General features: G+C 39.1%; 6 protein-coding genes across 6 annotated transcripts; 3 read left to right on the top strand and 3 right to left on the bottom strand.

Annotated features, from left to right (window-relative positions):
* Window positions 1–5,889: 5,889 nt before the first annotated feature.
* On the bottom strand, window positions 5,890–19,412 carry LOC117290520. The gene is made up of 9 exons (XM_033771946.1): window positions 19,255–19,412; window positions 18,124–18,294; window positions 17,682–17,788; window positions 17,034–17,132; window positions 13,287–13,430; window positions 10,504–11,955; window positions 9,114–9,343; window positions 6,896–7,075; window positions 5,890–6,557 (listed from the first exon to the last, which is right to left on the bottom strand). Exons 1-9 carry the CDS (start codon window positions 19,397–19,399, stop codon window positions 6,338–6,340), a joined length of 2,748 nt encoding a protein of 915 aa, XP_033627837.1. The 5' UTR covers window positions 19,400–19,412; the 3' UTR covers window positions 5,890–6,337.
* Window positions 19,413–19,653: 241 nt separating this feature from the next.
* LOC117290521 (MAP kinase-activated protein kinase 5-like) lies at window positions 19,654–32,183 on the top strand. The gene is made up of 12 exons (XM_033771947.1): window positions 19,654–19,757; window positions 21,428–21,646; window positions 22,967–23,104; window positions 25,745–25,834; window positions 26,307–26,402; window positions 26,688–26,768; window positions 27,098–27,285; window positions 28,188–28,308; window positions 28,903–29,027; window positions 29,902–30,020; window positions 30,516–30,620; window positions 31,595–32,183. Exons 1-12 carry the CDS (start codon window positions 19,671–19,673, stop codon window positions 31,687–31,689), a joined length of 1,464 nt encoding a protein of 487 aa, XP_033627838.1. The 5' UTR covers window positions 19,654–19,670; the 3' UTR covers window positions 31,690–32,183.
* Window positions 32,184–32,471: 288 nt separating this feature from the next.
* LOC117290125 (flocculation protein FLO11-like) lies at window positions 32,472–41,078 on the bottom strand. The gene is made up of 7 exons (XM_033771380.1): window positions 40,988–41,078; window positions 40,077–40,164; window positions 39,488–39,603; window positions 37,848–39,092; window positions 35,415–37,342; window positions 34,561–34,768; window positions 32,472–34,269 (listed from the first exon to the last, which is right to left on the bottom strand). The coding sequence occupies exons 1-7, from the start codon at window positions 41,076–41,078 to the stop codon at window positions 33,698–33,700; spliced, it is 4,248 nt and encodes a 1,415-aa protein (XP_033627271.1). The 3' UTR covers window positions 32,472–33,697.
* Window positions 41,079–41,272: 194 nt separating this feature from the next.
* On the top strand, window positions 41,273–45,940 carry LOC117290501 (CD2 antigen cytoplasmic tail-binding protein 2-like). The gene is made up of 4 exons (XM_033771920.1): window positions 41,273–41,352; window positions 42,383–42,617; window positions 42,994–43,617; window positions 44,532–45,940. The coding sequence occupies exons 2-4, from the start codon at window positions 42,401–42,403 to the stop codon at window positions 44,783–44,785; spliced, it is 1,095 nt and encodes a 364-aa protein (XP_033627811.1). The 5' UTR covers window positions 41,273–41,352; window positions 42,383–42,400; the 3' UTR covers window positions 44,786–45,940.
* Window positions 45,671–49,243, bottom strand: LOC117290502 (centromere protein S-like). Its single transcript, XM_033771921.1, has 5 exons — window positions 49,054–49,243; window positions 47,756–47,879; window positions 47,202–47,235; window positions 47,037–47,103; window positions 45,671–46,578 (listed from the first exon to the last, which is right to left on the bottom strand). Exons 1-5 carry the CDS (start codon window positions 49,093–49,095, stop codon window positions 46,465–46,467), a joined length of 381 nt encoding a protein of 126 aa, XP_033627812.1. The 5' UTR covers window positions 49,096–49,243; the 3' UTR covers window positions 45,671–46,464.
* Window positions 49,244–49,338: 95 nt separating this feature from the next.
* Window positions 49,339–56,863, top strand: LOC117290500 (DNA repair protein XRCC1-like). Its single transcript, XM_033771919.1, has 10 exons — window positions 49,339–49,385; window positions 50,481–50,622; window positions 51,226–51,378; window positions 51,918–52,087; window positions 52,916–53,052; window positions 53,404–53,920; window positions 54,059–54,125; window positions 55,066–55,174; window positions 55,339–55,517; window positions 55,737–56,863. The coding sequence occupies exons 1-10, from the start codon at window positions 49,341–49,343 to the stop codon at window positions 56,333–56,335; spliced, it is 2,118 nt and encodes a 705-aa protein (XP_033627810.1). The 5' UTR covers window positions 49,339–49,340; the 3' UTR covers window positions 56,336–56,863.
* The last annotated feature ends 2,271 nt before the right edge of the window (window positions 56,864–59,134 follow it).

Here is a 59,134-nt window from a genome sequence, read left to right as displayed (position 1 = left end):
CGTCTATACTTTCTCTTGGAGATAATAATTGAATTCGTACTAGTTTTCATCCAACTGTATAGAATATGGCCACATGCACAAACAAGAATTTTCAATAATGACTAAAGAAAGCAAGCGCGTATGATTTGCTTTCAAGAATTGAAAGTCTCTGTTGTATACTTTCATATCGTCAACATGTTCTTTCGGCAATGGTTTCTGTAAAAGAAGACATGAAGAATTGATATCATGAGAGTTCTGTGAACTCAAAATAAACAACTAACCAAACATGAGAATTATGTGCAATCGTAATGGTTACTTGAATTTTGTGATTGTTTGGTCTCAGAAGATAGCAGAGCATGTTGTTCAGGGACACCAGGTTTTCTTATTAATTAGGTGCCAGTATGCTACTTTTTTTTAATAACTTTACTCATGAATTGTGATTTTGTTTAATCATTCGGATTATCTACCCCCAAACCCTGTTGGATTTTTGTCAGCATTAATCTACTCCCCAAAAAGCTGTTCCGCTGCCATAAATACAAGTTTGTACCTTTTTAAAATTGTTCCATTTTTCATTGAAGCATTGAAACTCCTCATATACACATATTTTAATTCCAGATAATGATTGTTTCCTTGCCGTTCACCAGTAGCCCACATTTTCCCTCGTCATTAATACAGGCAATAACCAATTAATATTTCCCGCTTTGTTGCCAAATGTTGAAGTATATTCACCAGTGGGTGTTTTTCTCTGGACCCCCAATGTTGCAAATTTGCATAAACACCCCGAGGATGAACAAACAGCACTGATTCATAACAATAATGTAGGAGGTTAAACTTGTAAAAAAATTGCTTGGGAAATTGACTTCAAACGCATCCTGTGCCGACAGAAACGCTCCTCAACAAAAGCCCTGGAGGAGCTGTTTGTGAAAGAGTTGTTGGAAGTTGGTGAACATGTCGGTGCCTAAGTTTTATAAGTTCTGTGGTTTGGTGTTTGTAAGGTAGAGTGCAAGTCAGCCCCAAAACCACAGATAAGCTGTACTTGGCATTGGAGCTTGTTAACAGTAAAATGTTCTATTTTGGGGAATTTATGTGATTTGTTTTGTCTGTCAGGGTTATCGTGTGGTTTTTAGAGCATAATATTTTTTCAAGCTACATATAACATACTTGTTGACTTGTCCATCACATATAGCTAAGTGTGTATAAGGCTTAAAGGTACATGGTGATGGATTGGTTTGTCCGGCAGTCTGTGGTGTTAGTCTTGACACGTTCATGTCATTAATGTAGGGTTGTCGATATCGCAATACCACTTAATGGAGAAGAGATTGTATCAAACAAACTTCTGTATCAAGATCAAATATTCATAGACTTGCCCAGTCCCTCCTAGACAGTTGATGTTGCACAGCACCTACTATCGGTGACTAAATTTGAAAGAAACTAGCCTCGCCAAAGCAAGACCACTCTGGAGTAATGTATGCAAGGGTCAAGAGGTCGGCAGTGTAGTCCACTCACGGTCTTGGGCCATGTCCGGATTGGCAGATTTGGCTATGGATGCAGCTGTTGCCAAGTGGGTTGCTTTGGGCATCCGAAACTCCCACACTTATTCACAATCAAGCCTGTAGTGCCGCAAAGTTGGATAAGGCCATACTATGTCTTCTGTTGACTGACTGAAGTTACAAACAGGTTATGTTGGCTATGTTTCCTTTTTTTTTTAAAGAAAAATAAGATGACTACATTTAAATTACTTTGTATAACAAGTGTACTTTAAAAGAAAATAGTAATAATTGCTTATAGAGACTTCTTATTAAACAGGAACTGTTGTTTACAAACTGCATCAACATGTGGTAATTTACCTGTAAATATTAAATTAAGTGTATTTTTGTGAAATATGAACAGAGTAAGTAAAAGGGAACAAGAAGTTATGGACAAATTGAGACTGTTACATAATTTGTAATTGTACTGTAGATGCTATAAGATTGATCAAATGTGGAGATAAAGGATGGGAACCATTACAGTTTACTGGATTGTAGTTGTTTTTTATGTCTGACCAAAATGGTGGAAATAGTGCCGTGGTTGCTATTTTTTGTTATGATTGATTTTAACACTACTCAAAAAGATGTACACATGGTGCTACTGCAAACCTCACCTGATTATACTCCCACCATGCAAAGTACATGTATCAAATGCCACTAACCCTGGCATAGGGCACAGTTTAACATTGACAGCTCAAAAGTTGCCCTGCACAGTGGGTGTGTGGGTATGTACATGCATACACATTCAAACCGGGGATCTATAACAAAAGAGGACAATTGACCCCTTACGAGCGCCTCGCACGCGGCGACTGGTGCCACGCTCACCATGTTGGTGGGCAAGTTAGGTTTACGTGTATTAACGCCGCGTCGCCTAAAATGCGCACCTCACTGCATAACGCACAGCATACTCTATGCATAGAATTATATATGAAAACGCACAGAGAAATTGCCCACCAGTATGGCGCATTCAAGATTTTTCTGACGTCAGGTGAAATGGATCAATAGGGTCCACGGTTCGGGAAAGGTTCACAGTTGGAAAACGTGTATAAAACCAATGGGAGTTGTTGTAAAAAAGGTTAGAGTACTACAAAAGAGGGACAATAGGAGGTTCATGGTTGCAGGCATATACAAGCGAGGGTGTGTGCACATGAGATTTGCAATAATAAAATGCAAGCGAAAATTTTCTAGTCTTTAAATGCCTCTACTAAAAAGAACGTTTGTTGAAATGTTGAAAGAAAAAAAAACAGTCATCAGACAAACATGCACCTGTACATCTCAGTATCCGCTCTGAAAGTCAATCAATTTTATCTTGTTGAGGGAGAAAGAAAAAAAAAAGAGAAAGGGGAAGAATAGAAAAGGGAAAATCAGCTGAGGTAGTATTTCTCACGCCTCGGCACAACGCCAAACTCTACCGGTTAAGAAGAATTGGGTGCGCATGTGTAGAGGTGCTACAAACGGCCGTCACACTGAGCTAATGTGAGACTATGACGAGCATTGTCTGTCATCGTCTCATAGTTAGGAAACTACTGGAGGGGAAACACCCCCCCCCCCCATTGCTGATTGTAGTAAGGTGTGCATATTTCATGGTTATAACTGTCATAGGCACTGACTCATCAGATTAGATGCTTGAATGTTGACATGGGAATTATGCGGTTAGAGTCGGACCTCGTCGTCGTGTGTTGGGAATAAAGTGTTCACTTCACTTCAGGCGAGTACTTGAAAAGGGTTGAGGCACCATGAGGTATCATGCAGTTAAAGTCAAACCTCACCATGTGTTATGAAAAAAAAAACGGTTGGTTGGGAAAACCTCACTTTCTTTGAGTACTTGTATAGGGTTGAGGCATCATCCAGGTATCAACAAACTGTTGCAAAACCTCACGTTATCTGAATATTAGTATGGGGTTGAGGTATCATGAGGTAGGATGCAGTTAAAGTCAAACCTCTTTGTGTGTTGGGAATAAAATGTTCTAACACCTCACTCTCTGTGAGTACTTGTATAAGTTCATGAAAATTGAGGTATCGTGTGTTGTGAACAAACCTCACGTTATCCGAGTACTTGAATATACGTAGAGTTGAGACATTTTGAGGTATTGTGCTGAAGAGTCAAACCTCATCGTGTGTTGGGAAGAAAGTGTTGCAAGTACTTGTATAAGTAGAGGCATCATAAGGTTTCATTCGATAAAGTAAATATTCGTTAAATTTGGTGAATGTTGAAACACCTCGTCTTCTGTGAATACAAGGCTTACATGTAGGCACCACAAGCTATCTTGCTATAGTCTTCAAGGCAGTGGACACTATTGGTAATTACTCAAAATAATTATTAGCATAAAACCTTACTTGGTGACGAGTATAATGGGGAGAGGTTCATGGTATAAAACATTGTGAGAAACGGCACCCTCTGATGTGCCGTAGTTTTTGAGAAAGAAGTAATTTTCCATGAATTTGATTTCGAGACCTCAGATATTAGAACTTGAGGTCTCGAAATCAACCATCTAAACGCACCCAACTTCGTGTGACAAGGGTGTTTTTTCTTTCATTATCTCGCAACTTCGGCAACCGATTGAGCTCAAATTTTCACAGGTTTGTTATTTTATGCATATGTTGTGATACACCAACTGTGAAGGCTAGTCTTAGACAATTACCAATAGTGTCCACTGCCTTTAAAACTTGTCATGTGTGGTGACAACAGCTAACTTTATGTGATTCAGTTATCACAACCTTTGATTTGCAAATGATTTTATGTTGAGCAAACTTTCTGTCGAGATGTTTTATGCTATTGGTCCAAAAAAAAGAGTTTTAAGGCAAAGAAAGTCATGTTCATGTCTGGACTTGATTACATAATGTGCTGTAAAGGAAGTAAATCTAAGCAATATTTTTTAGTTTTATGTAAAAGTTGGTTGCCGGGGGGGGGGGACGACACCAGTTGGTGCTCTTGGACTCAGCTTTGACCTTTGACATTTGAATGTAACTTGATCTACACATTTGAATCATTGATTTGTACAGTTCTTATTGTGTTTACTATTTGTACAGCCGTATACCTCAATCAGAGTGACTTCAACATGTTCAATGTAAATAAAAAATGAAAGTCATAAAAAAAAACAGTTTGCCTTCAAGAATTGTATTTTATTTTTGCGTTTCTGAGTCTCAAGTGGAACAAATTAAATCTGAATTATCCTCTATAACCATACATTTTTTATATAGAAGCTTTCTCCAGAAGACAATCGGAGCACAATCGAAACGTCGAGTTGAAACCAACGGTTCTTTTCAAGACCACCCCAACTCATTAGAGATAGTCATTACATGGCGTTACCGCAAACCTTTCTATATCGTATTTCCACCATGCAAAGTTTCAAATCCTACATACATTTTTAAGAAACAATTTCACAATTTCAGACTCTGCATTTAAAGCCAGCTCAGAGCCTTTGATCTACAGATTTGTCCGTGTTTGTTGTCTCTCTCACTCACAACACCTGGGGGAATCATTCTCAAATGATGGTCCTCTTCTTTGGAACAAACTTCCTCAAAACATTGGCAACATATCTTCTGTGAGTAGTTTAAAGGAAACTTTTTAAGCGTTGTTCACTTAAGCCCATAACACGTGTTCTGTTGCTATGTATACATACATGTAGTTAATTTCTTCAGTTTCGTATTTCCAGTTAACTGCGCCATGAGCATCTTTTTGATGGATACCGGCGCATTATAACTATTCATATTATTTTATTATTCTTATATTATTAATTTCAACAAGCTGGATTCGAATGGATTCGATGGATGCATAATTTTAGGGTGATGAGTTGTCAAACCGAATAAACCTGGCTTTTTGGGTTCTTTGGTAACCTTAGACCTTTTCGCAAATACCATTGCGCAAGCGCAAACTGTTGAATGAGGTGCATGCTGGTCTAGCTAGTAATCGAATTTGATAGCTAGCTAGACCAGCTTGCACCTCATTACACGTCTATTGTGTGCGTACCAAGTATTTGCGATAAGGACTATGTGACAGGCCCTCAAAATAACCCACAACACCCGTAGCAAAATCAGTGGTACACTGTGCTGAAGTGGTACCCTCTGCAAAGTTCAAACACAAATTTACATTTTCCTCATAATAATAATAACAATAATAACCAGTTTTTATATAGCACTTTTCACACCCAAAGGGCGTCCCAAAGCGCTTCACATTATTACCCCTGGTCACTGGGCCTTAAATAACTGCTAAAACCATCTCAGCTCCCTGGTGGGGAGTATACAGCCTGTGCAACATTAATATGCGCTACTCGGATAAATAAATTACAAGAACCATCTCTGCCCTCACAGGTACCCATTTACCCCTGGGTGGAGAGAAGCAATTATAGTTAAGTGTCTTGCTCAAGGACACAAGTGTCACGACCTGGATTCGAACCCACACTCTGCTTAACAGAAGCACCAAGGCTTGAGTTTGGTGCTCTTATCCGCTCGGCCACGACGCCCTCATAGACCTTCCCCCTTACCAGAGGATAATTGCATTGCCCTTCAAGAACGAAGTTCAAGGTTTGATGAGCCATCAAGTCATCTGCACTATAAGGAAAACAAACATGACAAACGCCTAATCCAACCTAGCGCCAGTGATATTTAAAAAAAAAAATACAATCTTCCAACAAGCAAAGCCTCAATCTGTCATAAGTTGAAATCTCTATCTATGAAAAGTTCTCCGTCCGTAAACAAAAAACAAAAAGAGAGCTTTGTCTCGTTTGAAAAGATAACTAAATCAAAGCCGACTCCTGAAATAATTTAATTAGTTACTTTTGTCTTCACATAATTGAACGATAACTTCCAAAGCTTCATTAGCTTTGATCTGACTACATCCTCTGATAGTAAAGCATGTAAGCCTTCTGCGAGAACACTTCCTTCCTAGTTGATGCGTAGACGCTCTCATCGGAGACGCACAGCCAGTTGTCACTGAGGAGTTCCGTGCCAGTAGAGGGCGCTCTTCTGAATGTTAGGAAGTGTCCGGAGTACGCGTCTCCCTGGTGGACGACTGCCGAGGCGAGTCTGTATATTGAGTCAGCTGATCTCCAGCTTTAAGGAAAATATATATAGAGACAGTTTCACTTTGAAGTTTAAATTGTCATTTGCAAGTCAACAATGCCAACAAATCCAATTCAAGTAAATGGTTCCTTCTGCACATTTGTTCTAGTCCTATTTGACTCTCGTCCTGTTGGACTGGCGACCGCACTTGACATTTTTATGTACAATCCCAAGTGACCACCATAATCAGAGTTTTTTACAGTTCAGGTGTTGAGTTAATTATGGTGTTTGATTTTGTTAAGAGCAGGGAAAGATCCTTGTACTCACTTCAAGGAGCTTTGGGTACGTGTTCAGAAAAAACATTATTTTTAGATTTTGTAACTTGTTACCCTTGGCCTGAGACTCCACCCTCCATCCTCTCCAGTCTCGTTGTTCCGTCCTCCGCAACAGGAAACCCAGGTGCCTGCTGGGATATTCTGGGTGACAACTGAGGTACTGAAACGCCGACCGGGGACTTGCTTCCACTCTCTGCCAAGAAGTTGCTTCCAATGAAACCATGACTAGCCTTCCTGCAAGTGCATACAAAAGTTTAATTTTTAAAACCTCTAAGTACAGTGGCCATTGCCGTTTATTATTGTGCATTTCAAGCCGATACTTGATGCCTCCATGCATTGGGTCATTAATTGCTTTTGTGTTCCTGTATGTGTTCTGTGTATTTTTTATTCTCAATATACATGTAAAACCAATTTAATTTTAAAAACCTTTAAGCATGGCCATTGTCGTTTATCATTGTGCATTTCAAGCCCAATACATGGTGCCTCCATGCGTTGGGTCATTGCTTTTGAATTCTTTTATGTATTCTGTGTATATAATGCTTGTTATTATACCGTAAAAAAACCACCAAATACCACCAAACAAGGACCAGTCAAACTTCATTCCAACTGTTCCTACAGGCTTGTTCATCCTCAAGTTCTTTGTAAACCACTTTAAAAAACAGGTCCTGTGCTAAATGAAAATGTTGAAAGAAAACCTTCAAATAAGGATGCCTATTTTAGGACGGTGAAATGTCAAAATGAACAAATTATTTTTGTAACCATGTGATGCCAAGTTAAAGTGTCCCAAATCGACATAATCTTCCACCAGTATGCACAAAATCATCTGTTAAACAGCTCTATGAAATTAGGCTGTTCACCAACAGTTCAAAGGAAAAATTTTCACCAACAGTTCAAAGGAAAGTTATAATATAATTTCCAGAATTAATAAAACGGTCACAATAAACAAATTTCCTGTCTAAATATGACAAACTTCCTCCGCCAGCTTAAAAATTAATTTTGTCTTCCACACAGGGGAATTATACTATTAACTACAAACAAAAATACTATTAAAAATAATTCAGAAAAAAAGCAACAGTTCACCCCAACTGTCACAATTTTACACTTCCTGAGATAAACCATGTGGTCTGGACATCTGAAAAACAGTTTTAAAAATGTATAAAGTTGTGAAAAAATGAGAAGGATTTTAAAACAAAACAATGAATAAATGTGGTAGCTACTCGAGGAATGAACATTCACCATTTTCACCTATCTTAAAGTTTTGCAAGAACTGTATAGCTTTAAACAATTAGCATTTTGCTTTCTGTTCGAATCCAAAGTCTGAGTCAAAATAGTCACTTCCGAGTCATTGACCAACAGTGACTCAGGTCAAAGTCAGAGGTATCGAAAAATATGACTTGAAATGTACTTGAGTTACAAATCAAAACACTTAATGTAATCCACAAACAATGTACACGTAGTAGGAGACTGGTTGCAGTGTGAATGAAACGCTGAAGCCGCAACAGTAGTAGCCATTCAAAATGGTACATTCGCTTTTTCAACTAATTTGTAAGAACACATAGTATTTTCAAATAGTATTTTCATATAAATTCAATTTCGCTGTTGGGTCTTAGTCCTCTTTGTTTCGCTCTGTTTGATTGTTAATTTTTGTTTGTTTGTTGCTTTTGTTTTGTATGTGTCAGGCATTTAAAAAAAACATCTGTCTGGCTTCTTTAAATGCCCCCATATTGGTTTGCTCTGCATCCATTACATTATATTTTTTTCATTTAATTTTCATCAATAATAAACTATAGTATTGGCCCCTTATACAGCGCTCAGGTCCGTCAGGCATGAGGCTCATGGCGCTGTACAAGCAAAATATAAATACAACTACATAAGAAAGTACAACATATCTATACAACATTGACATTATAAATTGGCTAACTTAGGCAGAGATACAGGGTATAATCAGTTCAATGAAACAGAATTACAAAGTGAACGGATGAGTTTTGATTGATTTATTTTCTTGAAATGTTCTCGACTTTCTTTGACTTCAAAATAATTGTACTTTATAATTGTTCAATACCTTTTTTTCACCAATTGTTGATTAATTGAAGTCCCAAAGTCCCAGTAAAAATACTCTCGAGTCCAAGTCCAAGACCATCCGGACTCGGTTCAGAATGAAAGTCATAAAAAAATACAACTCAAAATATTCCAAGTACATGTACGAGTCACCAGTCACCAGTCACATCACTATAAATGTAATTCACAAAAACAACCGGCAGTATTCCAATACCTTTGCGGTGGCTGTGGGGACGTCATTGGTTCCTCCTCCGAGAGCAGTCTAAGTAACTTGACTCTACTCTGGGCTGTAGTAGTTTGAGCTGTGTAGTTGACAGCGGTTGTCTGTTTGTAGAGGCTCATGTCCAGGTACTCTGGGAAGATAATGTGCTCTTCACGCCTCGAGGGGAGACCATTCGAAAGCCATGTCACGCGTTGGAGATGGATGCAAAGGCATTGTGGCAGCTAGGAAAAGAAACATTCCGGTGTTTTAAATTAAAATTCCTTTAATTGTATAACTACATGACATCTCTGAGCAAAATTTAGGTCAATGACCCCCTCAAACAACAATCACCACCCCCTATCCATCCTTACTTTTTTGTGGTAAACATTGACACGTCCAACCAAACCATAATTAGTTGCAATTCATGCAATTGGCCTATTTTTCCAAAAAAAAAAAAAAAAAATTAATTTAGGGATACTACATGTAAGTGGAAGAATATGATAATAACAGTTCTTATTACAGTGCAATTCCATAACCAAAATAATTGTTGGGCTTCAAATATTAATGGTATTGGAGAGAGGAAAGGGTGGTGGAACCCACATCCTGATGACTTAGCCACCAGAACTTGAGCCTGGTGCACTTGAACTGTTTGGCAAAGACACACGTGTACATTCCACTTCCAATACATCGTTTTAACGTGAGGTTAGAGAATTGTAACTAGTATTTCCACTCTCATTAAGGACACCCTCTATTGAAAAATGAGTGTGGCACAAAACTCAACTTGACCTACATGCCCCTTTTCAATGTAACTATCCTCAATTCTTCAAACTCCAATAGCATGGTTTGCTTATGTTGGGCTGAACACTGCACTAGTAAACTGATTATGCTTTACATAACATGTACACATATATATGTATGTACATTGGACCAGACATCAGGCCACCAGGAACTTCATCTTTGAGAGGGCAAGGCCATTTTCATTTTGCAAAGGGCACTTTCATTGTAAAATCTGAAAGTCTAAGGGACACTTTTGAAGGGGCTCTAAGGCCGAGGCCAGGGGCAACAGAGGCCATTGCTTTGGTGGCCTCTGCGTACATGTAGTTCCAGGCCAGAGACATTACACGTACGTATAATCAGCATCCACAAGAGTGGGTGTTGAGTTACACGAACATTGATGATAGATTTTGTTACAGAGTGAGGAAGGATTCCAGTGAAATTGCTCAGGGCATAGAAGGTTAAACAGATGTCAAGTAAAAAGTTTCTTTAGGACAGAAAAGAATACCCCACGACTAGACAATGATACCCCGCCCCCCTAATAACAATCACTTCCACCCCAAGCCGCAAGATCTTCAACCTGAAGGATAAATAACCGAGTAATTTCCTCTCGACCAATTAACACTACCTTTCCAAGAGTAAGCTGCTTCCTGAAGATCCGTCGACACTTCAGTGATAAATCCTCATTAGTGATGTCATTAGTGATACTATCTGATGGCGTCAGGGTCGGCGGTCCGTCCGTACCAGGTATCTTACCGAACACGGATTGACTCGGTGTAGGCGTGGCTCCTGAAACGATGATGCTCCGATTGTCTGATGAGGATGCTGATTGGAGAGCTGGAGGGCAGGTCTTTGGAGTTGAATGACATTTGGGTGGAGTAATCTCTGATTCGTCGGCTGGTTGCTGTGACGATCTATTTGCGCTGGAGTCTGCATCATTATGGCTGCGGAAATCGCTTTCCATATCTTGATTTAAACGCTGGTGATCCGTCGGGTGATTACCGTTTACATGTTCACCAGTTGGCATCGACCGATTTGTGGTTGGCACCTGATGGCTAACTCTTATTTCTTGTTTTGATTCCAAGGCTTGCGCAGAATTACGATTCTTGATGTTATCTGATACGTCCTCATGGACGCCATTTGCTAACGCGCATTCTGGCGACAGTTTTGTAACTTCCTGTGTCATTGATTCGTTTGTACAGGAATTATGTAAACTGCTCTTTGGGTTTTCAATTGAAATTTGTCCACCATTAAGATATTGTGGTTTGTCTAAATCTTGCAATGCCCCTTTTTCAACAGATCTTTCTGAATGTAGGTTACTGATTTTCTCGTGTTCACTTACAGCACCCTCCTCCGCACTACCATTAATAGATGGTTCTGATAAGTAGTCCATCTCAGCAACGGAACCACCGTTGTCACAACAACTAGTTGAAGTAAGCTCTGAAACTCCAACCTGTTGAAATGGATTTTGAATATTCAAACCATTATTGATGTTCCCATGGCGATCCTCTAGCCCTGAGCTGCCCGTATCATACCCAGTGCTTGACGTATCGCTAGAAACCTTTTCCGAGGGCGACGTTCTCGCATGCAAATCCTTATCAGAGAGGCTCCTCCCACAAGGCGAAACGACACCACACCCTCGATCACTTGCCGGCCGAGCTATTCCACAATTGATTGGAGCTAATGTGGAAGTAGGCGTTACTTCTATTGAAGAGTGCATCTTGGGTGTGATCATCAAGTTAATTCCTGATAATGCAGGAGTAGTTTCCGAAGTAGCGGACACTACCTCCGAAGTCTGTGTGGTGGTCGGTAAAGTGACTGCTGGTGTCGTCACCGAATTTCGTATTCTTCTTTTGATATCTCTCCTCGATTGTGGTTTCTGAGCCGAGCTTTTTGGCTTCCTATTTGGTGGCTGTTTGGTTCTGCTAGTGAGTTTCTTGGCACATTCAGTACATTGAACATCATGGACTAATTCGGACTGGGTAAACTTGGCTAGGATACTTTCCAGGGACAATGTGCCAAACGCTGACACCGGAAGGGGGACGGTTAGGCAGTCAAAGCTGCTGTATGTCACTGGATTCTAAAAATCGAAAAACAAAACAAAAAAACCAAGTATTTTGAAACCTTTAATTGACAATGAAGAGATGTAAAGATACACTGATATTACTATTATATTTCTTGTAATGGAACCAATGATGACTAATAAGTGAGCTTAATCACTGTAGCTCTCATGCCCGAGGAAACCTGTAAACAAGGGTGCTTACAATGTGAACCAGAAACACTGGGGTCAAAACCTGACACTCTATCACGTTAAGTGTTATGGGTTCTTTTACATGCACTAGCAATCCTAGTTCACCGGGGCTACAGCTTACTGTCCCATCTACTAAAGGACAAAAAAACAATGGTAAAATATCTTGGTCAAGCCATTAGTGCCTTGACCAGTACCCGAACCCACACTTTGCTGATCAGAAACACCAGACCTTTGGTCTGACGCTATAATAACTGCTCGACCATGACACATGAAGTACCTCAAAGCACTAGTGTTCAAAGTAATGCTAGATGGTACATAATTGAATCACAAAAAAATCTGTAAATTTTTATCAAATGTCATCTTAGATGGTTTTGAATGCAAACACAAATCTTAACTCACATCAGAAAAAAACATTTCAACAGTCATTGTCAAAAAGTTTATAAACTGAATGGACTTTCCTATCGTGATCGGAAAATATGATATTCCCTTTGTTACCAATAATCAAACTTCCAATGTGCATGTGTACACACTCCACTTAGAAGAAAACCTCAGTTATAAATGCAGGATGGCTCTTTTATTCACCAAATATTTACAGTTTTACTTACATTCAGACATGCAACTTTTTCAATTGAGGAAATGGCCGATCACACTTAACTTTTTTACAGTGTTTCTCATTTAAAGGCAGTGGCAATATTGGTAATTACTCAAAATAGTTGTTAGAATAAAACCTCACTTGGTAACGAGTAATGGGGAGAGGTTGATAGTATAAAACATTGTGAGAAACAGCTCCCTCTGAAGTGACTTAGTTTTCGAGAAAGAAGTAATTTTCCACGAATTTGATTTCGAGACCTCAAGTTTAAAAATTGAGGTCTCGAAATCAAGCATCTGAAAGCACACAACTTCATTTGACAAAGTTTTTTTTTTAATTTCATTCATATCTAGCAACTTCGACGACCAATTGAGCTCAAATTTTTACAGGTTTGTTATTCGATGCATTTACCACTAGTGTCCACTGTCTTTAACTATGGCACTGTTTTAAAAAGAAAACGAGGAAATCAGCTGAAAAGTAGCATGCCTGTAAATTTGGGTTTGTTTTACAATTGGCAAGCAGCAAGTAAGGACTGAATAATTTTTGCCCAGCTAGGGGGATTCGAAATTACCTTGTGTCCACACACTGTACATGTGAGATGATTGGCTAGCAGTCCCTTGAATGGTGACTCCCCGTCTTTATTGGAAACTTTAGGTAAATCAGCCTCAATGTTAGAATGAAGGTCTGGTTGGGTGAAGACACTCCTGTCAAATCCCTAATCAATAAACAAAATACGATCAAGTAAGAATAAAATATGAGAAGGGTAACTAGTACAAATATTTTTTTATTTATTTATTTATTTATTATTATTTTTTATTTATTTATTTATTTATTTATTTATTTATTTTTTTTTTTGGGGGGAGGGGGGTCGATAGTAAGCTTGAGTTCTTAACAAAAGATATTAACAAAATAGAGAAACCACCCACATTAATGACATTAGGGCTAGATGGCTCAGTTGGTAGAGTGTTAGTGTGGCAGGAGATTCGGTCCCCCCGGAGATTCTGTCCCCCCATACGGCGAATTGTGTACACACTTCTTCTGATACCGCCCTCTTTTGATTCATCTCCCTCAAGCCAATGTTAATTTCCCATGTGGGGGACAGAATCCACTCCCAAACGTGGCGCAAGCAAAACCGTTGCAATGATCACGCCAGGTGAATTGGGGCAACAGATGAATGTCAAACCTGCCTCAATTCTTCAAACCTGTCAATAACATCCAAATGATTTTTGAAGGACAAAGAAAAATTAGGTAAAAATAACATTACAATGGCAACTAACTTGGGAAGGGGCAATCTGAGACCTGCGGTACAGGCTAGGCCTACACGTAGGCAGAGCTCTGCCCCAATTGTTCCGATACCTGATACATTCACACATGTTCCAGTAGTTGTTAAAGCAGTGCAAGCTGTCCACACAGGTACAAGTATCAAAACTGACAAAGCATTTCCATGGGGGAGGGTGCAGTCACTTATCCCAAAATTATTCCAGGAGTCAAATTTCAAATCAAAGCCAATTATGCGTTCCTCGATCTGACTCCAGCCCTGAATATTCCTGGCACCCGCAACAACCTACAGATGTGCCAGCTACGCAAACTGGAACTTGCTAAAGTCCCAGCGGAGGGGGGAAGCCAGGTTTGCTGTTATCGAGCAAAATAATTGCTTGTGGCATCATGCGACCCAGAAAAAGCAATGTGTAAAATAAATGTCTATACGGAACCAGGAAGGGGAAATTGAATACATGTTGTCTTCAATGCTGATTTCTCATTAGATTATCGGACACAAACCCCCGCAAATAAATAATGTGCACAATGTGGATTATTTTTACACCGGCATGTAATGTAAATTATTGCTAGATGTGAATCATACATAGCCTAAGAAAAAAGGGGGAAGAAAATGTTGTAATTTTAGGCATCATGTCGCAATATAGTCGCCAGACCAGACAGCTATTCAGTGCGCGACCTGGCTAACCTGAGAGCTACATGTAGACAGCTTGGAACCAGGTAATAACCAGAGAGGTACGTCTGGCTAGCCAGAGCGCTAGCCGGCTAACCAGAGACTTACCTGGCTAACCTAAGAGCTACATGCAGACAGCTTGGAACCAGGTAATAACCAGAGAGGTACGTCTGGCTAAGCTAGAGCGCTAGCCGGCTAACCAGAGACTTACCTGGCTAACCTGAGAGCTACATGTAGACAGCTTGGAACCAGGTAATAACCATAGAGGTACTGGCTAGCCAGAGCGCTAGCCGGCAAACCAGAGACTTACCTGGCTAACCTAAGAGCTACATGTAGACAGCTTGGAACCAGGTAATAACCAGAGAGGTACGTCTGGCTAGCCAGAGCGCTAGCCGGCTAACCAGAGACTTACCTGGCTAACCTGAGAGCTACATGTAGACAGCTTGGAACCAGGTAATAACCAGAGAGGTACGTCTGGCTAGCCAGAGCGCTAGCCGGCTAACCAGAGACTTACCTGGCTAACCTAAGAGCTACATGTAGACAGCTTGGAACCAGGTAATAACCAGAGAGGTACGTCTGGCTAGCCAGAGCGCTAGCCGGCTAACCAAAGAGTTACCGGCTAACCTGAGAGCAACATGTAGACAGCTTGGAACCAGGTAAAAACCAGAGAGGTACTTGGCTAGCCAGAGCGCTAGCCGGCTAACCAGAGAGTTACCTGGCTAACCTGAAAGCTAGACAGCTTGGACCAGAGAGGTTCCGGCTAACCAGTGAGCTAGCCGGCTAACAGTGGGCTACCTGGCTTACCTGAGAACTATAGACAGCTTAGAACAAGCAAATAACCAGATAGCTAGCGGCTTTCAAAAGAGCTAGCAAGACAGTAATAGCCATCCACCACACAAGTCTATACCACTACAGTCACGCAACCTGACAGCCAGTTTGGCACCAAGACAAAAATAGTAGAACAAAATAGTGCAATACATATGTAAACCTTTTGTGGCATCCAAACGTACACAGGTAGGCCTGATAAAAAATAGTTGAACAAAATAATGCAATACATATATGTAAACCTTTTGTGGCATCCAAACATACACAGGCTAGGCCTGATAAAAAATAGTGGAACAAAATAATGCAATACATATGTAACCTTTTGTGGCATCCAAACATACATAGGCATGATACTTCACGGAGGCAACAGAGGCGATTGCCTCCGTTGCCCCCTTGCCATTGCCTCATGGTGCCCTTGAAATGCTCTAGTAGAAATTTACAATTGCCTCAAAGGGTGCCCTTTACCAAGGAGAACATGCATGGTACTCTTTCCCTTTCAAAAAACGAAGCATACAGACCAGTGTGTGTATGTAGCCATTGATCACACTTTTCAATAAAACCCTAAAGTAAACTTGAGATTATGACATGCACACACAACTCTCAGCCAATGAACGATCTTCCTTAATGACCTCAGTGAAGCTTGTCGAGCTTGTGTCATCATATTTGAAGGTTCCATTGTCTTGAAACAACACAATCCTTGTGTAACGATGCTTTTTATTACTCAACATTCCCACTTGAAGGTAATTAATATGACTTAATTATTTCAACATCTTGGCTGACTACAAAATCAAGCTAGTGGTGTCTACTTGACTTTGATTGAATCGGGATATTAACAGCCTGGTTCAAACTGTACTTCCTGTAAAGGCAAATGCGATATGAATTTTGACGCCACAAATTCGCAATGAATCGCTCGCATCAGTTTCCTTTGAAACATTCGCTGCGAAAACAGCCCTGGACCTCACAATTCGCATCACATTTGTGCTCACAGGAAATACAATGTATAAACCAGGGTTCACAACTTGATTGAGAGCTTTGACTTCCCGTAGGCACAACTTTTACACAGCTCAGAGGAAGAAAACTTAAAAACTTACATTTTGTGAAGATTGTATACGTAGTCTGATTTTTATCATCTTTTCCAGCTTTTAGTTTGTAACTCTTGAATTGTGTGGGAACTATGATAACAAAATTTACACAACCAGTGTATCTTGCCTGCCAGAAAGTCCCTGGAATGTGTACACTGTTGTTGTAAACAATGGATAGTTCTACATGTATACAACATGTACATTACAACAGCATTTTACACCCATCTAACTTGTACATAATTTGTCTCCACTTTCATACGGACTCTAGCCATTAGATGACTGAATCACAAAACTGAATTTGACATTTGACACGTTAGAGCAATTCTTCAATTAGCCTTTTTGAGGTATGGTAGACACTAGGAATGCACTGCTTGGTTTGGGTGTATTCAGACGGATTTTACCCAAACCCAACAGTGGCATAGTATTGTGTTCACCATATCAAAATGGCTTATGGATTTCTTACCGTAAATCTTGATGTATCGCACAGGGGCAATGGGGAAGGAACTGGTTCCTTGTCTTCACCCAAAACAGACAAGAGAAACTGGAACAATTCATGCGCATCCTAAGACAAATGAGAAGGTTGGAAATTAAAAAGGGTAGGTCTTGAATGGTGAAAATCCATTTAAATCTTTTAAAATGAACATCACATCCCCGAGGTTTGCACCTGTCACCATCCTGTCCCGAGTTTCCCAGAATCGAAAGAGCTATGGCATGCGTAACCTTTCATACCGCATAATTTCTCAAGCATGACCACGTCTTGAAAGGAATAAGCGCGCCATTAACAAAGCACACAGGTAGGAAAGCAAAATAGAAAGATACGGCTCAGCAAACACACATGCTGGCTACTGTAGGTTTAAAGGTACTAACTGTGACCATATAACACCATCGAAAAACACCACTTTGAGCCTATGTGTCTCTACCAAAACATCAAAATGCACCCAATGATAAAGGTTGCAGTTTGTCAGTCAATTTCAATCCCATACTCTGTTGTAATGTACTGCATTTAGCAGGGATCTGACCCTGAATGATTGTTTGAGCAATTTCAAACTAAAACTGTTGTTGGATAAAACATGTCTCAATATCATTTTATTTAGTCTGGATGAATACTTGCCTGTTGGTCCCTGTCAGACTTCCAACTACACCCATATAAAGCATGAAGTACTTCATGGGGAGAGTACACCTGGGCACCACTATGGCTTGATGAATAGTCGTTCACAACTAAATACAGAAAAATAACAAATATGACAACTTTTTAAATTGGTTGGTTTTTATTTAAATATCAGAAGATGAGTGAAACACTATTGTTTTCAGAAAAGTCAGTTTGAATTGATGATAATAATAATAGTAAGAATAATGTAATAACTACTTTACAGTTAACATAATATCCATGTTATTACTGTACATGTTTAGTGCCCATGGTCATTGGGCCAATGTAGCAATAGCATTCCTTTTCATCTTTCACAGTTCCCTGGGGAATATACTGCCCCGGTCTGCTGTGTCGCTCAAAGGACCGTCCAACCATAATATCAGGCTCTACCGTATTTGATGATTACCTTCGATAGTTTTTGATAGCTTGTACGCTAGTTCATTGTGTTTTCCTTTAAAGAATCCTCTTCTGAGAGCTCGACTGAGCCACTTTACAAACCCTGGGCATGCTGCCAGACTCTGTAAAATGGTGTTCAAGTAACACGTGTTGCCAAGGTTTTCCAGTCCTGCAACTTTCCCTGTAAAAAAAAGGAAAAAACCTTCATTACTTGTGGCTTGGATTGCTCAAAGAAACACTCTTGCAAGATTTGACTGTCGAAAATAAAGACACAATAAAAATTATTAGCCCTAGAACTCTCTCAAATCCTCCCTTATAATGGTGAAAGCGTTGCAATGATTTATAAAATTGTATGCGTTTCAACTGTTGGTGTTGGTGTATGCATGCATTCTAAAAGGGCAATTTAAGATATAGGCCTTACCGGGTTAATACTTAAACGCATTTATAAAAGTATCCATCCAGATCCAACTTAAACAAATAAAAGACACCATGGAGCTATAAAAAGGAACAGCTCCATGACACTTCAAAGCCTACTTTGCAGTAGTTAATTTTGTAATAATCAATTAATTATTTAACCCCTCGGATAACTTTCCGTATGGCGCCACCACTTTTTCACTCATTTTTACAAAAAGGGATATATCAATCAGGTAAATTAGATACTATATTATTTTATTGCGAATGAAAAAGTGGTGGCGCCATACGGAAACTTTTCCAACCCCTCCTTAATCCATTTCAACCATCGGTAAGATTGTGACTGGACTGAGCGTTTTGATGTTTTAACAGTTGAATGAATGGTGGCTCAATTGAACTATGATAAACATTATGTACAGATGTATGCTTTTAGTTTTACTTAGGTCTTCTTAAATTTATAGCCTGTGGACTCTTGAGATTAAGTTGAGACAGTCACAGGAATATACATACAAAACAAGACAAGACAAGACAAGACAAGTTTTCAATTAAATCATCTATCTATTTACAAAATAAAAAGTTTTTGGTGGAAAACAAATCAGAATCCAAATGCAATTTTTAATAATCAACAAACAATGTTTCAGTCAGCTATGATGTCTTCGTATTGGCCATATTGATAGAAAAATAAAAGTTAATAAAGGGAAAAAGGAAAACAAAATACAGCGCCCCTTACGTTTCGATCCGGATCTCGAGTTGAAACCACGGTCGACATCTGGTCCCCACAGAATGTAGGCAAATGTGACCACAGCAGCAGCACCCGCTCCCAAATAAGGCAGGTACTTCTTCGGAATCACCAGTTTCCATCCTGGATCGACCATGGTCAATTCAAACGTCCAGTAACTGAGAAAGAATCGGGAAAATCCTTCGCTCAAATGCTACCTTTCTTGTTAGCTCATGGGAGCTGCCATTTTGTTTGTTACGGATGGTACCCTGCAAATCATGCACTATGAATGTACGCTGCTGAAGCGTGACCAGTGAGGGTATTTAATTGAACTTTGACCCAAAACAGAAGAGGTCAACAAAACAGAAGAAGACGAAAGAGTCAGTGGGGTTGCATCAGGTGATTGTCATTGAAGAAGAAATGGTGCAATGGAGCAAAGTAATGAGCAAGCAGAGACATCAAGCAATGTCAATGTCAATGAGATAACTACCAACAATGTTTTGCCTAAGATAAAAGTGTGTAAACTTTATTGGATAACTTTCCGTATGGCGCCACCACTTTTTCACTCATTTTTACAAAAAGGGATACATTATATCAATCAGGTAAATTAGATACTATATTATTTTATTTCGAATGAAAAAGTGGTGGCGCCATACGGAAACTTTTCCACTTTATTTGTTCAATTAAATTTTAATTATAATAAACAAAATATTTACATTTACAATTCGTCAATTGCAATATTAATTTATCCAGGCAATTTTTAGACACAGTTACTGGGGCGCTGTATTCCTTTTTTCGAAATTTGAACATTATCGGTCATAGTATGACCGATAATGTAGTATTGACTGATAATGTCAAAATTTTGAAAAAAGGAAAAAGGAATACAGCGCCCCAGTTACTTGGTCTAGCTCTAGGCAACTGTATTGAATATGAATATATAATCGGATCATCATAGTCGTTATCTTAGATGAAACAAAAGGTCTGCATGATAAATAACAGCTTATTTCTTTTTCTTTGCATGGTCTTTTCTTGATTGAGTTGAGGTACCAAGAAAAATCATTAGGAAAGGAGGCAACTAACTGAACACAGGACCCCTAAATACCCCCATTTCAGGAGGTTAATTAATGTACGGCTAGAGTTTGCACATCCGGCCACCCCTTTTAATGCTGGTTCTCTAGACTTAGTGTTGTATTTTAAGGTTGATTTATGATCATCGACCAAAAAATTGAAGAAAGCGGTGTTTTGCACATTTAGAGTTAGACTTAATCAACGAGAAGATCTGCTTAAAAGAAGTGTAACAAAAAAACTTAGAATAGAGGTTATTTATGAGCTATGGGAGTGGCTGAAAAAAGTAATACTTTACATTTGTTTACATATTAAGGGAATCAATGTGTGGTGAAGAGGTTTTCAACTAGTGGTTTAATCCCAATGAGGCCTGGTTCTTGATAATTTACCGAGACGAAGTCGAGGTAAATCGCGTATCGCGTGATGTGGCACAACTGTTTCAGCCGTTGCGCTTGACCAATAGGAATGAAGAAACTGTCTTTTAAGATCAGGTGCAAGGTCGCGTGTCACACCCATGAATTAACACTTTTTACCGGTCATAAACAAAGGTTTATACACACCCATGTGACGCGCTCTCCACCAATAGGAATAGCGAAACTGTCTGAGGTATTTATTAATATTGTTTTAAAACTATAAGATATTGTACATAATTTGTAATTTTTTGATAATTTGTCGTTTCATTATTTATACTTGTGTGCTTTTTTTAGTGCACATGCTGTGAAAACAAATTTCACTTTTTACTTGAAAACTGTGCTGAAATAAATACAATTGTATTTGTGTTGAATTAAAGGTTTCGATAGTAAAGAGGGTTAGAACGTTTTTTTTAATTAGTTTTTTTTTTTTTTTTTTTTTTGGGGGGGGGGGGGTGGGCTGCAAGAAATCAGTCAGGTGTTATTAGAATTTATAAAACACTCACAAATATAAAGCAACACAGGAAGCAACGGGTGTTGATCTCAGAACCCAACGAAAGATGGAATGCACAATTTTTTTGTGAATTTATTTACAGGATAATTAATCGATTGTCACATGGTTTTAAACAGTTTGTTTGCAAATTTGAGTGTTTGTTCATTTAGAAGATAAATATTGAACCCTTTCTTCTTTATTTGTTTTTAATCTTCAGACCACATCCATCGTAGATGACTACACCATCAACTGGAATCAGAAGTTGGGGACGGGGGTTAACGGACCGGTGTGGCCATGCAAGAAGAATGGAACCAATGAAAGGTACGCCTTGAAGATTCTGCCGGATAAAGCTGCCTCCAGAACAGAGATCCATCTTCACTGCCGTTGTAGCAGGCATCCAGCTATTGTGACACTTTATGATGTCTATGCAAATGAAGTAAGACATTTTTACATCTCCCCCTAAGACCAAACACAACTGGAAGTGCTCTAAAGTTCTCTAAAATTATAGTTATAGAATTTTTACATTTCAAGTAATAAACCACTTGGGGAAACTGACTTGGTAGGGCCTAAATGTTAATGAATTAATTTTTGATTTGATGCAGAACAAATTACTCGAGCAGCATTTGTACCACCTCTGGATTAGTATGCCGGCACTCATCCAACTGTTTGGCAGTCTCCCTATTTTGTTTATCATTTTTTTCTGGTGCCAATCAGAAGCCGATGCAAATCCTGCTCTACACAGTAGTCCATTTTTCTTTGTTCAACCCAAAATGATTCAAATTTACTAAGTCATTTTCCTCTTCCAATTGTGGCTTAGCATTTTACTATTTCAATATGTCATTTCCTGGAATACAAACTGGTTCACCAAGAGGATTACAAATCGATATTTGTTTGCCGAAGTTTTTTTAGGCTTCTATGAGATGAAATTTTCTTCCAGTGAGATGAAAAGAAAAGTTGACATAAATTGTCAGGTTCCTCATATACAACTGTACAATAACAGTATAACAATCTAGTTTTTCTTAAAGGCAGTGGACACTATTGGTAACTACTCAAAATAATTATTATCATAAAACCTTACTTGGCAACGAGTAATGGGGAGCTGTTGATAGTATAAAACATTGTGAGAAATGGCTTTCTCTGAAATAAGGTAGTTTTTGAGAAAACAAATTTTTTTCCACAAACTTAATTTCGAGACCTCGGAATTTCATTTTGAGGTCTCAAAATCAAGCATCTGAAAGCACACAACTTCGTGTGACAAGAGTGTTTTTTCTTTCATTTTTATCTCGCAACTTCGACGACCAATTGAGCTAAATTTTTCACAGGCTGTTATTTTATATGCTGAGATACACCAAGTGAGAAGACTAGTCTTTGACAATTACCAATAGTGTCCAGTGTCTTTAATATGTAATAAACCCCAAGGTTGCACATGACGTCACAAACCAAAACAGCGCCCTGATTGAGGTTAAAAAGACCTATAATCGGCTGTGAATTCAGTACAGCATATGTATTTTTAATGCATGTTTCCATTATTTAACCTCAGTGCCTTTGTAAAATGATGGATTTAATCCGTAATCAACACTTGCACTTTCAGTGCTATACATGGTAGGCCCTAATCACTTAGTAACTGCTTCACTTTTGTCCCTCGAAATAGAAGAAAAACACTTATTTTTAGTAATCAGTAAAGTGGTTCTTGCAGGTAAATTCCTCTGCAGAGACTGATTTATTGTGATTGATAATTGTCGGACCTTAATTTTAGGTGCAATTCCCAGGTGAGACTCAGCCCTGCCCAAGGCTCTTGATGGTGATGGAGCTTATGGATGGTGGGGAGCTGTTCGATCGCATCAGTCAACAGAAAGGATTCACTGAGTCACGAGCCATCAGATATGCCATACAGGTGAACACATAGGGTGGGGGAACGGGGTAGGGGTCTGGATTATGGTTATAAAAGGGGGGTATTTTAGCAGTTGTAACCAATCCCTTTTTCGGTCATTAGCCAGTGATTAACCAATGGCTACTAGTTCAGGGGAAACAGTTATTGGTTATGACTGCCAAAACGTAACCAAGGATGAATATGCAGTCAGATAGGTGACACACAGGGCGGGGGAAAGGGTAGGGGGTTCTTGATTATGGTTGTAGATGGAGGGATACACAGTTGAACAGGTAGCACACAGGGTGGGGGAAGGGAGTAGGGGTTCTGAATTATGCTTATAAAAGGGGTACGTTTTGGCAGTCGTAACCACTCTGTTTCGGTTATTGGCCTGTGATTAAAACTAATGGCCAAGTCAACCGAAACAGTTGTTGGTTATGACTGCCAAAACGCAACCAATGATGGATATGCAGTCAGATGGGTGACACACAGGGCGGGGAAGGGGGGCTCTTGATTATGGTTATAGATGGAGGGAGACACAGTTGAGCAGGTAAAACACAGGGACACAGGAAGGGTGAAGGGGTAGGGGTTCTGATAATTATGCTTATAAAAGGGGTACCTTTTTTTTGGGGGGGGGGGTGGGGTCGTAACTAATAGCTGTTTCGGTCATTGGCCTGTGATTAAAACCAATGGCCAATTCAACCAACAGCAGTTTGGTTACGTCTGCTAAAACAAAACTAAGGATGGACCTGCAGTCAGATAGGTGACACACAGGGCGGGGTAAGGGTGAAGGGTTTCTGAGATTGTCTTTATTGTAAAGTAGGCATGTAAAGCGTCCTACTTTAGTCTGATTCCTGATTTTTGGGGCCTCAGAAATGTCAGCAAAATGGTTATAAAATAGTGTGCAAACTAAAAGCCTAGATACAATTTGTGCATAAAGGCCAGCCCTTGTCCGACTTTGTCGTACTTTTTTCTGAGAGACAAATACATGTATCATACCTGTTGTTGAAAAATTTTCCTTTTTGTTCCATAACTTCTTTCAAATATGCCAACAATTTACCCAGTTGATATTCTGTTCTGGACAACAGCAGCAGTTTTGGGTTACCAGTTTGGGTGGAAAAGTTTTTGCACCTGTAACTAAAGTTTTTTTGTTTGAAAGCACCCCTCTGATTGTTTCCCACCATTAACAAGTCTGCGATTCAGTTAATCTCCCTACTTCCCTTTGCAACCGTAATGCAACCCTATACTCAGGAAGGACTTGTTAAATTTACTGACAGGGAGGGGGGGTCAGGGTTTAAGAGGGAAGGTTGATGATAAGAGACCAGGACGGAATTGGAGACGATCTATGGAGAGAGCCCAGGGGTTCTTTCCAAAGTTTTCTTGAAAGTCTGAGACATGATTTATGATGTGATGAAATGAGGAGGGATGGGTGAGGAAAGGGGGTTGGGTTATAAGACATGAAGGGAAGGCTTAATGTAGACCTAATAATACACAGCCTCCAGGTGAGATGAGTTTCTTGGGAAGGAATAATGGGCGTCAGGTTGTCTTGGCTTAATGTCTTGCTTCCTTGTAGTATAAATTAATAATAGATAGTCATGTTGGTTTTTATTTTAAAACACACGTAATGTAGGTTATATTTCAACTGAACCATTTACTTTCAGTTTTGTCAAAGTCAAAGTTGAATCGGCCAAATTTTCACTTTTTTTTTTTTTTTTTTTTAAGTGAATTTTGATACATGAAGTTTCAAAATAAAAAAATACACAAAACTTGTGCAATAATGCCATTGAAAAACCACAAAGAACAAATAAAATGCAACATTAGTAGGATTTGAAACTTTGCATGGTGGAAGTAAGATATAGAAAAGTTTGCGGTAACACCATGTAATAACAATCTCTAAATGAGTTGGGGTGGTTCTGAAAAGAACCGTTGGATTAACTCGACGTTTCGATCAGTATGCTCTGATCGTCTTCTGGAGAATGCTGGACTCTGATGCTGTATGCTGTATTGCATGGTGTTACCGCAAACTTTTCTATAAAATGCAACATTGTTTGTCTGTCTCTGATAGTCTGGAGATGATTGGGATCTCGACAACTTCTTTTTGGGGGGGGTCAATCAACTACCCCTTGTCATTGGTGACATGTTGTAGTGCAATACCAATACTAGTGCAATAGTGCAAGGCCAAGACCAGGGGCAACAGAGATCATGGCCCCCCTGGTCTCTGTCATCTGTGTAGTGTAATTCCAAGCCTGGAATTAGAAAGTGTGAAACTCAAGTTTTTTAAAGGGAAGGTACACGTTTGGTAACAAAACAAATATTAACTTAAAAACTGACTTGGTAACGAGCATTGGAGAGCTGTTGGTAGTATAAAACATTGTGAGAGACGGCTCCCTCTGAAATAGCATAGAGTTTGAGAAAGAGGTAATTTCTCACTAAAATAATAAAAGACTCTTTTATTCCTATTAGAAAGCACACAAATTTGTCCAACAAGGGTGTTTTTTTTTTCTCATCATTTTCTCGCAACTTCGATGACCAATTTAGCTCAAATTTTCACAGGCTCTTTATTTTATGCATATGTTGAGATACACCAAGTGAGAAGACTAGTCTTTGACAATTACCAAACGTGTACCTTCCCTTTAAAGCATTTCTATTTTTCATGTCCTTTTTTAGATTGCCAGTGCCATCCATAGGTGCCATTCGTTGAACATTGCCCATCGAGATTTAAAGCCAGAAAATTTACTTCTCAAAGACAACTCTGAGGTAAGGAACAAATTGGTCGTGACTTCAATCAAGCAGTTAAGGGAGGTGGGGAAGGAATTCAACTTAACATATAAAAGAACAAATTGTAAAAGTTTGTTTTGTTTGTTTTTGCTTTTAGCTGATCTTCCCGTTAAGGGAACCTCGGCAAACTCCCGCAAGGGGTTATAAACGCCAAGCTGGCAACAGCCAATCTCCCTCGTTAAAACATTGATTACAAAAATACAATTAAATCAGGGCAAAATGCGGGTGGAGGTGTGGAGTGACAAAGGATTAGAGGAAATGGAAGGATTTTGGGCTGCACTTCAACAGCCAAACTTCCTATAATCATAGAGCAAATTAAAGATCTTGCTCTATGCTAGGTAATGAAATCAAACCTAAGACTTGGATAAGTCATAAAACATTTGAGTGTACTGGACTTATAGCATATGTTTCTTTTATTAACATTTTTATTGTTTTCAACGTTTTCTTTTAGAATTCCCCAGTGAAGCTGTCTGACTTTGGCTTTGCTAAGGTTGACGACGGATCGTTAACAACACCCCATTTTACACCGTACTACGTTGCACCACAGGTGAGAATGAGAAGGGAACCAATGTCATGGAGCTGCTAAAGAACAAAAAGCACAACAAGTTTGTTGCTTACTATCAGAAGGTTACCAGACAACAACATTATTTTGTATAACTGAGAATGACATTTGTGAATGAAGACTTTCCTATAAAATCAGATCGTTTTAACAAAATTCTTGGAAATAAAACTAGACCCATAGCATTGTTATAAATACAAACTGCAAACTAAAATTTGAATGCAAGTATTTTTGGGGGGAAACATTTATTTTTATATTGTCTTTTTTTTAAAGGTTTTGGAAGCTCAGAGGAGACAGAAAAGGCAGCAGAAGGGAATCATTCCAACATCCCCAGGTCCTTATACATATGACAAGGTAAACCTAAGATAAGACATTAAGACAGTGGACGCTATTGATAATTGTCAAAGACCAGTCTTCTCACAGTTTGAAGTTTTGAGATAATAATGAAAGAAAAAATCGCCCATGTCACACCAAGTTGTGTGCTTTCAGAAGCTTGATTTTGAATCTTCAAAATCAAATTCTGAGGTCTCGAAATCCAATTCAAATATTTTCGTGGAAAATTACTTCCTTCTCAAAAACTACATTACTTCAGAGGGAGCTGTTTTGTACAATGTTTTTTAATATCAACAGCTCTCCCAATACTTGTTACCAAGTAAGTTTAATGCTTTTGCCTCTAATTCCAGAGTTGTGACATTTGGTCTCTGGGTGTAATCATCTACATTATGCTCTGTGGCTACCCACCATTCTACCCCGAGACCCCCAACAGGAAGATATCTCGTGAGATGTGTCATCGCATCATGGCTGGCCAGTATGAATTCCCATCTGAAGAATGGTCACAGATATCTGACCAAGCTAAGGACGTTGTCTCCAGGTAAAATGCTGCAAACTCGATACTGCTTCAGAGAAATTGATTCCATGGTTTACTCATAAAAAATGCAGCTTTGCATCCATTGTTTTTACCCTTACACAGATGAGTATTAAAGGCACTGGACACAGTTGTTAATGTTCAAAGACCGGTATTCTCACTTGGTGTATCCCAACATACAGGGAGTATTGCATAAAATAACAAATCTGTGAAAACTTTCAGATGCTTCAAATAAAAAAAGTCTTTAGGCCTGAAGTCTTTTAATATTTTAGTGAGAAATTACCCCTTTCTCAAAAATCTGCGTTACTTCAGAGGGAGCCGTTACTCAGAATGTTTTATACTATCAACAGCTTTCCATTATAGTTACCAAGTAATTTGTTATGCTAACTATTATTTTGAGTAACTACCAACAGTGTCCTGTCCAGTGCCTTTGAGCCAATAAACTGGAGTAGTAAAGGCGCTTTACCTTATACAGGGCTGTATGCTTCGTTTTTGAAAGGGCAATGACACCGAGGGATTTTTTACCTCGGTAAAGGGCATGTAATGAGGAAATTGTAAATTTCTATTGGAGCACTTCAAGGGCAGCGGGGGCACGGAGGTAATCGCTCTGTGAAGTATCAGGCCTTCAAGGGCAGCGGGGGCACGGAGGTAATCGCTCTGTGAAGTATCAGGCCTTCAAGGGCAGCGGGGGCACGGAGGTAATCGCTCTGTGAAGTATCAGGCCTTCAAGGGCAGCGGGGGCACGGAGGTAATCGCTCTGTGAAGTATCAGGCCTTCAAGGGCAGCGGGGGCACGGAGGTAATCGCTCTGTGAAGTATCAGGCCTGCTAATACATATCATCCACAGTATACTACAAAATTCGTCGACTAAGCTTGTTTTCCACTTTTGAATTTTTGGGTTTGATGCAGGTTATTGCAAGTGGACCCAATGGAGCGGATGACAGTCAGTGAACTCATGGATCACCCATGGCTACAAGAAAATAGATCATCAAATATTGAACTTAGTTCACCTGCTATCATGCTGGACAAGGTACAACTTTCAATTAATTTCATGAAATGTTTCACTCATGTACCAAATATTACCTTAGACACACAAAGAACTTTTAAAATGGGTTACTGATGGCGTGTCGTGGCCGAGCAGTTAAGAGTTCTGGACTCAAGTTCAGGTGTTTCAAATCAGCGGAGTTTGGGTTCCAGTCCCGGCCGTGACAATTTTGTCCTTAAGCATGACACTAAACCTTTATTGCTTTGCCCTTTTGATAGAACGTAAAGCCATAGGTCCCATTTGGAGTGCAATGCACATAACAGAACCCAGTAACACTTATCGTTAAGAGAAGGGGTTTGCCCCGGTGTGTCTGGCAATGGCTGCTGAATGCACGCAGCACCTTGTAAACCCTTACAAAGTGCTACATAAAATCTGGTCTCATAATTTCAAAATTTATCTGGTCTCAATAATGTCAAAAAGCTGTCTTACAATGTCTCTGTCTGTTATACTGTCTGAGTACCTTATTCATGTTATTGGTAGATACATGTACACTTTATAAGATTTTCTTGTTATTATATTGTTGAGAATGTAATGCAACCAACTACATGTTTTGTCCAAAATATGTTTGTTATTTGTCAGAATTTAATGGAGGAAGCATTGAGGGTCCATTCTGAGCAACTGACGTCAATGCGTCTGCCTCTGAGAAAGGTCATATTGAAGCCTGTGGCTAAGGCAAACAACCCCATCATCAGAAAACGGCTCAGGTAGGTAGTTGTAGTAGTGTCTTAATAAAGCGCTCAAACATTATTATGTTTCTTCAGGTATGTGGAGCTACGTTTTGAAGTATGGGACCTTTACATCTTGACAAGAAGTTCATTTGGTACACTTTTGGCATTGTGTTCCATTAATAATTTGCAAAAAATAATCTGTTTGATCATACACGTAGGTAAGTTTATCTTTTGAATCAATTTATCCTCTAACAGAGATACCAACATACACGATTTGGGCGTAGCAAATACGATTTCGAGCCGTGACTACGATGCTACGATAATACTCAATAAAACACGCTAAACAAGCCGCCCAACATATTTTTATTAAATCGTACAATACATGCAAACAACGAATGAGCTATTAAGTGGCAAAATAAAGATTAAGAAAAATGTCCAAATAATTTTTTGTAACAGAAAAGAAAAAACACTTTTAATTTTAGAACCCAGTGTTGAATAATAGCGGCGAATTTACTCGAACAATGTACGTGTCTCGACGTAATGATTGTTGCGTGCCCTCTGATCCCCCGCTGGCTGGCCGGATGAGTATTTTTACGCTAGTGCATTGCTGCAAGATCGTACCCATTGATCTCTATTACACGATGGGGAATAGTGCACACGTGCGTGGGGAATGAGGTTGTGTGTGAGCTAACGTGTCACACCTCAATAAGAATTTCAGTCAGTCATATCTTAAAACCAGCATTTATGAGATTTGAGGCATATTGCATGAGGAGGTACATGTAGCATCATTTGGTTTGCAGTAACACCATGTGTGTATCTATACTTGCCAGGTTGATTTTGTTCTTTAGAGAACTGTCTTGCTTTATGCATGTTGTTATTCCATACTCAGTTTGAATGATTTACCTTTCAGATGTAAGTCTTTGGATAACAGGGTGACAGAAGGACAGCCTGAAGCTAAGCTGAGGAAGGAGACTGATGCTGTAACTAAACTCAGGGACGTCGTTGCGCATTGTATTCTTCCTCCCCAAGGTAATTTGTCAACCCTTTCATTTTGCTTTATTTTAAAAACATTTTTTGATTGTTTTATTTTCAGCCTTTATGGTAATGAAACCAAGATATCCAAGTGGCGGTTATGGCCAAGTGGATAAGAGCACCGGACTCAAGCTGTGGTGTTTCTGTTCAGCAGAGTGTGGGTTCGAGTCCTGATCGTGAACCCGGTCCTTAATAACCAAGACACTCAATCCTTATTCTGTTATTGCTGCATCCCTCGGATGGATGGGACGTACATGTAAAGCTGTTGGTCTCGTTTTTGTGTAATGCACATGAAAGAACCCAGCGCTCAAAAAAGAGAAGAGGTTCGCCCCTTTGTTCTTGGTTTGATTGGCTGCATACTGCGCAAAAGCAACTTTTTAAACCAAGTTCAGGAAAGAACTGTTTCTGAACTCTGCCTGAGATCCTAGATCACAAGTTCAATGATAAACACTTTGATTACACACATCTATTATACTTTCTTTCTATTACCAGGGGTTGTTTCGGAGTCGAGTGTTTGTGAGTTAATTCAAAGAGCACTTGAGTACAACAGTGAGTGTAACACACTGAGGCACACACTGCAGGCATTCCAATGGAACGGTAAGACTAGTAGACTGTACAAATCTTGCGGCACTTGAACGTTGGGACTCGTTTTAAAAATTGCCATAACAGCAAAAGCTTCATTAAAGAATTACCGAGTTTGGCAGCGGAAACTTGGAAAGTATAGGGCCTACATTCTTCTCAATGAGTGGCTGACACCTACATGTAGTTCAACTATGGTTAAAGGCGAAGTAAACCTTTGGTTTTTGGAATTGTTTGCTTGTTTCAATCCTATAGAAATGTAGATGTACACAATAAGACTACCATCTAAAAATTTCATTTGGTTGTGTTTTAAGATATCGCCGAAAATCTGGAGTGAATAATTCCACACAGGAAGAATTATCTTTAAAGGATTTACACAGTCTGAGAAGCAAAATGTGGTAACACTTCTCCAGATTCAAATTTGGGGCATTTGGGGCGTGTCATGGCCGAGTGGCTATAAAGAGCACCGGATTCAAGCTCTTGTGTTTGATCAGCAGAGTGTGGGTTCGAATCCCGGTTGTGACACTTCCTACTTAAAATAAGGGGAGGTAGTGCTTTCTGCTCTACCAGCCAGGCTTCTGATGGATGATACCCAAGCCTAAATCCGTATAGACTGTGAAAGTGGTTACCCTGTTTCAGCCCTTGGAGTAGGTGGCAACGGCCCCTGGAAAAAAATAATTGTAGCCAACACCTTGAAGTGACCTTCAGGCCTTGTGTGTCTGGCGACTTGCATACAAATTAAAAAAAAAGAAAAAAAAAAGGAGTGTTTCTCAAAATGCTTTATACTATCAAACACTGCTGTATGCTTCTAACAAAACGTTTTTATTGCCATTGATTTTCAGAGTGATTTACCAAGCATACCTTCCCTTTAAGTCTAGTCGACTCTTCTCAGCCACCAAAACTTGCTCAGTGACTCTCACCCCCTGAATCTCAAGGATTTTTTGTTTTTTGTTTTCCCAATTTGTGATTATTGTGTGTGAATCTCATTGCAGGGAAGTCATTTTCGTCCCCTGTGGATTATTCCAAGTTGGCTCTGGCATTCAGCAGGATGGTAGAAGAAAGGAATAGAAGTCATCCCTTAAAGTAACTACATAACAATGGCTATGGAGCTGAGTTGGCGACAGAAGAACTCGTCCCTCCCTTACAGTGCATCATGATGTGACTTCCAACAGACTCATGGTTGTATACATGTATGTATGTATGTATAAATCTTGTTCATAATTATTTATGCAAAATTTTAAGAAATTTTCCTGCAGTCTTTTCACTCAATCTCATACAAAAGAGAATCTTGTTTAAAATTCAAACCCTCAAGTACAAATAGAAATGTAATTAATATTTGATAAATATGTGTCACGGTTAATCTTATTCATTGTTTAACATAAATTTGTGATTTTCATACTACATGTAGATGTGCAAGTAATGGAAACACAGGAGACTTTAAACATTTCTTTGTAACTCAGAAGAATTGATGTTTAATTTGCATTGGGCATAAAGAACATTATTTGGTTTTACCATCACACCGATTTTTATAAGCACTACTCAGTGTTTTCCAGAGTTGTGTGGAAAAAAATTATTCAGTGCAGCATAAGCCTGAGTCAGACTTTTTGGCCACAACTTTGTATGCAAAAGTTTAACGTGTTACCACCATAGGCTTCGTGCAGTTGAGTGTATTAGTTGTTCAGGATTCTTTAAGAAAATAAATAATTGTTTTGTGCTTGCCTTCTACCTATTTTGTAGAAAATCAAGGCTTAGTAGAATATTTCAGTTTCTGTCCCAAGAATTTATGATCAATAAAGATAAAGCGAGTGATTTTTGATTCAATTTACCACATGACATAAAAAAAATGCCTGTTTTGGAGCCAGAGGCATCATTAACGTTCTGCTAGCAACAGATGTGGTACTTGTGCTTGAGCCGAAAAGGAATCAACGATTTATCACACTTCTGCAATAGGCATACAATTCTAATTAGCAAAAAATTGGTGTTAAGCAGCAAGGATTTACCAGTCAAAATGCCATGTAATTTATACCATTTTAAATGGTCCCATGATAAAGAATTATGATGAAAAAATTAGTTTCGATAACATTTTTACACATTTCTTATTTATTACTTTACTACAGTCAAGACAGTACACAGTGCTACGAAGAAATAATCTTTGTGTGCAACATTCAATGTTGAAATTGTTTTAATTAAGGAACAAGACATTATGTAAATATTAAACAATATTAAACAAGCATTAGTTCAAGGTTATTTATTTGCAGATTTTCTACTTCAACTGTTCTGTTGTCTTGTATTAATCAGCACAAGTATTGTTTTTACAAATTACAGATTCGTTGTTATTTACATGTAAAGAAATCACTCTCACTGCCTGACGATTGTTGTGCTAAAACTTCTAGTTTTGTACAGATTTTAACACATTTAAACTTTTATACAAAACTTTGTTCAAAAACTGTTCAGAAAAAGCGCAAAATCACAACACTATAAATGTAAAATTTTGAAAACATCAGGCCTGGAAATTTATTTTTGAGAGAGGTCAAGGCCATTTTTGTTTTGTAAAGAGCACTTCGGATTGTATAATCTTAAAAACCTAATGGGCACCAAGGCCAAGACCATGGCAACAACCTTCTTTAGATAATGGCGGTGGACATGTTTGGAGTGCACTGTTTGGTTTGAATGTCTACAAACAAATGTAGCCTACCCAAACAGTGTCCTTTTACAGGGTCCATCATATCTCAAAATGCCATGACCTACTATAATTTAGTCTCCATGAAATTCCATGCCTGAAACGTATGAAGAAGAAAATAACAAACAAACATCTGTTCAAAAGCTTGGTTTATACGGTATCAGTGTATTTTCTGAGTAGAATGTATGTATTATACTGTCATGAAACATCTCTAACAAGATAAAAAATTAAACAGTCAAGAGAAACAACAGTATCGGTTTCCATTTTTTTAATTTATGAACGTATATTTTTGCCTGATTCTAATTCTTTTATATACAATTTTGAACTAAAGCAACAAAACTTGCCAAAAGGAGATTTCTTCTAGTTTGAGTAGCAATTAAGAAGGTTTTTGATTTGGCGACTCTCTTTTGCAACTTTACGACCAAACGTCTATATCTCTGATCCATTCTGGATTGATGATTGCGTCATTGCCGTTTCCTGATATCCAGAAGTTTGGAGACGTTCCCCAAGATGAAGGCATCAGCTCATCATCAGAGATTAAGAGAACCCTCTTCAAGGATGACACAAGATCATGACTTCTTGAGGTGACCAAGTTGTCACCTCTTGAGATAGGACCGAGACTGTTTGGGTTTTTGTCATGAGGTCTCGAGACTGTCTCACGACCAAATGGTGGATGTATTGCTGGGTTTTGACATCTTGGGGTTGGGTCAAGATGCAATGATGTCAGTCTGAGACCAGATGAGGAGGCTGGTTGATTACCACTTGAGGACACAGGGTCCGGGCTTTCCGCAGGCTTCAGCTGTTTTGGGATGGATGGAGCTGACATGTTGGCAAAGCTTGTGGTGACGGCAAAGCTTTTGGTGACAGCTTGTGGTTGTAGAATGTTAGAACTTGTTGTTGTTGTGATTGCAGCTTGGGTATTTGGCACGTTTGGAGACATCTTCGTTCTTTTTAAAACCGTTTGTGATGGATCACTTCTGATTAAATCTGCATACATCAAATAAAGCGAAGGGTTTTTCAAATCGAATCATGGAATTTGAGTTGAATATTCTTTCATTACAACCCTGATGTGGATCACCTCAGGTTGTTCACTTTGTAATTTGAAAATATATTTATATTCAACAACAACTACTCTGTTTGGGGAACTCCTTGGGATTACTAATCCTACATAATCCCCCTGATTTGGGCGATCTCTTTTTGAGCAGCTTGGATTTTGAATTTCAATTCCCATCCCCAAATGATGAAAATCTTTTTACATGAGCTGAACTATTGATTTACCTTTGTAGTCACTGTGCAGTTTACTCAGAGGCGTCTCCTTGTAGAAGACACTTTTCCATATGTTGGGGTTACTGGTGATCCAGTTAAGGGATTTATGCTTCATGAGAGATACCATCAGAGGCAGAGAGCCATTATAGAAGTTTGTCATCGTAGTGGTTGGACTGACCATTCCTTCTGCGTTCAGCGAGGCTGTGCCTAAAATTTGCTTCTGGAGGAATGAAAATAAAGGAGCGAGTCAAAAGTCAAAATGGTAGGACTGTTCTGATGGGATTGGATATGTTTTTCAGCATGTGCTCATCCACTGGACTACTGGATAGTTGCATTGGAATGTTCAAAATACTAATGCATGTATTCACTTGTGTAGGATTGCTCCAGTACTTTGACACAATGATGATCGGAAAAGTTTCAAGCGTGTTCTAATGTACCGTTTCAATGGACCGTTGTATGTTCCATTGGATTGTTCAAAATACTTATGCACAAATTTTGTTTGTGTAGGATTGCTCCAGTTGTTTGGCACAATGATACGGTCCAGTGGAATGTTTTGACGGTGCAATGGATTGCGGGCGCTGCCCCAGAAATTACTTTTAAGCCTAGAGCGTGCCCTACTAGTGAAGCACCTTCCCAATGGTTGTAAAATCAATTAGGCTATGGAAACCATGTCATCTTTGGTACTGTTCAGAATTCAAATTTAATTGTTCCGAATCTTTCCGGCCAAACATCTGTTCATGTTCGTTAAGTGTTTTAGAGTGGTTTTTCATACAATATGAACACGAGCACTAGATCAAATTCCTTGCTAATACTTGACATTTATTTTGTACATGTAAAGTGCTATTTATATTTTGTCTGCCAGTTACCTTGCCCTTTATGGTAAGCACATTCACGCCCGGATGGATTAGCTTAGCTCGTAGTAACTCCATCATGGATGGGATTTGCCCATCCTCACCAGGCCCCTTCAGCTGAGTACTTAGTCTTGAGGATGCTATGTGGGTGCTGGACAGAGTCTTTGCTGCTCCTTGTGGGTTCCTTTCAACTGCTGGGCTGTCTCTAGACTTGTCTGGTGTCACTGTGGATTGTGTAAGTTCCATTGCCTTTGAGACCTTGGTCTGTATAGATGATGCAGACACGATGTCTGAATGAGGTGCTGTGTGGAGCATGCTGAAACCCACTGGATTAATTGCAGTTGGCAATTCTGCTGCTCCATGGGGGTTTCTTGAAGCAACCTTCTGAGCTTCCTGCGTGGGTATTGGAGTCTTAGGAGCGGTATTTTGCACTCTGACTGGAGCTACTGGAACACTGTTTTTATGATGAGTTGATTCTCGGGCTCTAATATTTTGTAATAAAGATAGTTGTTCGTCTGATATGATGATGATTTTAGCTGGTGGTTGGGCTGCTTGTAGATCGACTTGGCTTTGCCCTGCTGCAGATGATATGACTCTTATCATGGATTGATTTCCAGATAGAGTTGTTCCAATTTGTGTTTTGGAAACTGCTTGCAAAGAACCGCCAGCCGTACTGTTGGAGATGAGGCTGTTGTCCACAGATCTGGGATTGCTTTTGGAAACTGCTTGCAAAGAACCGCCAGCCGTACTGTTGGAGATGAGGCTGTTGTCCACAGATCTGGGATTGCTTTTGGAAACTGCTTGCAAAGAACCGCCAGCCGTACTGTTGGAGATGAGGCTGTTGTCCACAGATCTGGGATTGCTTTTGGAAACTGCTTGCAAAGAACCGCCAGCCGTACTGTTGGAGATGAGGCTGTTGTCCACAGATCTGGGTATGCTTTTGCTATTTGGCCATGTTGGCCGTAAACTCTTGGGATCTCGGTTTGTATCTTGGTAAATGTCTTTATTGATGGTGCCATAATTCATTTCATTACCTCGCCTGGTGTTATTGCTTGACTGATTCAGATTGGGATTGGTCATTTGAATGCAAGTCGGCTTGTGGGTAGGCTTGTCTTGTGCTGTATTACTTCTTGGATTGAGCAGTTTTTTTCCCTCATTACCTGCTGTGTCAGGAATGAAGTTTCCATTACTGATGACGGATGATTGGGAAAAGGGTGGGCTTTGAGGAGGGATGCTGCCTGACCCGAGGCTGATGATATGACTTTGTGCTTCAGAACCAGCCGAGGAGGATGTTTTCTCTGCTCCAGGTGACTCTAGTTGGGAACCAGGTCTTGAGGGACTATCTGTCATGATGTTAGCAGTGTGTTGTTGTGCTGATGACATTCTTAAATCCTGCTTCGCTTTGAAGGGTGGTTTAAATGACCTCGCTTCCTTGCTTGTTGGTAGCTTAGTGTTTTGACTTTCTAATGTAATTATGCATTGGGACAGAACAACAGGAGTATCTGCTTCCACTGAGCTTAATGTTGCCGCGTCTTTCATTTTTGTCGTTTGTGTTAAATTGGACACTGTTGCTTCTTGCTGGCGGATGGTTTCGTGGGTCGATCTGTTGACAGATGATGTATCCTGCAGTAAGTTACATTGTTCCTGACTAGGGTCTGCCGACTGCTGCTGAAGGGCACGATTCTCTGCACACTGGGTATGCAGAGTGGCAGCAAGCTCCTTATGAGACTGCAGCAGTTTGAGAAGCTGCTGTTGTCGTCGTGCCATGTTCTGCAGCTGTGCTTTTACCTCCTGCTGCTGGAGCTGTGATTGGCTACTGCTGCATGATGCTGCTTGCTGTCTCATCTTGACACTTAGTTGACGCCGCTGCTCTTGTTGTTTGGTCCCAAGTTGGCGCAGTTTGCCCTGCATGTCTTGAAGACCCTTTTTGATGTTTCCAACATCTGTGTTTGGATAGCATAATAAAAAAGTGTCTTTACATTGAAATTTAAGTTAATAGATGAAATTTAGTTATTATTAATGGAGTATATTCTCATCGTATTTATCAAGTGTGATTGTTTAGAGCCTATTACAAATTCTGGGGAATTTTTGTTTTGTATAGACTGAAAAATATTGTTTGAAATGATTTGAGAGATTGTAACAACAAAACTCGCAACACTTTTTTTCTTTCCAAAATGGTTTGGAAAAGGGCTTAAAAAATCTGAAGCTAAATACTACTATTATTGTTACTGTTTAGTAGTTTATTGATCTGTATACTCAGCAGCTTTAGTGGGGCAGATAAGTTCATGAATTGTTCACTTTATGATTCAAGTACCGAAGTTTGATGTACATGTATGCTCTTTTTGAGTTAGTAGGGCCTAAACGGAAAAATAAAAGCTGGGATGCAACAACAAAAGCAAACAAAAAACAGTTTATAAAATTAGTGATGCCTACAATCTTTATTCTTACCGATGTTCTTGTCTCTGCCACTGTGCATCAGTTGTTGTCTTATCTCTAGCTGCATCTTCTTTATCTCAATCACTGCCTCATCCTCTTCCTTGGATACACAGACAGAGAGTGTCTCATCATAAGATGAACTGCTCCTTGTATCGGCAATCTCAACTGGTGTCTTGCTCCTTGGAGGCAGTTGTGTTCCAGGGACGTGTTGCTCCTCTGAGGGTTTTGGTTGGAAACTTTTTGGCAGAGGACTTGAGGGTTTTGGTTGAGAACTTTTTGGCACAGGACTTGAGGGTTTGGGTTGGGAGCTTTTTGGCACAGGATTTGAGGGGTTTGGTTGTGAATCTTTTGGTACAGGATCAGAGGGTTTTGGTTTGGCAATTTTGTTGGGCTCGGGACTTGAGGGTTTTGGATGGGAACCTTTTGGTAAAGGGTTTGAGGATATTGGTTGAGCAATTTTCGGCATAGGACTTGAGGGTTTTGGTATGGAACTTTCTTGCAGAGGACTTGGCATCCTCCTTGTAAGAATAGTCCCATCTAGTGTCTTGGTGTTTGGAAGCAATTGCATTGTTGGGATGTGATGCTGAGTCGGTTCAGATTGGGTATCTTTATGCACACGTCTTGTACTCCTTGATTGATTGGTGGTTACTGCTTGAGATTCTGAAGGGTCAGCTTGGAAGTCTGACAGGTTGGGTGGGTTGTCTTCCAGCTTAAGACATATACTCTTGGAAGCATGGGTGGGCGTAACTAAGGTTCCATAGTCTATAGGTCCGGGTGAGTTATCTTCTAACTCAAGACTACTTTTGGAAGCATGGGTGGGTGAAGCATTGGGTGGGTTGTCTTCTGACTCTAGACTTATACACTTGGAAGCTGTTGGCGTGATTGAAGGTTGACATTCGGGTGGGTCATCTTCTAATTCAAGACTTTTAATCGCAGAAGAAGTGTGTTTGAAAATTGCTTGACATTCTGGAGGGTTTTTGGATGAATTTTCATCTAACTCAAATCTTAAACTCCTTGAAGAAATGGGCTTGGTTACTGCTTGACATTTTGAAGAACTGTCTGCCAGCTTATCTTTTGGCAATATACTTTCACTCTTGGATGAAGTGGGTGTGGGCGCTGTATGACTCAAGTCCATGAAGTCAGGGCTAAGAGATTGAACACAATTTTGTAAGACGTCTTGTTGAGATGGGCATGTAGTAAAGCTGGATGATGTAGAAGAAGGCTCATGATGCAATGCTCCCATAGAACTTTGCAGATCTGAAAAAGAAAAAAAAAGAAAAAATAGAATATATTGATGATGGAATGTATGTATAATTCTTTTGTCTTTGATTGATTCAATTTTGCTTCAACACAAAACCTCCTTCAAATGGCCCGAGCAATAAATGTATTTGAGGTTACACACAAAACAAAGTTGATCAAGTTTTGAAAAGTCACCATAAATTTTTCAAAATTTGCTTAATGAAAATGGCAAATAAATGAACACATGAAACAAATGTTGCCAAGGAAACACCAAGTTGAGGAAATCACCACCAAGTTAAGCCAAGAAATACATGTAAGACTGCAATCGGATGATCCGGATGCTTAAAGTAGTTTGAGATAAATTCAGGCCTGAGATTATCACAAAGATATTAGTTTTTGGGGTAGGATTTTACCATCACACAGAGTTTCCTCCTCGGCACCAATTGATGAAGCCACATCATGAAATCTTGGAAACTTTGAGGATAAAACATGTTCAAAGACTGGGGAGTGCATTCTCTTCTCTGGCACCCTGTGGGATGTTACAAAAAGAAAAGAATGAAAACAGGCAAATTTTAAAAACGTCTAAACAAAAGGGGGAAATAAAAGGGGACAACATTCCCTTGGGTGTTTTAATATCATTTTACGAAACTGAACTTAAAGTAATCATAACTTGTGACTTACAACACAACTAATGGCTAGCTGAATGACTCTATATTTTGTTGGCTAGGCTTATCCAAAAAGCGGGGTATTCTACCATCTTCCTGGTGATTCGTATGGAATGTTAAAGTGAAGTCTCCCAGGATCCCTATTTAACAATGAAGGGGCTAAACATTGCCACATTGGTACTAAACGCAGTTTGTATTTATACAATCAAAAGTTTGAAAAGTCAAATTTTGTTGGGACTTTACGTGTCAGGCTTTTGGTTGTGCAATGGGTTGTGATTGTTCAATACGCAATGGGGCGGAGCTTAATGGATCGGTCTATTGGGGGACCAAGACATACCTGGATGTGAGTATAGACACGGACATCTCACTTTGGCAATCTGCTGAGTCGGTACAGAGTGGGTGACTCTCTGGATTGGTGGCTTTATCTGCCAATCAAAACACCACAAAATGACTGAATTATTAGGACAATCACACAGCAAGAGTTACATTTTCAACATAAGCCAAAAGTGAACATTGATGAAAAAAAAAAAATCTCAGTATAGGCTTGGGATGTGTTTAAATTAAAAGACTGCTTAAATTTTCTTTAAAAACCAAAGTTTTTGAACAAATTGTTGAAGAACTGTAACAACACCAAGTTGGTGGTTGCAGTGTTAGGACCACTTGTTTTTTAATGCACCGAAAGTATTGTAATAGAGCTGTTCTTTTGAGAGTGGATTAACTTACAAATTTGAGCAGAAGATGCGTCAACCTCATCAACATTGACAATAGGACAGTCTGTTGCACCTTCACCATCACTGGTGTACATTTTGTTTTCTTCTGCTGTTTGTGTTTCCATTCTGAAGCTGAATTTTTTAAAAATTACAAAAATAAAAAGCAATCAGACCTTTCGAAAGGACAGGCTTGAGAAATAATGCAATACTCGAGAAAGAAAAAGATAAAAAACATCAATCAATAGCAATACTACAAATTAAATTAATTAAAGTTTAAATAAAATTATAACTAAAATGTTCACTTCAATTGAGACTGACACCGACTGAGAAGTTTTGGTTTATCTTGCTTAGGAGATAAACTTTGTTATTTTGATAACACTTGGCCCTTTACAAACTGACAATACAATGCAATGACATTGCCAGTGACAATTAATGTAAATGACAATCACTATATATATATTATTCACTAAGATAACCGCCACGCCCACCCCCACAAACACCAGGCAGAAAAGATGTTGAATTCATTTTATTTTTATACTCAACTGGAAAAGCCCCGTAAGAATGGAAGGCGAGTCGTAATTATCCAAAGACTCCTCAACTATCGTTTCTGTGTCACTGACGTCATCCATGGTGAATATATAATGTGTTATAAAAAGCTAAAAAGATGACACTTCAAATTCTGCTTGCAGATAGAGCAGACGACAAAATTCCCGCGAGTAGAATTAAATGGAGCTCGATGAGCACATTTTTGAGGAGCGCCCTCTACTGAACATGGATGTTTTAAACTAAATTTCAAGTATTTAGAGGGTCAACATTTCCGTACGAAAGCTCTTGGTGGCGGTTTACCAATCGGCAAACCCAAAGCAAAGTTTCGTCGAAACGATTTTGAATTCCTAAACTCAGGTAAACTTTCTCTTTTAATATGTTAATACCGATTTGTTGTGAGAAGATTTTGCAAAAGATAGTGATTAGAGTAAACAAATCATGTTAAGGCCGGTAATCAAGGGAACGATCAACTGTGAAATGTTGAAATTAAACACGAGCGGCAAGTTATTCTTAATCTTAAAATTAAAATTGACATTTTATTTTTATATTGATTGTTATTTTAATTATTGTCAATTTGGCTGTTGATGACTGTTCAGCGTTTGTGGTGTTGACAGATAAGCATGATGAGATCATTTCTACCTCCATCATGAGATTGGCCAATAGAAGAAAAAAATCATACATGATGAAGTCAACTCAGCCTCAGGAGTCAGAGTTGTGGTTGTTGTGTGAGCAGACATACTCTGCAGAGCTAGATCCAGTCAATAAACTCGAACTGTGAAATTAGCAGATTTTTGCCCCATAAAAAGCTAACAAAACATTAAAAAATAAATTATATATAATATTAATCCACGGTAACGTTTGTGTCCTTGCCTCATCCCTCTCCCCCCCCCCCCCATAAAAAAAAGTTATAATTAGAAAATGTCTGATAACGCCAACACTACTTAGTACTGGTCGGAAACCGGAGGGTCCGGTTTTGCAATCATCGCAATTAATAAAGTCAGCATTACAATACATGTAGTTGCGATAACAGAACCGTCGACAGGAGGGTTACGTTACCGCAACTACATTACATTAGGCCTACATGATAATTTTTAGCAATAAACCACTGCTCTGACAGACCAATTCATAATATCTGTCATCCCCCTTTAACTTAGTGTTAATATTTATATATTGTTAAATCCCATTCCCAGTGATGATACAAATTTAAAAAAAGATAATTACCAAAAAGTAGATTATTTAGACGCATTCTGTGGCCCATTTTGCCATTACAAAATTAGGTCAACGTAAGCTTTCTTTATGTAGGGTGTTATTTTATTTATTTTGTATCTGTGATTGTCTAATCTATGGTATACAATGTATCCTATGTTTTTTTCTCCATCCAATGCAGGCTCTTCAAGACAGCACGATGTCAGTGTCAGGTAGAAAGGTTCGTTTTGAAGAAAAACTTCCACCAGTGGCAGGAGGAGGAGGAGCTGCCGGAGGGGCTGGAGGCGATTCAAGTACAACAGCAGAGAAGAGTTGGAATCGAACCTTCAGCTCCAACCACACCCTGGATAGCGACGAGGAGGATGATAAGAAAGAGGAGGTTGATAAGTACGAGCTGAAGGAGGAAGATGTAGAGGGTAGGTCTTTTTAGTAACCTGTTAGTTGCTGTAGATGAAATGAAAATGAAATTTTGCTACTTCGCCTCTTTTTGTAAGATCAAGAAAAGGCGAGGGCAATACTTGTACCAAAGAAAATATAATGCACTGCTGTTTTGTCAAATGAGTAAACTTGTTACTGTTGTGCGCCGATAATAGCTGTAAACTTCTGCCAAGAAGCACCCCACAGCAACAATATACCTAAATAAAAACAGAAAGAGCGGAATTGTTCTCTCGAAAATATACTAATGAACTCGTGAAAGATTTTTAAATTCAAATAAGTATGTCATTGTTATCACAGTAGACGTTGAATTTCACTGACCTAAGTGTCAAATATCCGTATTTTTTACACTTTCAGGAGCAGAGGATGCTACCGTTATAGCTGAAGGGGGTATCCGTGTGACTCCCTTCAATCTAGCGGAGGAGATGCAAGAGGGACGATTCGATGAGCATGGAAACTACTACGAGAAGAAAGACAAGGAAGTCCGAGACAACTGGCTGGATAACATCGACTGGATGAGATATTCGGAGAAAGGAACCGAAGAACGTATTGGTGACGATGAGATCAATACAGGAAGCCCGGAACCCGAGCCGAGTAGACTCGAAACAAAAATCTTTGCAGACATCATCGGGTTTCTGAAACCTGGGGAAACTATCACGAAGGCAGTCCGAAGGCTTGGCGGTGGGAAAAAGAAAGGGGTAGCTGTGACGAGAAAATGGGGTCCCAAGAAGGCCAAGTTGGAGGAGGAAGAAGGGAGTGAGGTGGATAAGGAAAGCATGTTGAAACTGACGGGGTTTGTTGACGAACTCGTTGCCAGCGGCAACTATGAGGCATATCAGTACACGTTTGAGAAGATTACTCATTTATTGAAAGAGGCAGGATCGAGTAAGAAAGATGAGGATATGTTTGACATGTTTGGAGATGGACCATCGAAGGAGGATGTCTCAAAAAAAGATGGAGTCACCAGCTCATCTGCAGATGGTGAGTTTAAATCAAAGGGTAAAGGCAGTGGACACTATTGGTAATTGTCAAAGACTAGCCTTCATAGTTGTATCTCAACATATGCATAAAATAACTAACCTGTGAAAATTTGAGCTCAATCGGTCATCGAACTTGCGAGATAATAATGAAAGAAAAAACAGCCTTGTAACACGAAGTTATGTGCGTTTAGATGGTTGATTTTGAGACCTCAAGTTCTAAATCTGAGGTCTTGAAATCAAATACCTGGAAAATTACTTCTTTCTCGAAAACTATGGCACTTCAGAGGGAGCCGTTTCTCACAATGTTTTATACTACCAACTCAATGTTACCAATTAAGGTTTTATTCTAATAATTATTTTGAGTAATTACCAATAGTGTCCACTGCCTTAAAGAAAACAATGTTGCAAACCTGCCTTTAAACAGATTTGATAGGGAACATTTTTACAAACTGTTTCTAAGCTGCATCTGATTCGCCCTGACAAAGGGCATTATTACTGATGTTTGTGTCCCTCTCCACAACCGCACAAAGTGGGTAAATATACAACATGAATAGCATGCTTGTTATTTGAGCTGGCACTAGAGAATGACAACAAAAAACTTTAAAGCACTATTTTACACTTATTGCACTACTGCTATAAGCGTGTCACAACATCTTGTATGTAGTTCGGCCTCTCTATTAGCCTTGTTTTTATACACGTAACTGTAAAGTGTTTTACTCTGGTTCATAAAACTATCAACAACATTGGGAGTACAAAAATGTAGCTGCCTGCCCCAGACATCTGATGTAGGCCAGCTAGGCCTATTACAGTTACCCCTCAGATGACATTAATACTAAGAAAATCAAGTTTCCCCTTTAAGTTGAAATTACACTTATTTGGCATGTGATTTAAAACTGAAATCCTTTTTCATTCCAGATGCAGCCAGCAAAGACTCAAATGGAGCAAAGTCAAATCCCACCGCTGCCACCGTATTTGACCCCGAAAAAACCTACTGGGAGTACAAATGGGAAAACAAGGATGAAGCAGATAAATTTGGACCTTATGAAAGCCAACAAATGCAGGATTGGAAGGATCAGGACTTCTTCGCCGATGGTGTGTGGGTTCGGAAAGTTGGATCAGAAGGGAACTTCTATCAGTCCAAGAGAATCGACTTTGAATTGTACTTATGAATATGGACAAGTAACTCACACAGGATATATACCCCACTAGAGGTATAGTTGAACCCCAATTTGATTTTTTTTTATCTCAATGGGGATAGCAATTATAATTATCCCGACAGGGAAACCCGTTGGTGATATTCGGGGTTGTTTTCATCTAGGATCCTGATTAGGTCCTTTATTTTTGAACCATTTTTTCTTTGCAATGTCCACCCACAAGTGGTTGCATAAATTTCTTGTTTACAATGTATAATACATTGTAAACAAGAAATTAGTGAGAAGTTTTAAATTTTTTGACAGATTTAGTTATTATATAATTTGTTTGGTTAAATCTTAATAGTTTTTGTTGCCCTCATCCAACCAACGAAAAGGTGATTTACTAAAAAAAAAGTTATATAACAATTATGAATTCTCAAATCATTTGTAGACCGCCCATCAATAAGATTTGCAGTATTAATGCCTCTTTGATTTCGAATGATTTCATTCATTTCAAAATATTTGGACTGATTATGTTTTTACTGAAGTGCTTATTTTAGGAACCAGTGAAGAGACCAACTGTCATGACTGTAGTCATGAAAACTGCTGTCTTGAATTTGAGGGCACAAGACCATTGGTTTTCTAGCTCAAAATGTTTCCTAGACCAGATAGGTTTTTAACAAGACCCAAACAGGTGTTTTATTAATTGTTTTTGAAAAAAAATATTTACTGGAAATGCATAGGCCTACATGTAAAAACGCAAACTCTTAGTTTCCACAAAAACGCTTGCTTTTGAAGATTGTATGATTTGACAAAACATAATCCTTTATACAAAATGTACATACTCAGAAGAATTAAACAAAAATGAACTGGTAAAATGTATTTGTAGTAAATATTGGTTTATTTACACTGGAAATTTACAGAGTAATACAAAACTATATCAAGATTAAAACTAAAAAGTCAAAGTAAAACGTTTTCTTAAATAACCAAAGCTTTCAACAAGTAGAGGTGTGTACATCTGATTTAGTATGTTCGAATCCCACCAAGTAGGTTTTGTTTCCATGAGACTTGTAAAACACTATGGTACAGTGCTTATTGCTAATCTAGGGCAACGGCAAAAAATCAAAACAAAATATAGGCCTCCATTAAAAGAAATGCTTCACAATGTATTTCAACACAGATCTCATCAAGGTTAATCTTGCGTGTTGTGAATGTGTTGCGTCTTCAAGGAACATATCAAGAGTTTTGTTTTCGACAACAGATGGTTCTGCAACGGTTAGTAGTTTTTAGCCAAACGTTGTGGTTTTCAGCACAACGCAGATTCATTGTCTTAAAAATTGAGGGCCACCATCCTCAAAGCAGACGCATGCGCAGATGATGCAAAATGTCATCATTATCGTTGCAGAACCATCCGTCATCGAAAATAAAAGCTCCCTAATGTCAAACCTCTAACTGTCTGATCGTTCAATATCATCCATTGGCTTAATAGACTGAATGCTAATAGCAAAGCTATGCAGTATGATATTGTGCGGTAAACATGTCATACAATAATATTTTAGGCGCCATTCAGAATTATCATTGTTAATTGTTATATGCTTTTTTTGAGAGAGAGAAAAATGCACAACATGTTTTGAATGAAAATATTAAACATGTCATACAATAATGAATGGCCCCTTTTCATTGTGTTTTTAAAAGTTTTTGGATATGGTCCTCCTTCAGTCCACTGAGGTACTTTTACTTGACTTTTTCCCTTTCTTGGTTTTCCGCTTCTCCTTTTCCACCTCGTTACTTGCATTCTGCTGCTCATTCATATCCCGTATGTGCTTTGCCTGTAGTTTTTATAAGATAAAAGCGAAAGTCTATCAAAATGACTGATTGCTAAGATATAGCGCTGGTAAATAAATTGGGGAGGTCGCATGTTTAAGTCGCGCTTTAGTCAATGTGTCTGTTCAACCCACAAAATTTATAAGCTATCTACAAACAAAATGAACTATTGAAAATCTGGTAAACGATGAAGAGTGACTCAACAAAATTCAAAATTAATTGGTCTTTCCATCTTTTACAGAAGTCAAGGTCGCAACACCTACTTGTACCATTCCAACCTAGTTCAATTTGTTCAGGTGATTTTCAAACCACATTTACTTTGGGGTGATTTACCAGGTGTGATTGTCAATCACAAGGCTTGTTGAATTAGTTAGAACTATAAACCCCCATCGGGAGAAAGGGTTCAAATCGGAAAGAAGTCTTGCAATTGGGCTAGTTTAGAAAATGATGAATGATAGCATACCAGTGGTGCGCTCCTTCGGGCTAACAGTTTGACATCATCCGTATTGATGACAGATCTTTTACCATGTCTAGAAAATAAAATGTAACGCAAGTTGTAAAAGAAAAATCTAACAGAAGAGTTCACAACTTTTTATATTTTTTATAAATGAAACCAAAAATAACTTACTGTGCAAATTGCTCCAGGTCTGTAGCAAAGATAGCTGTAGCAAGAAAAAAAAACAGAAAAAAGGTGAGGTTTTATTCTAACAAGGCAAACAAACTACCAGCTGCAGATTGCTTAAAGGCACTCCTTTGGTAAAGTCAAAGACCAGTATTCTAACTGGGTGTATCCCCCAAAATAATTTGACTCAATTGGTCGTCGAAGTTGCAAGAGAATATTGAAAGAAAGAACACCCTTCTTGCACATTAAATTGTGTGCTTTCAGATGCCCCAACAAAGACTTCAGGCCTAAAGTACCTTAATATTTGAGTGAGAAATGTAATACCTCTTTCTCAAAAACTATGTTGCTTCAGAGGGAGCCGTTCCTCACAATGTTTTTTTACTATCATTCAAACAGCTCTCCATCGCTAGTTACTAAGTAAGTTTTTATGCTAACAATTATTTGGAGTAATTACCAATAGTGTCAAGTGCCTTTAGGTATTGAATTGTGCAGTTGAAAAAATAGCCTTGGGTCACAAACATTGTGGTAACATCAAGTCTTGTACAATATTGGGGTCTTACCACTTTGTTTAAAAGTTGCTTCAGAGAGAACAGCGATAAACTGACGAGAAAACGTCACATCAAGCTCTTGAGATAATTCTTCACAGACCTGACCTACGCTGTAATGGACTGCAGCCTTCAATCTCTGAGTAAGAAGGGAAAAAAATTATATCATTGATTGAGGGAACAAAAGAGCGGGCTAGCGTGAAGGGATCACTGGGACCCTGGGACCCATCTGGGGGTGACCAGCCATAGGCTTTGTTATGTTGCTCTTGGATGATTCTCGGAGTGGGGGCAGCAGCGATTTGGACCACGGCATTGGAAGATCATCAAAGTACACGTATTTAAAGCTTTCTCTGATGTCACAAGCTACGTTTAATTAATGGACTTATTCATTACCACCAAAACCCAAATCAATCCATTCAATTCAGGTTGACATTAAAAAAGCACCTTTATGGGCCTGGGGTCGATTTCACAAAGAGTTAGGACCAGTCCTAACTTAGCACTAGTCCTAGGAGATATACACATTGCATGGATAGTCCTAAGTTAGGACGAGTAACTGGTCCTAACTCGAGATAGGACTAGTCCTAACTCTTTGTGAAATCCACACCTGGACTATTTATATTTTTTCCACCAACCCCAACCCCTGCGATTTTCCACTTTTCTCATCTTCCAAAGAGAGATAACATACTGCATATGGTATTTGTTTTATTGTTACATAAATAATTAAACAATCATATAATACGGCAAATCTAAGTATATATTATAATTGAATAAAATATAGATATAACTCTTCTTTCATAAGTATGACTAAATGAAGCCAATAACTTTTCACATAAATGCTCCAATTGCTCAAACCCGGCGTAAAAATATTCAAAAGCAAAAGCGCCCTCTTTTTTTGTAATATGGCTTTACGTCGCTCAACCAGACACTGGGCGACTTTGTTAGGGGGCGACTGTGTCGGGGGTGGGGGGGGGGGCGACTGTGTCGGGGGTGGGGGGGGGCGACTCTGTCAGGGGGCAACTTTGTGATGGCGACTTTGACAGGGGGTGACTTTGTACTGTAGTGGGCGACTTTGCTGGGGGCGACTTTGTAGTGGGCGACTTTGCTGGGGGGGGGGGGGGGGGGGGGGGCGAGTTGACTGGTTTCCATGTAAATGAAAGAAGGTCTGTAGTGTTGGTGTACTGACTCCCCTTCCCAACCATGTCAACACACACAAACACTAGACATATGATGGACATACTATAGGCCTACTCCATCCATAGTGTCAACAACAACATTCTCTGTGATTCTTGTGAAAAAAATGGAATAAAAATTACCTGCACATATGCAAGATTGTCACTCTCTTCTTGATCCGCCATATCGTGAATAGAAAGGTAAAAGTAAAAGGCGAAAAATAAAAAGACAACACACAACTAATCTAGAGCGAAATTCATCTAGAGCCAGCCACACACTGGAATTGTAGAAACACAACATCGTGTTGTTATTTTATAGACTCCCCGAGCTTGTGAAAATTTGTTTGACTGGTGACTATCAAATTGATGTGCACTGTGTAAAGTAGCTCGCGGGCCGCGTACCAGGGCAAAGTTTGGCGCGGTATTTCAACATGGCGCCAGTAAAATTGAGAGAAGTCATCGTGTTCAGTTCTCAGGTTTGTTACATTTTGGGTGAAAAGTGTTGTTTTAAGTTAAAGTAAATTAAAGCATTAATTGAAAGGAAGTATTTACTAATATAAAGGTATTGATATTTTTGAGTTGTTTCTTCCCGTTGTGTATGTTAAATCATGGAGCAAGCTCCATGGTTAAATGTTTGTTTCACCCAAACCCAGGGTCACACGCTATGCCTATTCATGTTTTTATTATTATTAATTAGCGCGTTGTTATCATGGCATGGGGAAAACTGTACTGTAGTGTATGAATGAATGAAGCGGGTGAATGAGGGGGAGGGGGGGGGGGGCACATATTTTTACCAAAAAACGAATGACATTTGTGGCATGATATAGTGATACAGAAATTTTTCCAAACTCTATCCAATTCCAATCCTGCCATCATTTGTTACTGAATCAGGAATGAAATAAATATAAATAACTGTTAAATTGATTGGTATCTACTACTAATTTACTCAAATTGTTCCTTTGCTTTTTGGGTAAAAACTTAGTTATAAAAGTGTAATTATTGCAAAAGTGTAAAAATATTAAACTAGCCTAATTATAAATAAGAAAGTAGTCGCTGGTTGTTGTGAATGTGAACAATAATATAATACATTATCCATGTATTGATTGTATAAGTTATCACACAAGCGTGAGTGGAATACGGAAAAATATAGCGCGTCTGCGTCCCATATCCAACGAGGCTGAAGGCCGAGTTGGATATGGGACGCAGACGCGATATATTTTTCGTATTTCCACGAGCGTGCGTGTGATAATGTATTTGTCTTCAAGCAAACTTGGCGCGTGGCATAGAACACACAAGACGCAGGTAGTGATATTAGCCCAACAGTATAGGTTTTTATCACCACTCCATTCTGCGTATCTGATTGGAGGATTAGCGCGTACTTCAAGATAATATTGTATTTATTATTGTATTAACAATAATGTTTAACTAGTCCTTTGCAAAGATTTATGAAAAGCACCCAGCCTTCCCTCTGAGGTGATGTCGATGTGCATGTATGATGAATGAAGCAGAAGAAGGCTGAGAAACTTCTTTGTGGTAAATTACTAACATCAAATTTGTTTTGTGATTTCCAGGATCCTATTCATAAGGTAGAGAATCTGCTACATCAGAGCAGTCAATGGAAACGCTGGCTGTGTTCATCGGGGGACCGATCGGGCTCCATACAGGCACTGTTCCAGCTGGAGAAAGCAGCCAAGATTGGCTACGTTGATCTTGGTAGGTTGTGGATAGTGCTGGGCGGTTCTGGGCAGGTGCGCGCCGAGAACTCACAATTTTTGCCATGAACAAAGTACGCAATACCAAATTGGCGGACTGTACTCACCAAGGAAGAAAAAGAAGAACTCTTAGCTGCAAAGATATAATTGCCACCCAGGACAAATTTTCCCTAAAATAAATCTAACTATTGTCCATCGGCATTGATCTGAGACACAGCTAATAATGGGGTATCAATGGCACGGAGAAAGAACACAGTCAAAATGCCATTCAACTTATTGCAGGGCCCCATAACATGAACAGTTTGGAAACCAGGCATCATGCCTGAAGCCTGCACTTCAGCAATGATGGCCCCATAATTAGTCATAAATTGTTGATCCAAGACCATTCACCTTTGGTGGACTGTGGAAAAATAGAAGATTTATAGCCTTGCCCACCACTAATATTTTGACACGGAGAGGAGCCGAACAATGGTACTGTATAAAAGAGTGAAGATCTATCCGTACCATTCATTAGAGAATCACATAACTCGTAGTATGTAAACCAAACACGATCCCTAGAGGGCGCTATTCTACTAAACAAATTTTGTTTGTTTTCTTGTTTCAGGCAACTATGGATCAGCCTTTGTGGAGATACTTGTCCAGAAATCTTCCTGGTCCAGTAATAGATTTGTGACCTTAATCCCAGCCACTATACTGATGTCGCCAATGGAATGCAAAAGTGGACAGAATAAATGCGGCGTGAAAATGTTCACCAAAGGTAAAGTCTAAAACTGGTTAAAAGGCACTGGATGGAAACTACTGGAAATTGTCAAAGACCAGTCTTCTCACTTGGTGTATCTCAACATATGCATAAAATAGCAAACCTGTGAAAATTTGAACTCAATTGGTCGTGGAAGTTGCAAGTGAAAGATAAAAACACCCTTGTCGCACAAGTTGTGTGCTTTCAGATGCTTGATTTCGAGACCTCAGCTGAATTCAATTAAAATATTTCCGTGGGAAATTACTTCTTTCTTAAAAACTAAGTTACTTCAGAGGGAGCCGTTTCTCACAATGTTTTACACTATCACTGCTCATTACCAAGTAAGTTTCTATGCTAAGAATTATTTTGAGTAATTACCAATAGTGTCAAGTGCTGTTTTTTTAATTGAAAGAAAAAGTCAAGAGGTCCTTATGAAGGCAATTGTGTTTCACAAATTTTTGCTGAGCAGAAACATGTAATTGGTAAGCACAGTTGTCTTTGTGATTTATCCATAGTTTCCATAATGTTATGATTTTTTTTTTTTTTTCCCTGTAAAGCCAACTTGACTGAGGAAAGTCTAGCCGATGAATGGGATCGCATTAAAGTAGTATGCAGTCAGCCATATAAGAAAGATTCTCAGTTTGGTCTAGCCTTCATCCGTCTCCGGTCGCTAGAGGATAAGAAAGACCAAGATCAAACTGTCAGTCCAGGACCCACAATGACCAAGGTAATTTCCAAATACTGCCTTTAGTTTTGCCGTGGGTTTGTCCCTACATTGTGTCTTTTGTGATCTCCTACAATTTTTTTAAAGGCAGTGGACACTATTGGTAATTACTCAAAATAATTATTAGCATAAAACCTCACTTGGTAACGAGTAATGGGGAGAGGCTGATAGTATAAAACATTGTGAGAAACGACTACCTCTCTGAAGTACCTTAGTTTTCGAGAAAGAAGTAATTTTCCACTAATATGATTTTGAGACCTCAGATTTAGAATTTGAGGCCTCGAAATCAACCATATAAATGCACACAACTTCGTGTGACAAAGGTGTTTTTTCTTTCATTATTATCTCGCAACCTCGACCACCAATTGAGCTCAAATTTTCACAGGTTGGTTATTTTATGCATATGTTGAGATACACAAAGTGAGAAGACTGGTCTTTGACAATTACCAATAGTGTCCACTGTCTTTAACTTTTATCCCTGGCTTCCTACTTTAATCTGAATTCTGGTTGTTTTCCACTCCAAAAAATCAGCAACATTTAGTAGCCTGGAAAAGCATGTGGCATTTGTGTGTTGCATGTTGTAGCATTTGTGTGTGGCATGTTGTGGCCAAGCCGGCTTGTTCACCGAAACCCAAGCTCCAGTGTTGTCACCAGCAAAGTGTGGGTTCGAATCCCGGTCATGGTACTTGTGCCCTTGAGCAAGGCACCATTACTGCTTCGAACGAACTGGGAAAAGGTACTCTGCTCTACCAACCAAAATTGTCATGCCTAACTAAAATCATTTTATTTATGATAATTTTTATAAACAAAGAAGTATGTTTTGTTTTTCAGCTTCATCATAAGTCTGGGAACACACCCACCATGAACAACAAGTCACCAAGAGGTCGCATGGTTCTGTCTCCTTCTTGGAAGACAAATTCTAGCTTTCAGAGACAAGTCATGACGGCTACAAACAGCGAGAAGTACAGGTGACAACAAACAATCAAAATGTTTAACTTTTGATCACGACATTGGAAATTATTTTTCTACAGTCTTCATCAGTAGGATTCCCGAATGCAGCATCCGTGACCTTACGGATGTGTGATGAATACAACAAATTTGGAACTTGGGCTGCCTTTAAAAATGTCAGACATTTCTTGGAGGGATTGACAAGGTCACTTGGGGGTCAAAATTCAAAAATATTCCAATCATATCAATTTACTCGTCTAGTCATGAGGATTCCAAAAATGTACGGTTTGCTAAACCTTTGTGTGGCCTTAAATGAGAGCGCTATAGTTAAAAACAAAATAAAATTTGTTGTTGATTTTTTTAATATCCAGTGATGGAGAGACTGCAGAACTGAAAAACCGACTCTTGAAGATGGCGTCAACTGCGGACAGTGGATCAGACAAATCAAACTCGCTCAGCCGGTCAGCCCAGATGGTGCTTGCCTCGTCCAACAGTCAAGTTACTCCAAGACGATCAGAAAATCCCTCGAGAGGTACAATGAGTAGCGATACAGCCAAGAGTCCCGGCACGGGCAGAGAAAATTCCTGGAAGATCCCGGCGAATCAGCGAAGACGAGATAGTGATGCAGAAAACCAAAGAAAAAACTCCCCTCCTCCCTCGAATCACCTTGGTAACCGTGCTCATGGTAACAAGAACTCAAGGCATAAAATATCGCCGGAGTCTAAAGGTCAGCCTAACAATATTAGGCAGAGAGTCCTAGGAGAGGGAAGGGCAGAGGTCAAGAAAGGTCATACAGAACGGGAGAAGTTGGCTGGTCCAAAACTTCCAACTAAAAGAACAAGTAACTCAACTACCGCGACATCCCCGACCAAGATGAGATGTAAAGAGGTAAGTAGAACAGTAATCTGCTAAGCTGAAATTGGTAGAGAACCACTTAAACAAAAAATATTTGCTAATTTGTAAAATAGTCCTTATTTATTTTTGCAATATATCAACTGGGTTTCCTTTTTTATACCCTTTTTTCAGTTTGAAGAAGTTGCAGAAGAATTCCTCAGGTCCCATGGGCGTGTCCTGTTAGATTCTAAATTATCTGGTAAGTAGGGAGTCATCAATGGAATGTCTCGAGCAATTAATTTACGCTCTTTTCTTATCTGTTGTGACTGAAAATATGGGTAACTTTTATTTTATGGTCATCTTGACATAAATTATGGTTTTATAATAACCCTGATGCAAATGTCCATCTATTAAAACCGTTTTGATATTGTTTTTATTTGTGTCCCTTGTAAATACCCAATTCTGCTTTAAATTTTTGGTTACATTTTCTGCTTATTTGTATTGACTGTTTTTAAATTGTTTCTGCCCTGTCATGGTGTTAACGTGGCTGTGCTGTTAGGAGCACCAAACTCAAGCTCTGGTGTTTCGAGTCGGCAGAGTGTGCGTTCGAGTCACAGTCGTGGCACTTGCGAGCAAGACACTTTACCGAGATTGCTCTATCCGTTAGATGGGACAGTAAGCTGTAGGCTTGTTGTACTAGTCTTTGTAGTGCATATAAAAGAACCCAAAACACTTTAAGATTGTTGGGTTTGCCCCAGTGTTTCTGGTTCACATGGCACGCACCCTTGTTTACAGGTTTCCTCGGTGATTAAGTTCACTTACAAGACATCCTTGGTTTCATTACCAGAAAATAATTAATAATAGTAGTCGGGCCTCTCGTATAATTTGTCTTTTATTACAAAATTTGTATATATTTACTTTTGATTTGTTGTATATCTTGTTGATTGTTGACTGTGTTTAATGTTGATTACTGAAATACATGTAGTGTATTGTTATTCCATTTGTGTGTCTAGTTTGAGAGTTTGTATCTGGCCTTAGAGTTTACAAATACTTTTGCCTTTATTTGTAAAATATACTTTTTTGCTTATTTGGTGCTGTTAGCCATAACTATCCTTGTATTTGAATGAATAATCTGTACATTAAAACGACCTCTAGCATCTAGTTTATACCAAACTCATAGATCGTTTTCCTTCTTTCAGACATTCGGCCAGGCTTACAGAATCTTCTTGGACGCAAACTTAGCAAGCAAGAGAAGAAAGTTTTCAAAGAGCTAGCGGTGGCAAGAGTAGATTATTTAGTCAATAACGGGTGAGTTTTCTCTTGATTTTCAGAGGGACACTTCACTGACAGGACAATTATTAGAAATGACAGAGCGAGACTTGCATTGCCTATTGCCATGAAATTGAACCATGCTGTAATTTCGTTATGATTTTACTCCTGGTTAATGTTTTTTTGTTTTTCTTGTGTACAAGGTCTCCTCCTGAAGTCCCAAAAGCAGTGAAAAAGGGACAAAACTTACAGCCAAAGCCAAACACTAAGCCAAAGACGAAGCCAAAGACAAAAACCAACAGCACACCATCCCCTCACAGCAGCTCATCAACCTTATTGGATCTCACCCCCATGGAGTTCAGAGACTGTCCCAAATGCTTCCGTAAGTTGGATCAAAGTGTTTTAATTTATCCCTGGTATTAAACTTTATTTATAATAATAAATTTGCATTTTTACTTATGAATGATGTTGTCATGTGCTGGGAATTTAAAAGTTTACAACTTTTGTATTGTGTCCGAAAAAATAAACAATTGTTTACAAGTTAAGACTGATTATTAATAAATTCTTGTTTCCCTCCACTTTCCCGTCCATCCACTTTCAGTGAAGTTCACAGCGAGGCAAATTACAGGCCACATACTGGACTGCCAGGGAATCCAATCTGCAAGCAGCATTACTAAGGCACAAAACAGTTTTACAGATTCACCACCAAGCCCTATTTCCTCGGTGAAAACATCCCGAGGAAGGGGTGGTCGAGGAAGAGGGCGTGGCAGGGGCAGGCGAGGTGGGAGGCAAGCAAGCGAGTCGCTTCCACTTGCAGATCCTCCAACCATGTCTACTCACATTCCTACAGCTGTCATGCCAAGCTATCAAGGGGCTGTTCCATCGCGTAAACCATCCAAGAAGCAACTATCTCCTAACTCGTCACCGCCAAATCCTGGAAAGACACCTGCCAATGTCCAAATCATGTCGACGCCATCACCACCAGGGGGTTACATTACAGCCAATCAGTCATCAAAAGGGACCGTAGTCATCGACAGTGACGATGAAGAAGACTGTTTGCCGTGCCCAGTGTGTAATGTCAGGTTCCCTCTGCGGATCATCGAGACCCACGCCAATCTCTGTCTGCAAAGGAATACCATTCTCGAAGAAATGTCTAAGAATAACTGGATGGAATCGAGTGACGCTACCTTGTTGTATTAAGAAACAGGGCCTGATTTCATAGAGATGCTTAAGCAGAAAATATTGCTGCTAAGCAACATATAGCAGGATACCAGTCACTGTGCATGTGAAATGGTATTTTAGCTGGTAATCTTTTTCTGGTAAGCATGATTTTGAAGTGCTTAGTTAGTTTTGTGCTTAACCAGCTCTGTGAAATTGGGTCCAGGGCTTTAGGCAGCCAGTGCAAGAAATAATGACTTTGGCGCTGGCTATAACTAAATCATTGCTCCTACTTGTCACAAGTTTGTAAGGATTCTGCTGATTTCAGGATTTTCTCAAAACCATTTTCTCATGAAAGAAGTATTTGCAATCACATAAGTGAGGATTGAATAATCCATTGTGTGTCCAAACCAGTAGCTTTGTGTTTCTGGTGATGCACATAATCTGTAAACCCCCTAAATTGTAACATTTGGCTGGTAGATTCAGCATCATTTTTAAGTAGTTTTCAAATACATCAGGCCCCAATTTTCATGGCTTGGCTTACCGTAAGCACAGAATCGACGCTTACGGAAGCAGGGAATTATGTCCTTACGGCAAGCGTATTTCATGGGCTAGCGGCGAATTTTGGCTTCAACATTACTAGACATTCTACGCTTACAAGGCTTGCGCAGAAATTCGGCGCTTGCATGTCAAGTGGGGAATAGTTAACGTAAGCGCAGAAATTGGTGGTAAGCAGAGCCATGAAATTGGGCCCTGATCTTGTCCCTAGCTGTTATGCACTCAAAGCCTAAAGTTACAGCATTATACACTTTTCAATTTCAAATTGTTGCCAACATAAACAATACAAAATAAGACACAAGACATGACAAAAATGTGGATTTTTACAATTTTTTATTTCTTGTTTTATAAATACAGCAAACAATGTTCTATACCTCCATGCACGACATTTGAAATTCAATTAAAAATACACACAGCTCACTTTGGACGGAATGGTGATTTTTATTTTTTACTATTTTTGTCAATGTAATTCTGACCTGATTTTAGAACTCCAATAACTTTAATGTCTATCGATATAAAACAGTATTTTTAAAATCAGCACAAGTGACGTCTGTTAAATTCACTAGGGAATGTGTTGAAGATAAGGGATTTTACGTTTTCGACGACGGATGGGTCTGTGACGGTTTTCTTCAGCCAAACGTCGTTTTCAGCACAACGAAGCTTCATTCCAAGTACTGTCGTGGAAATTGAGGGATGACCGTCCTCAAAGCCGCCAAATGTCATCATTACCGTCGCAGGACCATCCATCGTCGAAAACGAAAACTCCCTATTTGCTTGGGGTGCCAGTCGGATGCCATTCAACCTGTAATAACCAGGGACCACACCAAAGTTTATAAGTACATGTACATGTAACTTAACAACCTTGGAAGCGGCAGCAGAGGAATCCCCTACAGGCAATGCATGTTTTATTTTTAATATCAAAGAATAAGCCACAGGAGACTGAATGGGTTAATTTGGCTTGAATAAAGGAAGGAAAAAAAAAAAAAACAATCGGTCAAATTTGTCTTTATATAACTCAAAACAAGGCAAGTTTTTATATGGTTATTTGCCACAAAAAGATTGTTTCCATCCAGAGGGCATACTTTATGCATGAAAACTTTTCAGCTAATGAGCTGATTTTCTTTTTTATAATAAATAGTTCCATAGAAAATGCTGCATAAAGTTTGGTAAGCTTGTCCATTTTTTTTTTTTTTTTATTACAAGTTGCACGTCTGATATTAACACATTGTGTGTAGGAAACTAGTACTGGTGAGAACCCCAAACGTCAAGTGCACTTGAACAATCAATAGGAAAACCTTTACTTGTTTTGAATGTTAAACTTGCTTTGCCTTTGCCTCCGCCTACCTCCACTCTTGGGTGTGCAATTCTGATTTTACATGCAAGCTGGAAGAGTTCTTAATTATATGCTGATCAACTATAATGCTCAACAAAACTTATGTAAATAGGTTACTTTGAATAAATTATATCCTTTTTAATATTATTTACAGATCATGTACAGTTTAAAAATACAGAAAGTTGGCTTTTACATAAAGCCTGTTTATAAAAAGGTGAAGCTCCCAGAGTCATGGCTGCACTGTCAAAAAGTTTTCAAAATATTTTTTAAAGTATTAAGAATTTGTCCGTCCTTATTTAACTGATAATTATTCTCAATGATTCCAACCCGTGATATACTGTCCGCTTGAAAGTTTACACAAAAAGAACCTGGATGTTTTACTGAAAACTTGTAAAACTGACCTAACTTCGAATTGGTCTAGCAATGAGTAATGGCATCTCAGTTTTAACACCCCAAAAGACCATTAGCCTTTCTTGAGTTATGGTTGACATATGAGGGAACTGTTTTGTTCTCATGATTATTGTCATCATTATGTCTACCATATCCCAAAACCGGCTACCTGTATCTATCCATTTCCATTACCTCATGCCTAGATAAGACAAAAAATATTGTATTTCGACATAATTTTTACCAGTAAAAATGTCTGAAAATAATTTTTGTTTATTTGGTAATAGAAATGTAAGTATGTGGCACTTCTTGCTTGAAAAATTTAAAATGGCGTTGAAAGCAAAAAAAAAAAAATGAACAATAAGCCTTTAAACTTTCTTTATGAAAGAAAAGGCTTAATAAGGTGCCAGTTGAAAGCACATTGGAAAGGAGTGCCTGGTTTTGCCATGGAGCATTACAAATGTAATTATGGGAAACACTCAGAAATGTGTAGTCAGGTTGGGTCGAGTGGAAGAAGGTCAAATCTTGCAACCATTTTTATTTGCAGCTCTAAATATAGATAA

This window comes from Asterias rubens, chromosome 5 (genome assembly GCF_902459465.1).
Source record: "Asterias rubens chromosome 5, eAstRub1.3, whole genome shotgun sequence".
Lineage (NCBI taxonomy): Eukaryota > Metazoa > Echinodermata > Asteroidea > Forcipulatida > Asteriidae > Asterias > Asterias rubens.
The sequence above is the reverse complement of the archived record's forward strand: the minus strand, read 5'-3'. Positions and strand labels throughout refer to the sequence as shown.

Excerpts from the sequence above, each read along its gene's own strand:
- LOC117290520 (XM_033771946.1), bottom strand. The coding sequence starts at position 19,399 with ATGGTCGATCCAGGATGGAAACTGGTGATTCCGAAGAAGTACCTGCCT. Across the intron at positions 17,133-17,681 it reads AGTCTGACAGGGACCAACAG|GATGCGCATGAATTGTTCCA; the intron begins GCAAGTATTCAT and ends CATTTGTCTTAG. Across the intron at positions 13,431-17,033 it reads GCGATACATCAAGATTTACG|GGATTTGACAGGAGTGTCTT; the intron begins GTAAGAAATCCA and ends TTTATTGATTAG.
- LOC117290521 (XM_033771947.1), top strand. The coding sequence starts at position 19,671 with ATGGAGCAAAGTAATGAGCAAGCAGAGACATCAAGCAATGTCAATGTC. Across the intron at positions 26,769-27,097 it reads GTCCTTATACATATGACAAG|AGTTGTGACATTTGGTCTCT; the intron begins GTAAACCTAAGA and ends CTCTAATTCCAG. Across the intron at positions 30,621-31,594 it reads GCAGGCATTCCAATGGAACG|GGAAGTCATTTTCGTCCCCT; the intron begins GTAAGACTAGTA and ends ATCTCATTGCAG.
- LOC117290125 (XM_033771380.1), bottom strand. The coding sequence starts at position 41,078 with ATGGATGACGTCAGTGACACAGAAACGATAGTTGAGGAGTCTTTGGAT. Across the intron at positions 39,093-39,487 it reads GGAGGAAACTCTGTGTGATG|ATCTGCAAAGTTCTATGGGA; the intron begins GTAAAATCCTAC and ends TTTCTTTTTCAG. Across the intron at positions 34,270-34,560 it reads ACTGCACAGTGACTACAAAG|ATTTAATCAGAAGTGATCCA; the intron begins GTAAATCAATAG and ends TGATGTATGCAG.
- LOC117290501 (XM_033771920.1), top strand. The coding sequence starts at position 42,401 with ATGTCAGTGTCAGGTAGAAAGGTTCGTTTTGAAGAAAAACTTCCACCA. Across the intron at positions 42,618-42,993 it reads GAAGGAGGAAGATGTAGAGG|GAGCAGAGGATGCTACCGTT; the intron begins GTAGGTCTTTTT and ends TTACACTTTCAG. Across the intron at positions 43,618-44,531 it reads CACCAGCTCATCTGCAGATG|ATGCAGCCAGCAAAGACTCA; the intron begins GTGAGTTTAAAT and ends TTTTCATTCCAG.
- LOC117290502 (XM_033771921.1), bottom strand. The coding sequence starts at position 49,095 with ATGGCGGATCAAGAAGAGAGTGACAATCTTGCATATGTGCAG. Across the intron at positions 47,104-47,201 it reads GACCTGGAGCAATTTGCACA|ACATGGTAAAAGATCTGTCA; the intron begins GTAAGTTATTTT and ends TTTATTTTCTAG. Across the intron at positions 46,579-47,036 it reads CCCGAAGGAGCGCACCACTG|GCAAAGCACATACGGGATAT; the intron begins GTATGCTATCAT and ends TAAAAACTACAG.
- LOC117290500 (XM_033771919.1), top strand. The coding sequence starts at position 49,341 with ATGGCGCCAGTAAAATTGAGAGAAGTCATCGTGTTCAGTTCTCAG. Across the intron at positions 50,623-51,225 it reads GATTGGCTACGTTGATCTTG|GCAACTATGGATCAGCCTTT; the intron begins GTAGGTTGTGGA and ends TTCTTGTTTCAG. Across the intron at positions 53,053-53,403 it reads ACAAACAGCGAGAAGTACAG|TGATGGAGAGACTGCAGAAC; the intron begins GTGACAACAAAC and ends TTTAATATCCAG.